The sequence below is a fragment of the Sander vitreus genome, chromosome 15, assembly GCF_031162955.1.
Source record: "Sander vitreus isolate 19-12246 chromosome 15, sanVit1, whole genome shotgun sequence".
Taxonomy (NCBI): Eukaryota; Metazoa; Chordata; class Actinopteri; order Perciformes; family Percidae; genus Sander; species Sander vitreus.
The window spans coordinates 25,568,390-25,639,267 of NC_135869.1; the positions used below are offsets into that span (position 1 = coordinate 25,568,390).

General features: G+C 41.2%; 5 protein-coding genes across 8 annotated transcripts; 3 read left to right on the forward strand and 2 right to left on the reverse strand.

Moving 5' to 3' along the window:
* Window positions 1-476: 476 nt before the first annotated feature.
* Window positions 477-8,428, forward strand: LOC144530826 (MICAL-like protein 1). 3 transcript variants are annotated; one of them, XM_078270592.1, is made up of 15 exons: window positions 477-874; window positions 1,343-1,391; window positions 1,547-1,688; window positions 2,570-2,655; window positions 2,743-2,885; window positions 3,893-4,506; window positions 4,623-4,668; window positions 4,839-5,424; window positions 5,589-5,711; window positions 5,958-6,084; window positions 6,229-6,319; window positions 6,512-6,585; window positions 7,525-7,639; window positions 7,720-7,766; window positions 8,013-8,428. In XM_078270592.1, exons 1-15 carry the CDS (start codon window positions 711-713, stop codon window positions 8,135-8,137), a joined length of 2,532 nt encoding a protein of 843 aa, XP_078126718.1. In that variant the 5' UTR covers window positions 477-710; the 3' UTR covers window positions 8,138-8,428. The 3 variants fall into 3 exon arrangements, with proteins under 3 accessions (XP_078126718.1, XP_078126719.1, XP_078126717.1); XM_078270593.1 differs by having other exon boundaries at window positions 479-874; window positions 1,307-1,391; window positions 2,567-2,655; XM_078270591.1 differs by having other exon boundaries at window positions 714-874; window positions 2,567-2,655.
* A 981-nt stretch (window positions 8,429-9,409) lies between these two features.
* Window positions 9,410-13,948, forward strand: polr2f (RNA polymerase II, I and III subunit F). Its single transcript, XM_078270611.1, has 5 exons — window positions 9,410-9,563; window positions 9,756-9,825; window positions 10,874-11,004; window positions 12,201-12,272; window positions 12,795-13,948. Exons 1-5 carry the CDS (start codon window positions 9,544-9,546, stop codon window positions 12,883-12,885), a joined length of 384 nt encoding a protein of 127 aa, XP_078126737.1. The 5' UTR covers window positions 9,410-9,543; the 3' UTR covers window positions 12,886-13,948.
* Window positions 13,949-17,848: 3,900 nt separating this feature from the next.
* sox10 (SRY-box transcription factor 10) lies at window positions 17,849-28,470 on the reverse strand. 2 transcript variants are annotated; one of them, XM_078270598.1, is made up of 4 exons: window positions 28,352-28,470; window positions 24,720-25,570; window positions 21,918-22,180; window positions 17,849-21,410 (listed from the first exon to the last, which is right to left on the reverse strand). In XM_078270598.1, exons 2-4 carry the CDS (start codon window positions 25,154-25,156, stop codon window positions 20,623-20,625), a joined length of 1,488 nt encoding a protein of 495 aa, XP_078126724.1. In that variant the 5' UTR covers window positions 25,157-25,570; window positions 28,352-28,470; the 3' UTR covers window positions 17,849-20,622. The 2 variants fall into 2 exon arrangements, with proteins under 2 accessions (XP_078126724.1, XP_078126725.1); XM_078270599.1 differs by having other exon boundaries at window positions 28,347-28,470.
* Window positions 28,471-46,264: 17,794 nt separating this feature from the next.
* kcnj4 (potassium inwardly rectifying channel subfamily J member 4) lies at window positions 46,265-50,474 on the reverse strand. The gene is made up of 3 exons (XM_078270597.1): window positions 50,452-50,474; window positions 47,435-47,891; window positions 46,265-47,365 (listed from the first exon to the last, which is right to left on the reverse strand). The coding sequence occupies exons 1-3, from the start codon at window positions 50,472-50,474 to the stop codon at window positions 46,265-46,267; spliced, it is 1,581 nt and encodes a 526-aa protein (XP_078126723.1).
* A 15,443-nt stretch (window positions 50,475-65,917) lies between these two features.
* kdelr3 (KDEL endoplasmic reticulum protein retention receptor 3) lies at window positions 65,918-70,445 on the forward strand. The gene is made up of 5 exons (XM_078270606.1): window positions 65,918-66,377; window positions 66,834-66,934; window positions 67,288-67,446; window positions 67,652-67,904; window positions 69,169-70,445. The coding sequence occupies exons 1-5, from the start codon at window positions 66,287-66,289 to the stop codon at window positions 69,210-69,212; spliced, it is 648 nt and encodes a 215-aa protein (XP_078126732.1). The 5' UTR covers window positions 65,918-66,286; the 3' UTR covers window positions 69,213-70,445.
* The last annotated feature ends 433 nt before the right edge of the window (window positions 70,446-70,878 follow it).

Genomic DNA, 70,878 nt, shown 5'->3' on the forward strand with positions numbered 1-70,878 from the left:
TATGGTTTGTTGTAGGCTTAAACTAAGGCAATAACTGTGATGAAGGATTTAAATGGGCAAATTGCCTGTTTTGATAACATAAAACATTATATTATCTGACTGCCACGCTCTGAATAGAAAGAGAAGAGAAATTGTAACCAGAAACCTCCCCTGCCTAATTATAGACAAAGATCCTCTAAACCGTAAATCTCTGTTACAGAGAAGCAGCAGCTCTGTGTCTCCCTCCAGCGGCAGCTATTGTGCACTTCAGTTCACTTAATGTGGACCACAACAACAAGGAGTACAGCAAGTAACGGGATTTGATATGTACGCCTCTTTTATGAAATCGACCAGGAGTCATCATCGGATCACTGCAGATGTTTTCAGGTTTCCACTTCCAGAAGCTCGTTGGAGGCTTTTGGTGAAAAGTTGCCGCGAGTGACGGAGACCGTTATTGTTGCTGAAACACTAAAGCAAGGTGAAGTCGCTCTACATGTGGGAACCTTTTTTGTTTTTATTTGACAACGTAATGGGGACAATATAACTTCCTTCCTGCTGCTCACCAACTCTATGCACAAATCTGGCCGCAGGTTTGCTGCAACAACAAAAACTAGCTGCAGGGTGAATGCTGGTTTGGTTTCCTGTTTCCTCCTCAAAGCCAAACCTGCTTAATTTCTTAGTTTAATTGGATCTCCTCTTAACTTATAAAGTGACATGTTCAGCCAGCCCACATGTCAAATCTCACACAAGAAATGACATCCCCGAAGGCTGTACGAGAGTGGTGCCGCTCCACATGCGCAGGTTACCCCAATGTGGAAATAAAGAACATGTCAACCTCATTCAGAGATGGACTTGCATTCTGTGCCATCATCCACAAACACCGACCTGACTTGATGTAAGTAGACCGGTAGTTTCATAGAGCTGCGTGATTGCTGTGCAAACTCATGCGCAGCCAGGTGGACAAGGCCAGTGTAGGTGCATTACTTCTTTAGTGAGAATTATTTGTCTTCTTGTCTGAGGCTGCACCAGATTGACTAACGTGCTGAATAATCTGGAGTAGAGCAGGACCTGCACACTGTGTCTAATCTGCCCTCCTTTGCTTAATCTCTCTCTGTCTCTGCTTAACCTTTTTCTTGTCCAGTTTAATGGGATTAGTTGGTTTGTTTTTACATTTTACATACAACTATTGAATTTGAGTCATCTAATTTAATCTCTGATATTGAACTGCATTTTGCTTGTTCAGTGCTTTGTCTGTTGAGTCCCTGGTTAACCGCCATTTACCGAATACGCAAACTTTTGTGTGTGATTTTTGTCTTTTCATCATCAGTTAATCAGTATCTCCATTTTCCTCACCTTGCTCCAGAGATTTCAGCTCCCTCTCCAAAGATAATGTTTATCAAAATAACAAACTGGTGAGTCATGTCCGTTTATGTTTGCACCCAAGCCACAATGCAAGTATGTATCTCTGAACTCTGTGTTTTGGTGTTTATTTATCATTACTAACACTGTAAAAACTCCCTTTTTACAGCCATCCTTCATCCTCTTTATCTTTCCTGGTTTCCTGTAGGCATTTGACATTGCAGAGAAAAAGCTGGCCATCCCTGCGTTGCTGGACCCAAAGTACATGGTTTCCACCAAGGTGCCTGATAGTTTGAGCGTCGTCACCTACCTTTCCCAGTACTTCTACTTCTTCAACAGGAAGTCTTATGGTGTGCTGAGTATACTTCTGTTTTTATAGCTCTTTTATCAAATTAATTTATTCATAGCTACTTGCAGAAATCCGCAAGCTAAGGTTTATTGTCTTGCTCAAAGGCACTTTATCATGGGACATGATTATTGACAGACACTAACAGGTTTCTGGGATTATAGCTGTGATGCAAGGTACACAAATATATGCTCTTCGAGGAGTTACCTTTAAGTGGCGCCTTCTTTATTACCAGTATTTTGGGTGTACTATCCTCCTTTACTCTTTACATCACGTGAAAGAAATATTCACAGCCCACACCCCTCAACACAGTACATTTTTATCTTAAAAGTGAGACTTCCAAGTCTTTTTTTTTTTTTTTTTTTATTATAAAGCCGGTCTAGGTGCTATATAAATACTGTGAAAGTATCAAAGCGTCCAGTCCACAGAGAAATGCAAACAGCCCGTATTCAGAAACTGTGCCTTTAAATGAGCCGTCAGGACTTCCATACGGTTGTGATGTCACAACTACACTATGTATACAGGTGGAAAGTGCCGCTACAGGTAGGTAACAGTCATTCCCCGGCTGCAATAACAGTGCAGAGACTCAAAGTGCAAATTCAGAAGACGCTGGCCAATCAGAGTAGACGTTGCTTTTTCGGGAAGGGGGGCTTAAAGAGACAGGCGCTAAAACGGAGCGTTTCAGACGGAGGGTGAGACCAGCGATATCGGGGAAACGGTATGAGAAGTAGAATGTGTTTTTTGAACTTTAAATCATGTAAGCATGTTCTAGTAGAAACCCAAAATACAATCATGAACCTGAAATTAGCATAATATGGGACATTTTAAAGTTCTCGTTCGCCAAACTGTGCTCTATTTTCATTTCTTCTGTTGACTTTGCAGCAGGTCTTGCCAGTTTGAGGTCATCACACGTCACTTTCTTAAACAACCTCACAGAAAGTAAAACTCCTGATGATCTGAACCCCCTGAAGGTAATTTTAAAGCACATATATTCCCAGTGTAAACACACCTTTGGTCTCGTGCTCTTTGTCAGCTGATGGTTTCTCTTTTCTTCTCAGAGCCTGACTGATCTGGAAGCCAGTAGAGAAGATCGTTTATCCGACACGAGGCGACAAACAGTGTGTAGTTTGTGTTTTAAGCCTGTCCACCTTATACAGAGACATTTGACGGACGGAAAGGTCTACCATCGCAGCTGTTTCAGGTAACGGCACAGTTTGTTTGTTTTTTTTTTTGCTTCTGTTAGTGTCTGGATCCAGATGTATGCAGTCTGTGTGTAGATCTGGTTGAATCAGGCAGCAGTTCACACAGAAGAATGTGTTTCTAGTGACCACGGTGATGAAATATTATATATTTGACATCCCTTCTCACATATGGCTATAGCTGAAGGAATCTGTGCACGGCCATACAGCGCAAGAAGAGAACCCAGTTTGTTAAATCGTCAAAAGGGGGGGTGGGGGGTGGAGGGGCTATGTCCCCCCCCAATATTTAGATAAGGAAGATTTGTCCCCCTCAAAAAAATACTATATGAAAGAAGACCCACTCCCCAAAAGAGGTAAAAAATAACCCTTCAGGAGGCTCAAAATGGGTATATATCCTTCTTACCTGTAAATATGTTTCCATACGATTTCAGACACACCTATAGTGGACCATACCATCTTTTTAAGGCCTTTTATTTGCATAGGACAGCTTAGACTTGAAAGTGGAGAGAGAGGGGGAATGACATGCAGCAAAGGGCTGCAGATCGGAGTCGAACCTGCGGCCGCTGCAACGAGGAGTAAACCTCTATATATGGGCGCCCGCTCTACCAGGTGAGCTAACCGGGCGCCCAGGACCATACATACCATCTTAACCTCACAGCGCTTGTTCTTCAGCTCAGTCCCTCTGTCTATTGTCTCTTTATCTGTGAAATGAAGCTGCCTTCAAGTGCGGTCGGAAATGTCGGGATCTATAAACGATCTGATGGAAAACAATAATTGTGTCTACTTGTGCTACACAAATTGTTGCATAAAAATTCACCAGAATGCAGGAAATGGAAGTGTTTGACGCTTTAAATTTTATGGGGGACGACCCCCAGACCCCACTGTTAAAAATCAACCTACGCCCTTGATTTAGACATCCGAGCAGGTAAATTATGGGATTACCTTTTCTTTTCTGTTAATATGCGTTACGGATGCTTTCACAGCAACACATTTAACTTTTGTCTTTCAGGTGCAAAGTGTGCCACAGCACTCTTTTACCAGGGTCTTACACACAGGGAAGTGATGATGGCTCCTTGATCTGCACTCACCATACATCGGACAGCAAAAGTTCTGGTGTTGACCTCAATCAGCAAATTGGATCTACTGAGAATCGGCCCAAATGTGAGTTTCAGACAGGTTATTTTTCTGTGGATGGATTAGCCATCACCAGCGTCCCTCATTACACTAAGAAACTAGAGTCACAGGACAGACTGGTATGTAAAACACCAGAGCAAGACGGGAAAGATAGGTGGGAGAAGAGCACAGAGCTGAAAGACTCAACCGTTGGACTGAAGAGCAAGGTAAAGAAGCCAACGCCTCTTCATCTTCCTCCACCCAGTGTTGAAGACATGACTGAAGGAGCTGTAAAAGCTAGACCTGCAACCTTTCTGGCAGAAAGCAAGATACAGCAGGAAGTGACAAAGACTCAAGAGCCCTCTGAGCTCTCCTCGACGCGTGTACGAGTGACAGGAGGAAGTAGTCGGCCGGTTCCAGCACCCAGGCGAATGCTAGACTCTTCTGTGGTCCCTGTTCCTGCACCCAGGACCAAAACTGCCCAGCCCACGAGCAGCTCCTCTGCTGCGGGTAAATAGACACTATATTATTTCACTGTCACTGCTCAGATTTTGATTGCTCTCTGCATTTTTTTGTACCGTATGTTGATGTGCTCTTTTTTTGTTTTTCTGTGTTTCTCTGGGCAGGCAGTTCATCCAACCAAAATAAATGTTCACCCAACTCATCTCGCATGTGAGTGTACAGAAACATCTCTTTGCTGTTACACAGTATACCTCTAAATGTTGGCAAAATCTTAAACACTGCATAAAATGTGCTTTATAAAATAGCGTGATTTTACCGTATTGGTAATAATAATTACTCATCCTCATTTCTTAAAGCACCTCTTGTCTTTCCCCTTGTAGCACAAGCCCGACCAGTGGTAGCCCTAAAGTGCAAACCAACCATCCATGGATAAGCATCGTCCATCCCGGACCCTGGATGCAACTGCCTCCCGCTCCGCCTCCAGTACCCAGGAGATCATTGTACAGACCCAGAGTGCCTCCTCCTCCCAATCCCTTTGGAGGGGAGGTGGATGAGGACACACAGGAGGAGGGCTCTAAACCTGAGCCCGCAGATCAAACTAAGCCCTCAGTGGCAGCTATCCATTCAGGGAACAGGGACACAGACGCTAAAAATACTGCCATTAAATCTACACCTGATGACAATGTGGGAACTTCGAGTGAACCAGCTAGAGATACTTCTAGTCAAATTGGCTTATCAGATTTGGATGAAACTGGAAATACGGGAGATTCACCACCGGATGTGGCTGTGGCAGCAGCAGCAGCAGCAGCAGCAGCGCCGCATGCCACTTCAGATAAAGTGCAGAGTCACATTTTACCCAGAAGTCTTTCTGTGCCAGCTATCACCTCTGCCCCCTCTCAAAGTTCCCTTTTGCATTTTGGCTTGACAGAGGCTGGATCTGATCAGGGCATGTCATGTCAAAGTAAGGTATGAAAAGAAATAATAGCTGTTTAAAATGGCTAAAAATCATATCTAACATGAATTTTTTTTCTTCTGCAGTCACAGACTCATGAGCACAATACATACTTCAAGACATGCATATGAAGTTAAACTGCCCTACAATTTTCCATTTCTTTTATTTCCATTTTTAGCTGGCCTACAAAGAGAATCCATTTGATCGAAAACCTGCAATGTCCAAATCAAAGACCTTTCAGGCCCTCCCATCTACACGGGGCCTTGCCCCCGGACATGGCTTCCCACTCATCAAGAGGAAGGTACAATGGCTGGATTTAGAACTCAAGAAGCAACTAACAATAATATAACCCAATAAATGCCTCCACGCCATCATCTTGAACCTTAATATAAGGATTGGATGCAAACACTGTGATTTTTAGCCCTCGTCACAAGGTCCAGTCATTAGGGATTAATTGTTTTGGTGTAAATGTATTCTTGGTTTTGCAGAAATCCTGCACAGTATTTTTGGAGTGAGCTATTACTGAGTCTTATATCTTCCTTGACAGGTTCAGACGGACCAGAATTTGTCCACAGAAGATCTGCAGGTGGAGATAAGAGAACTGGATAAACATCTGGAGGCACTGGAGCAAAGAGGAGTGGAACTGGAGGGGAATCTAAGAAACTGCAAGAATGGTTCAACATATTGGTTTCTACTGCTAAACATGATTCACTGGCACAATATCACTGTTTTTGTGAATGCAGTGTGCATATACTGCATTCTATGTAATAGGGATGTTTATGGGTCTGTTTCAATGACCGATCTTTTTTTATTCTTAGATAAAGAGGAGGAACAAATGCTAACGGAGTTGTTCTCGCTCGTCCATGAGAGAGATGTTCTGGTGCGCAGACAGACAGAGCTGGTTTATCTGTAAGTAGGCGACGCCAGGATGAGGATTTTGCTTTGCTAATTAAGACAAAATAAGATTAAAATCAGTTGTCCGGTATGTGCCGTTATTTTTCATTCCCACTGCGGTTTACTCTGCATCCCAACAGTTTAGTGAGTGTTGTAACGGGAGATTTTCTTGAATTTTACAGACATTTTGTGTTGTCTTTTTCCCAGGACAAAACAGCAGAAGTTAGAGGAGAGACAGGCAGATGTGGAGTACAAGCTCAGGTGTCTCCTTAATAAACCAGGTCAGTGTGTTAATGGTGCATCACTTTGTCACTTTTTACAGCTAACATATCTGTAAGTTATAACAATTATTTATCTCAATAAGCAGGGGCATTGCTGGGGGGAAACTGTAATGATTCAGGGATTAATCATTCTTGAACTAGAGACCATTTATAATCGCATAATCAATAGACCAAAAATTGCAGTTTGCCCCCTAACCATACCACTTATCTGATGTGGGTATAAAGAGCTTCACAATAAAAATCACACATATACTCTCAGTGTTTTCCCTTGGTTTGTGGAAGACTTAGGTGCGCATATTTGGCGGGGTTTTTAGGCATCCTTTCTCAAAAAAATGTCATTTTTTCAATTTAAAACAAAATGCAATTTCCCGATACATTATGTCTCTTTGTGGGTTTTTGCGTCTCTTTATAGTCGTGCTGTGTCTCTTTGGGTCATTTGTGTTTTCTTTGGGGTTGTTTTGGGTCTCTGTTGTCATTTGGCGTCTCTTTGTACTTGGTTTGTGTCCCTTTGTGGTAGTTTTGCATCTCTTTTTCACATCATTTTGGGCTGTATTTGTTACCATATCTGTGTCTAAAACGTTGGAAAAGCTAGAGCAGATAATAAATATGTAACACTCAAAAGGCTTAAAGACAAAACTTGTTAAAGAAGTCCAACTACAATCATAAGATCTGAGAAAGTCTTTCAGTAACATTCATTCGGCCTAGTTGCTGCCCCTAAACCTTATAATGGCAGGGAAAACCCTGCAGACTAACACAGCGCACACAGCAAATAATTCCAGAGGTTTTAAATTGTCCAGTTGTGTGCGTTTTACCATCTGAGCTGGAACTGCCGTTGTGTATAGGGGAATAACCAAAAAATGAGAAACCTCAATGGGTACAGTTCCCTGAATGCGATGCAGTGCAAAGGAGTACTTTGTTTTGTGTCGTCTTCACATTCAGAGAGCGACTGGAGTCCGGAGGATCGAGGTCGAGAGCAGCAGCTGATGGATGAGCTGGTCGCTATCATCGAACAGAGGAACCAGATCGTCAGCAGCTTGGATCAGGACAGGCAAAGGTGCACAGAAGAAGAAAAAAATACAATGCATGGGGCTTAGATGTTGGAAAGTATAAATGCAACTTTGTTTTTCTGATTAGGGAAAGAGAAGAAGATATGCTTTTGGAAGCCATGATGAAGAACAAAGGTGAGGAAAAATTTAAAATCAAAAAGTTGCCCCTTAAAATGGCCTTTTTCATACCGTTGTGTGTCTTCTCCTGTCCCTGTCTTACTCTCTTCCCTGCTTGGAAAGAAGGCAGAGGAAAGGTATCCTTGGATTCCCTGAAACGCATCAGTGCTCTATAAAAAAAACACTCATGCACGTTTCAAAAAACCTTTGGAAAATGATAACCCATGTTTTACTACTGCACCTAACTGTGATATCTCTCCTCAGACATCCAGAAGGAAGGACTTAAAGAGCTAAAGAAGTCAAAAGGAAAGTTCAAGCCCACAAAAATGTTTAAGATGCTGAACCATAAAGCAGAGAGCACCAAAGACTCCATGGACAAAAAGAGCTGAAGGACTATCATGACTGCTGAAGCTCTCGCAGAAAACCAACTCCTACTTTTGGATGATAAAGATGATAAAAGTGTTGTGGAATATGATCACAATATAAATATTATGTTGAAGAGCAGCTCGGTAGCATAGATACATTACAGTGAAATATTCTCTCAGTGCATATGTTTCAGTTTTATCAATGTACATTTTCTCTTTGGTTCTTTCCTCACCCTGTCTCCTGTATGCACTTAATATTTAAGTTATTTGTATTTTTATTACATACTTGTATGCAATAAACATGTATTTGGGAAAGTTTTGTTTGTCTATTAAGAAGAATTGTATACTGTGTTATATTAAATCCACTTTTATCTCAAACTATTTTTAAGATGCTATTCTACCATACAGAAATTTATACTCACTGGAAACTGAGCCTTTTCGAATAGACATATAATTGAGGGTAGGGATGTAACGATTACCGGTGCAACGGTAAACCACGATAAAAATGTTGACGATAACAGTTACCGTTTTCATTTAAAATATTATTATCACGGATTTACCACGGTGTGGAAATCGTGTGTTTAATCCTTCCCAGCTTCATCCGAGTCTCCTGAAGTTGTAGCAAATAAGCTGTTTACATGCTGAACCCTTGTTCCTTTGATGTTAAAAGTTGCACTTTTGATAAGGTTTTGCCTATATTTTTGTAATATAAACACTGTTACACTTTTTGAAACTATTTCAGCTTGTGTAGGCCTGTCAGTGCTTTCTGTACATATTGAACACACTTTTAAAAATACCGCGATAATACCGAAAACCGTGATAATTTTGGTCACTCTAACCGTGAGGTTACATTTTCATACCGTTACATCCCTAATTCAGGGTCAAAGGTAAGGAACTTTATGTTTCAAACAAACAGGTTGCTTTTAAAGATTAAACATAAGCAAGTCTAGATAAACTAAAAGCATTAAATGCATCAGCTATTATGGAGAAATGACCTACACATTCCTGATGGTTTAAAAAAAACAGCACATTTAACATCAGTAAGCAAGTCTGTCCATATTTTGCACAAGTTTGTAACACAAAATAAGTAAAACGGGGCAGAAAGGTGGACCAAGACGCTACCCACTAATTCATTCCACTATGAAACAGACAACTAAAATTTGACCGTTACGACAATCGCTTTATTTGATTACATATGACCAAAGAATGCTAGCTTTAACTTTTTCTAAACACCCTTAAACGGCAGGACAAGCGGAACGGAAAACAAACATTCTTCTGGGGCATCCGGAATATTTTCCAACGGACCAAGCTACCGGAAGTTGAAAGTTCTTAATGTTCATGTGGGTTCATGGTCGTGTTGACAACAAAAAGTATCTCTGAACATTTATACATTAATAGTAAGGATTTACTAACGAGCTTCAAAATAAAACATGTCCGACAACGAAGATAAGTAAGTGACGACACACTGCGTTAACATGCTATATTAAGCTAACTACGTATTTACTAAAACACAACACAACGTGGGCTAACGTTGACGTTAAGGCTAACTAACGTTTAGCCAGATAGCTAGCAGAACTGTCCATTATGAATTTATTCTGGATCTGTGGTCTTTGTAATAACAGTTTTGACGTCAACTTTGTAGCTTCGACGACGGAGATTTTGATGATGCCGAAGAGGATGAGGGATTAGATGACCTGGAAAACGCGGACGATGTAAGTTCGCCCTTTAATTATAAGATAACTGGCTGTTCTAACTTGCATTTAGCATCTTACATTTAGCTCGTGTGTAACCTATCGAGCCATTTGACATTTAATGTCATTTGTCTATAGCGTTTTGCTTTGTGATAATGTACAGTGGTGCTCATAAGTTTATGAACGCATGCTAAAGTTGACTAAAAAGAAGAATACAAAATCCTCTTTTGGAAATTGATCTTAATGCCTTAATTAAAAAAATAGGGAAAATCCAACCATTAAGGACACCAATTTTCTTTGTGAATGAATAATGTGTCGTAAATAAATAAATGGTCTTCCTTAAAATACAGGGGGCATAAGTCAGTACACCCCTATGTTAAATTCCCATAGAGGCAGGCAGGTTTTTAGTTTTAAAGGCCAGTTAGAGAGAGAGATTGGCATGGGGTACTTTCCATAAAATCATCCCTCAATGCAAATCAAACCAGCTGTTAGGCTAACTGAAATAAAACCATGCCAGTCTCTAGGTATGGTGAAGGGGATGTGATGATGTGGGGGTATGGTGAAGGGTATGTGATGATGTGGGGGTATGGTGAAGGGGATGTGATGATGTGGGGGTATGGTGAAGGGTATGTGATGATGTGATGATGTGGGGGTATGGTGAAGGGGATATGATGATGTGGGGCTATTTTAATTCCAAAGGCCAAGGGAACTTTATCAGGATCATAGTATCCTGGATCCATGAAATAACTGGCCTTTCAAAATAAAAGTCTGCCTGCCTCTATGGGAATTTAACATAGGGGTGTACTGGCTTATGCCCCCTGTATTTTAAGGAAGAACATTTATTTATTTACGATACATTATTCATTCACAAAGAAAACTGGTGTCCTTAATGGTTGGATATTTCCTTCTTTTTTTTTTAATTAAGGCATTCAGATCAAGTTCCAAAAGATGATTTTTTTTATTCCTCTTTTTAGTCAACTTTAGCATGGGTTCATAAACTTTTGAGTGCCACTGTAATTGGGTCCATGTTTGCTGAGTCCAAACCTGTTTGCTTTGCTCTTGTGTGCAGGAGGACCAGGAGAACGTGCAGATCCTACCCGCAGGAGAGGGCCAGCAGGCCAACCAGAAGAGGATCACAACACCTTACATGACCAAATATGAGAGAGCCAGAGTGCTTGGGACACGAGCTCTCCAGATAGCGTGAGTGTTTTTATATTTTATATATGTGTTGACCTACACACTAGCTGTATCTCATGTCCCTTAAATTGCATCCCCGACTCCTCCACTTGCCTCCCTTCCCCGTGTCTTGGTCCCTCCCACGGAGGAAGCACAGGAGAGATGTGAGGAAATCATCGGAGGAGAGAGGCACTGAGCAAATGTGTTAGAGGGATGAGACGTCCTTTCCTCTGAAGCGTCACATACATTTGTCAGCTGTATAGGGAGAGTTAGCAACAGCTTTCAGCTGCACGGCTTCCAGGAAGGCTGCTTTAGTGTATCCTCGCCTATAGCTCCTCGGTGATCCCTGCTAGATGCTCGGCCCTCAGGCTAGAAATAAGGGCTTTGAGACGGCCTTCACGGAGGAGGGACAGAACAACTTCGGTTCAGCCGAGGAGCGAGGAGCTATCAAATAAAGGACATGAGATGCAGGTGGTGTGACCACAATGTCCTGGGTTCAGATCTGGCCTCAGATCTTTGACTCCTGTTTACACACTCTTTTACGCTCTTGCTTTTCATTCTCACTGTATTGTGGCCAAATATCATGGAGGTGGAAGCGCTGTGTGTGACGACACAAACCTACGGACCACAAAGCTGTCATTTGTTGTATAGTTGATTTGTGCCACTAAGCGTCCGTGCTTTTTGTAAAAGTGTCTGTAATTATTCATTCCTCTGCTTACTACTGTTTGGAAATAGTAAATACCAATCTAAGTACCCCGGAGGAAAATTAATTATTCATGGTCCGTCCTGTTTGGTCGTTATTCTCACTTGGCTATTACTATTTCTCAATGTCTTGTGTGTTAATGTCTTCTAAAAAACACATTTTCCCTAAAATGTTGTCATGTTATATATTGAGATTGGGAAAGGAGCTGATAGGAAACAATTAGGTTCCCCTTTGTAAGAGGAGAAACGTTACATTCACATTAAACTCCATATCAATCAATCGATCAAACTTTATTTGTAAAGCAGCACAATGACAGCGACTTTTGTCAGTTGCAGGAGCTAGGTGATTTGTCTGAGTGGCACCAGTCAATACCTTTTCATGTAATGAGCACCATTACCCAGCCCTAAATGTATTGTAGGAGGTTTTGGGGGCAACTTTATTAGGTAGGCTCTGCCACCTACGTATTGATTGTATTTTAGCATTTACTGTAGCTCTCTATCTGCTGGCTTTCCAACAGGATGTGCGCTCCAGTCATGGTGGAGCTGGAGGGAGAAACAGACCCCCTGCAAATAGCTATGAAAGAGCTCAAGTAAGTGATAATTATACTGTTTGAATTATCAGTAATGCTTTTTAAGATTATAACATGACCGAATCCACAGTTTCCTTCTGTCAACATTTAAAGAGTAGGTCAATATTAGGCCTGAACAATTAATCCTTTTCAAACCGTGATTTGAAAGAATGCGATTAGCTCATCGTGAAGACCGCGGTTAAACAAATGCGAAATATTTAGTTGACTGTTTGGTGTAACATTTTCATTATTATATTTACTGTTTTTCATAAGGTAAATGCTGGAATAATGTTTCCTATGTTTACAGAAATTGCCGATTTTCAGTCAATCTTTCATTCATTTTTTGTTACTTTATTTAACATGATCGTAGAAGGTGCAATATGTATCTTAAAGAAATTGTAAATCGCAATATCTGGCAGGGAAATCCCAATTAGAGGTTATTCCCCCAAATCGTTCAGCCCTAGTCAATATTCTGTGATCTGTGATAGAGCGTCTCTGTACTGCCCAGTGTCTTACCAAAAATGTGTTTGTCCCCTTCAACAGGGGCAGAAAGATCCCCATCATCATCCGCAGGTACCTTCCCGATGGGAGTTATGAGGACTGGGGCTGTGACGAGCTCATCATAACTGACTAAACAACTCAATCAGTCTTCACTGACTAAACAATATGCTGGTCCACACTCCCATCGCACCAGGTCAGTCAGCTACACAAACCCAGAAGATTCATAAGGCGGATGCAAGAATATCACCCACCTGTTCGTGCCTCAATTTGATCCACAATCATCCATCACGTCCGGCGACTCTGTGAGCCGGTGAAATAGGAATACATGAAATGTACCGAACAGACACTAGAAGACTCATGAAAACCATAACCGTGTGTTGCTTGCAGGTGTATAATCCTGTGATCTGACTTGTTATATTCTTAATCTTTTTGTCGTCATGCCACACAACTCAGAATCATAATCTAATTTTAAAGGACAAATCGGGCGTAAAATGAGCCTAGGGGTTAACGACACGTGTGTACTGAGTCGACCGTTCTCTGGGATATGTTTTCATGCTAATCGAATGTGACCAGTTTTAGCGCAAACCGCTAATTAGCTTGTAACGCTAGTCGTCGGGGTAAGGGTAAAGTAAAAAGAAATCTCTATTTCTACACCACTAACAAGGCTCAAAATATCACCACACTTCCACAGTAGCATAATGAGGGTCTCTACATGTAAAGCAAAGCATTGAGAACTTTGTAAGTGTACAGACAGTTTATTAAAAAGATAGATTATAAAGACTGTACGTATACAGACGGGCGCCATCTTGGGAAAACGGTCACGACCAGTCGAATGATGAACAGCGTGCAACCAGCAACCAGTAACATAGCTCAAGCACGGCGTTCGTCGTAGCACGAAAACATATCCCAGAGAACGGTCGACTCAGCACACATATTAATAATTACATTAATATTAATAATGAATTAATAATTAACCCCCCCATTTTGCGCCAGATCTGTCCTTTAACAGTATTTCTTTTACTTCCTTACTAGTTGTAATATAATTAAGAGCCACAAGGGGGAAATGTAACTTAAGTTACTTTGTTTTACAAAATAATCCTGTGTTGTAATTATTCCATTTGTTGTTTTGAAGGAGAGAGGTGATTAGTGTCAAAGAACTGTTTTATTGTTATTAATAAACTCTTTTGTATAAATGACCATGTGTCATTCATAAAACTTCTAACACTATGAACTACATGAGATGTTTGAAGTTATCGGTAATCTCCGTGTCACGGGGATTTAACGGTATGATTATGCAATAAGCCACTTACACCTGAGCAAGTGGGGAGTCCAGGTAAACGTACTGATTTGCAGGAGAGTTATTTAGTTGCCCTGAACCTACAGTATGTCATACTGCTAAATCATATTTAGGTGTTGGTACAGCTTTAGTTTTAATAGTATTGTATTGACTAAATATCCTCTTAAGGGTCTACATACGTCCACTGTTCCACTTGGCTAATGCAGCTTTCTTTTGTGTGACAAAAGTTATCATGATTATTGGACGACCACATGAAATCATTTTACAATTTTTCCAACTGAAGGTTGTGCAGTTCAGCTAAAGACAGCTGTAACTAACCGATACAAATACAACTACACAAGTAACTCCTATCATGTTGAGTGTCAGTTAGCATGTTAGTACAGTGTTTCCCTCACATACATTTTTTTGTGGCGGGCTGCCACAATATCAATATTTGCTGCCACATCTTGATGTTCTATTTTTGGAGCTGCATGCCCCACTCTCGCTCCCTCGCTCTCTCACAAACACATTGGGTGCGTGCTGGACCGTTAGTTAATTTGTAGTGCTGTTGGAGTACATGTACTGTTTGGTGAATCAGAAAACTTAAGCATTCTTTAATTGTCTATCATTTTTCCAACCTAGCTCAGATGAAACTAGTGAGATCTCTTGAAGGAAAATGGCAGATTTCTGCTACATCAGAAGCTTGATCAGAGCTTTATCAAACATATGTTTATTCATGTGTTATTACTCTACCCTGTCATTGATAACTAGCACGGACCCCTGGCAGATTCTAATCTGTCTTAATGTTCAGGATCTGTGTTATTAAAGAGGTGAAGCAGCAGCTGGTGGAGAAGTGTTGTAACTGTTGTAATCACGATGCTCTCCGTGTCCCCCCCCCCTTCCTCCATACAAACACATTCGCACAAAGCAGCCAAACAGTCACTGTGTTGTTTAGTGAAAATGGGTTGTTGCTCAGGCAGAAAGAGGGCCAGTGCATGCTGGAAGATAGAGGGGGCTGAAAACTTGTGAGAATGAGAGGATTAACAGTTTTGTTGCAGAAGAAGCTGCATGATGATAGTCTAGCCTCTGGTAGATGGATGGGTGGTTTGTATGTTCAGTTCGTGTGTGTATATGCAATATGCTTTACATATAAATAAGGATATCCTATATGATACGAATGCTGCCGGGAAAAGGAACCGATACAAACTGATGAAGTAGCGTGTTTTCCCATGGTGAAAGTAAAGCCAAGATGTGTGTATTATCATCATCATCATCATCATCATCATCATGGAGAAGCCAGTTTGTATTTGTGTCTATAATTGTGTGTTGCCACAGTCATGCTATTGATTTCTAAAAAAAACAGCTTTAATCTGTGAGTCTTTTGATTGGAGGAGACAGTGCCTCAGGGTTACCCTGCGCTCCTTTCATGGGACGGAGGATGCAGCCCATGTGACACTCACCAGCATCAACCGCAATGAGGCCACCGTCATGTTGTCCTCAACCCAGTTTAGGGTACAACTAATATCTTCTGATTTGTTCTTTTGCGCATTACTCATTACTCTCTACCTTCCTTGTCTTTATTTCTCTGTTCTGCCACTCTGTCCCACACATTATGTCTTTGTGGTTCTCTTATAACTAACTCTTTTACTATATTACTGTCTATCTGTCTGTTTTGTGTTGATCTTTTACATGTTGTGCTCTGACAATTCCCCATTAACCCTTTGATCACACAGCACCTGGACTAAAAAGTATATCATTCCTTGCATCTTTTTGTACTGTTTTTATTTTGCTGTGTGCAGGATGTTTATGGGCGTCAGCAAAGAGCCTTTGGGCCCCACGTGGGTGTGTAACCCCCCAGCCAGTAACACCGTTCTCATTTCCAGGTGCCGCCGATTTGTCATGCCCCTCGGTTTCTCATACAGACGCAGAAGTTTTTTGTTTGTTTATGTCATTGTTAAATCATTTTTAAGATTTCTTTTTTTGGGCATTTTTTTGGCCTTTATTTGATATGACAGCTGAAGAGAGAGAGAGGGAATGACACGCAGCAAAGGGCCGCGGGTCGGACTCGACCCTTGGGCCGCTGCGTTAAGGACTGAGTCTTTGGGCGTGAGGGCGCACGCTCAACTAAGTTAGCTACCAGGGCGCCCCATAGATGCGCAAGTTTAACACACACACTAACACACACACACACTAACACAGAGACAGAAGGAAGCTCTGCATTCACACAAAATCCAGCAATGTGGCACCTTCCAGTGGAGGAGTGTGTGTGTTTAGTTGTGTTTTAGAACATTACCGCAGTAAAACAATCTCTAACCTTTTTATTCCTTTAATTCACTGCTTTGTTAGGCGCTCCCTCTCTTCATTCACTCTCTAGCTCGCTCGACCACCGCTGCTCTCTCTGGCTCAGTCTGAAAGCTGTGTGTTTACAAACAGTAAGCGTTACCTCCTACATATTATACATTCAAGATCAGAATCAATGTAGCCTAGTTTACCAAATGTTTTCATATTCTCCATGTTTTTTTTTTTTTGCTTACACAGCCACACCATGTGTACCCGTTCTATCCGGTACGTACGTTTTGACAGCTAGTGAAGTGATAGAAAAGAACCATAGCAAAGAACACAGTCTGAACGTACCAGAGAAATGGTACAGCCCAATGGGGAGGGTTTGAAAATCGTATTTCATTAGATTATTTCCTGAATTGTTGGTATATGGTGGTAATACTGCATTTAAATACATACAATTTTGGACAGGCTAACATTATATTTTATAAAAAAAATTCAGTCCCCCCCCCCCCAAGTCTCATCTATGTACTTCTCATGATAACTCTCCCATCATTGAGGTGAATCAGAACCTATACTGCTTAACACAAACAAACAGAGCCATCCCACCTAACAAACAATGCTTTTGATCCCTGTGCCGTATGGTGGCAAGGTGAGCTGCTGGCTCCCATCTGTCTGTCTGTCTGGGTCTACTGCTCCTGGCTGACACCTGCTTTGACAGTTTGGTGCTTCAAACTCTACCTACGTCTTCTTTCTGTTTAACTCTTAACTTTTGGAATGTTTTAATCCCATTACAGCTCCAACCTGAAAAGAGTATTTTTTAGTAGATGGGGTGAGTGGGGGGATGAGAGGGGGAGGGTGGGGGGGGTTGCAGGGTCTATGTGCTGAGAGAGTATGAGAGTCCCTTTGTATCCCGGTGAAGCTGCAGGCCAGGCAGTTATGGGTAAGGCTCCCTCATTGCCCTGTTTCCCTCCTCCCCTGGCTCCCTTTCAATGGCCCTCTTTGTCTTTCCAAAGTATCACACAGCCGATTAAAGAGAGGGAATTAGGAGTCAGGCTTAACCCGCAACACACAGAGAAACACACATGCACACTATAACAAACTTGGAATATGCTTATAGGCATGCATAACCAACCATACCTTCACGTGGGGCGGAATCAGTTTGAGTTCAGTTGCAGTAAATGGCTACAAACTGCAGTAGGTGAATGTATATCTGATGACTGTTGTAATGCAACACACCTGTCTCGGACACTGCATGCAAACACAAGGCGCCGTCACTCACCATACCTCTGCTAATGGTCGGCTGTAGGTTCCTGTAGCGGCGAGTTCCAGCCAGCTAAAGTGAATAATCTGTTAGCTGGAAAGATTATGCAGAGAATGTTAAGGAGTGGTTGAGTCGCCATGAAGATGTGCTTTTGTAAACTTCAAAACAACAGGAACATTTGTATAATCTGTTGATGTTTTATTATTGTTGAGATGTGTTATTAATCATTTTGGGGGGGGGGGGTCATAATAAAAAAAAATGTTTCAAGAGGCAGACTTGTGTCAAAGCAGAAATAATAGAGCTTTATTTCAAGTGAGCGTAAAAGGTCATTAGTCTTCATCACATGTTTAGGCTTTCGCTCCTGCTGTTGTTTAGAAGTCGTGTTGCTGTGCAGTGCAGGCAACAGTTACACAAGAATGGACAATATGAAACACTAAAATGGCAGTAACAGACAAAAGTTGTCCTCATAATGGTGAGAGGCAATTAACAGCGCAAACAAACAAAACAAATATAAATAAGAAATGTAAAATTCATAGCAACATAATACATTTCACAACAAGGATGTAAAAGGAACTGTGCCTCTTGTGCTGGAGGTAAATGGTTAAATAGAAATGGGTTTTAAGCTGCGATGGACCATGAATCAAAACAAGCAGTGCTTAACGCATATGGTTCGGATATGTGTGCAGTAGTAATAAAGAATATTTAAATGATACACATAAAAACAAAGCAAAGCAAATATTTTACTTTCCCAGATGGATAATAAGATATTAAAAATACAGTTCCGTTTAGGAGAAGAGGGACAGAGGTGACGATAAATAGACACAGCATGAAAAAACAAACAGAGTAACTAATAGTCCAAAAATTCGGAAAGTCACAAACATGATTTAAGATGAACTACTTCTGTTTTTTAATGTGTAAGTAGAAGGTATTATTAAGGGCCAGGCACATTTTATATTTAATATTAGGCTGGGTTAAAACTTATCTCCTGGAAGCTTTACTCGCTCAATCTCTGGCAACTGTTTCTCAGTATTGGCATCTCCCACATTGAAACTAAAAGTGTCCTTTTAGTACACAAAAACTAAAAGTACACAACTACAGTCAAAAGATCTGACATGTCACATTGAATACTGTTCTATATACACATTTTTAATCACACACAAAGGAAAAGAAAAGGCAGTGGTGCAGATTTTCAGTGTAGAATATAATGGCAAAAAGCATTTAACAATATTATTACAGTCAGTTGTTAAAACAATGAAAAAGCGTCTATCATGTATTCTATAACACATTGCGACCATGGTTTAGCCTGACAAGCCAGCCCCACATCCAGATGTTGTGTCTGGGAACTCACCATTGGCAGGGCTCAATCTGAGGGGCGGGATAAACGGTTGTCTTTCAAATTCCCTCTGCACGCAATAGGATAGAACTACAACCAACCAGACAACCAACCAGGCAAAACTCCGAACACATCTTCCTTTTTTAAGAATGACTTCAGTGCCGTTCTTTGTTCTTTTCTCAAAGAAAAGCTGAACTCCAAGTCTTCCAGAGTTGCGGCCAAAGCCGATTCCAAAGTCCGCTGTTCGCCAGCACCAGCAGCCATCTTCTTTGTTTTCAAGTAGCAGGGAACTCACGCGGAACCGTCGCAGCTCTGCCATCATTATATTAAGCCCCGCCCACCGAGTGTATACACGACGTGATTGGCCTGACTAGAGTTTGGCTTTTCCAGCTCGAAAGCCAACGGAGAGTTGGTAGACGACCCTGGCTGCAAATGACATTTGCTGCCGCTAGGGTGCGTCTAGATTACTAGGATAACCATGGTCAATAAAAAATGTTAATGCAAGTATAAATAGAATTGTCTCTTATCATGAATGTTTGTCATGAATGCGTCAAAAACAAATCATCACACTTATCAGTGCCATTGTGGGAAAAAAAGGTTAAAGTTGCTTTTGACACAAATATAGTTTTTAAGTCATTTACAGTAAGTCACATTTGTAAAAATGTGGACAGCAAAGAGAAAACTAATTAGCTACAAAATGTCAGGTAGTATTGGGTGTCACGTTGGGAGAAACGTCTGTAAAAAAGTTTCTTTTCTATAAGTTTTGGTCTCAAAACTTTGGTCATTTTACAAATATTTCAAATCTGTATGCATCCATAAGCGTTCATTTGTAATTTCAAGTAAGTTGTATAAACTATCCTGATAATAGTCAGTCATAACAAATGTTTTTTTTGACTAAATATACATTTCACTAAATCAAACATAGTTTTATGGCGTTTTATTTCCATGCACGTCCATTTGTGTGTACAAGAGGCAGTTTAAGTGAACACAGCATAATAATTTGAATTAAATAGGGACAAATGTGCCTTAGAAACCAACAGACTGATATCAGTATTTGTTGTATTGATTTCCATAAGCAATACAAAATTAACATCTGTTTAATAAAAGGTCAATTTTGCCTGAGAAGTGAATAGGCCTCTGTTCTTCTGATATTAAAAATCCCAATTCATATGGAATGAATTTGGCTCCATCTCAATCACATCCTTCACAATACAGATCGAGTCTTCCTAATTCTCAATGTGTACCAGGTCTCTGTTGCTACCAACCCCTTGTGGTTTGTGACAGAGGGGTGTAGACTACAAGGTGCCTCCTCCGATACATAAAACTTACAGGGATATGATCCTTTACCTCTTATGAACACTTTGCATTGTGTTGTTTGGAGCGACGGAGGCGTGGCTGCTGTGAATCTAACCAGGAACTCTGCGATGGTGTAAAGTAACACATTCTCTCTCTACTACGCTGAGTGCCCCAAATAATCAACCACGCTTCAAAAGCACCACACCCCAAGCTCATTCTTGGGCTGTGACAGCTTTTCTGCATCTGGGCAGAATGGGGTTTCTCCCCTCCTGCCGACTCCCCCAGTGCCTGCCCACTGCCCCCAGCCCAGACCACTTCCACCACCGATACCACCAACGCTGCTGCTGCCGTGGCTGCTGCTGCTCCTTGGGTCTGACATGGGGGCTGAACCTGCACCAGTGCCCTCCAGTCTTGTTGTCTGTCATGGCCGCGACAGTGTCGTGTAGATAGGCTGTTCCCAGTGTGTGGGGCTGTGTGACTGCGGTACGCTGGCTGGGTCAGTGATGGCAGTGTACAGGGGCCTCTGGGAAGGCCCCATGTAAGAGAAGGCAGAGTACAACCCAGAGGCCTGGCTGGAGTGGGGGTAGTATGGCCCTGAGGCTTGGTGGTCAGCATATTCAGCAAACTGAGCCCTGGAGGCCAGTGAGGGGAAGGCAGAACTGTAGTGAGGAAGGCTGAGGGGAGTGTAGGTGACATGGGAACCTACTGAGGCTGTCTCTGCAAAGTGACCTCTGGCCTCACTCTTGATCTGGGTCTTGGAGTGATCTGAGCCCAGAGGGGGGCCGTGATGTTGCAGCGGCTGCTGCTGCTGCTGCTTGGAGAGCCAGGCTGCTGAGTGTCCACTGGCCGCTGCCAGAGCTGAGGAGATGCTGTAGTTGTACTGAGAGGACGGAGAAGCTGTTGCAGCTGCTGCTGCTCCAGCACTCTGCCCAACCCCCGGGTGTCCATTTGGGGGAAGGTACTGGTCAAACTCGTTGACATCAAAAGGCTCCATGTTGGCCATCACCTCATGGCTCATCTCACCAATGTCTACATTACCAAAGTCAATGTGAGGTTTACCAGATCCTGGAGCACCTGAGCTTCCCTCTGCTCCCATTGCGCCACGGGAGCCCCCATTCCCAGCACCGTCCCGCTTTCCATCCCCTGCCTTCCCAGACTGGGGCTCGGTCTTGGGAGTGGTGGGAGGTGTGGGAGGACTGTGACTCTGACCTGTAGAATTACAAGAAAAGTAGTTACTGTAGTTTTCTTGGCAGACTCAAACAAGTATCTATCTGTGTGCCACACTATCCAGTTTTATTAGGGGTGGGAATCACCAGAGGCCCCAAAATGCGATATTATTGCGATTTTAAACATATTGCGATATTCTGCAATATATTGCAAATTATTACCTTTTTTCCAACTTCAAATAATGTCCCCAAAGGAAAACTTTGGGAAAATCTGTTTTATCTAAAAAGATACATTTCTCTGTTCAATTTTATTGTTGCACAAATTCTAGTGGACTGAAAAAGCAATTGATTTTATTCTAGTACCAAAAAGTTAAATTCTCATGTGCAATCTATATAATTAAAAGTTGATACTTGGCGTCTGTGTAACAATACAGTATTGCCATGGAAAATATCCTGTGTTGTATCAATTTTTTTTCCCCCACCCCTAAGTTGTATACAGACTTATCTAACAGTGTGACAATGAGGTAATGGCAGGGAGCCTGCAGCCAACCTGCAGCATGAGGGTGGTGCCCATCTGCCAGAGGGGACCCGGCACCCCTACTGAGGGCCACATCCAGTTGGAGGCCCTTGTAGTGGGATTGGCTGACCTCACCCTCCGAATGGCCATCGGCCTCACTTCCTGACCCAGAACCAGGCTTTCCACTTTTGCGGCGTCGTGGCTGGTATTTGTAGTCAGGATAGTCCTTCTTGTGCTGCTTCCGCAGCCGCTCTGCCTCCTCGATGAAGGGTCGCTTGTCGCTCTCATTAAGAAGCCTTGGATACAAAGAAACAATGTTGGTTGTTTGTTTAAGGTATGAAAAAGAAAAGTCTCAGCACTCAATAAGAATTAGGCCACACTGTTGGCTTTTTGCTCTGGTATATATTCTACAAGATAATGCAAAAAGTGTGTAGAAACTTTTCCTTTCGTAAAATGGTAATGGTAATCATCTGAGAATATTCAGAGCATTTATTAATGGTAACATGAATACTAAAGAAAATGCATATTGCGATAAATTATTTATGGCTTCATTCTGTAGAAAATCAAGGATCTGGATAAAGGGGCATAAAAGAATATCAACACACAGTATATGGGTCAAAATGATCTTTTACAGATAGCAGTGATATGCTCGGCAACCTACTATCCAGTAATAAGTTTGATTAATTTTCATAGCATATTAATACATTCTGCCTCATTCACTACATCTGCACCGCTGCATCTTATGTCATGCCTGCCAGGGGCTTTTGACTGTTGGACAGTAATGAAATAAAACCAAAGATGCATCCTGTCTGCACACATGAAATTGAGCTCCTTAATACTACTGCTGGCAGGAATGGCATGAGAAACTCCTGACCTTCCTCAGCCTCCCTGTTCATCGTGTTTGTGGGCCAATTAACCAATCATGCCAGAGCCCAAGGTCAAGTCTTTATCTAATTATGGTTCAGTCCTCACAAGGTTAATGGATTTAACCTTTCTGACCGTCTTCTCAGCAAATAGCGAGGGTTCTTTGTGAGAAAAAAGACACTGGCTGGATGGTCTGACAGAACTTTAAACTCAAAGAACTGCAAGAATCCTGTGATCAAGAGGCAGCAGTGTTGACCACTAGCCTAACGCTCAAGCATTAAATCAGACAGTCAAAAATGAAAGATCTTGCAAAGCCCTGATTCCCTCAGGAGCCATTCATTCGACCGGGCCATTAATTGAACAGTGTGTGAAATTAGCCTGGATTCAGGAACATGTGACCGTGGCACACTCACAGTAAACACATACAAATGCTTCTTAACTGGTGAGCTGTGGCGATTAACAAAAAATGTCTGCAGACACATCTGCAGGTCCCAAAACACAGGATTTTCACCGAGGACCGGTGTTTGTGTCCCAAAAGTAAAACACAAACCCCAAACTTTTTTCTAATCTTAATCTTAAGTCGTTTTGGTGCCTAAACGTAACCGTCACGGTCACCTACGGGTAGGGGTGCACCGATCCGATATTAAGATCAGATATCGGTCCCGATATTGACAAAATAGTTATGTTAGTTAGTAGTCGCATGTGTGTCGCATGCTGGAAGAGTTGAGTGTACAAATAAATAAGAATTCAATACATTACAGCTATGTTATTTTGTCTTAGTTAGGAAAGTAATGCTTAGTTAGGAAAGTCTGGTGCCTGTAGTCTCTTCCACATGGTGGAAGGAAGGTATAAGGTGGAAGGTATACAGTGTATTATTAATTCAACAACAGTATTGGATCAGTATCGGGTATCGACAGATACACAAAGCCCAGGCATCGGTATCGGTATCAGGACTGAAAAAGTCGGATCGGTGCATCCCTAGCTATGGGTCGTCGTTTCACAATGTTAAATAGAAAGGTCATATTAAACTAAAGTGGTCACGCAACAGTAGTTTTGATGCCTTAACTTAACTTAACCCCTGACATTTGGTGCCTAACCGTCACATTACGGTCAGCGTTTTACATATCATAAGAACCTGGTGATGAGAATACGTTGAACTGAAGCCTTTTAGGGGCTGTCCACAAAACGTTTGTCGTGTTTTTTTTAAACTATGCTGGCCTACAACTAAACACACTAAACCGAGACAATGCAAGCACTAACAGTGTTAAATAAATGTTCATTTAAGTTCAGCAATTGTGTGTCTAATTTAACAATTTATTATTCAATTGTTGTATTTTATCAGATGCAACAAAACAACAACTACATGATATTGGCCGCCCTGCTCTCTAAATATCGGCATCGGCCAATGAAAAACCATATCGGTTGACCACTATCTTTGTTCTTAAGAAATTATTTATTTATAGTTATTTCTTAATATCAGCATCTAAATGTCAGCAGACTTGTTCAGGTGGGCCTGAGGTAAAATCTAAGAGTGTTAATACAAACAATGGGAAATGAAGGGGGATTTGAATACAGGGTGTAAGTGATCAGCTGATTGAGGTGATACTTCTTTGCAAGTCAGACCTTTAGAAAACAAAAAAGTTGTGAAATATTCAGAACAACAACCAGATTGCTTTTCCCATTCGCGTTCTTGAATCTCTCTTGACCATGACACTGACTTGTGTCCTAATCTGGAGCTTTTGCCCCTAAAAAAAGTAAACCATGGCCATATCTATTGCAGTGATGTTTCAGCAAATGTGTTTTTTTGATTTATCCTGAAGATTTAGTGTGCTGCTTTGTTAAAATAAAGTCAAAGTGCAGCAGGTTGTTACTTATTTTACTGTTGACACATTTATGTGTGAGCATCATCTGAACATTACAGGGATTTGACAATAGGCGCTGAACTACATCCACATGAAGTGGCCTCCTCACCTCCAGAGCTTCCCCAGGGTCTTGCTGAGCTCCGCGTTGTGCAGGTGCGGGTGTTGGTCGGCCAGTTTCCTCCGCGCCGCCTGCGCCCACACCATGAAGGCGTTCATCGGCCTTTTCACGTGCGGCTTGGTCTTGCTTCCGTTGTTTACGCGCACGGGCATTGGCACGAGGGTCCAGTCGTAGCAGTTGAGCACCTGGCTCACCGCATCACGGATTCCTGCGGGGAAGCGGTCGTCGTCCTCCTCGTCGGATTTGATAGACGAGCAGCCCGCCGCCGAGTCGTCAAGGCCCGCTAGCTGCGGCTGCTGCTGCCCGTGGAGAGGCGAGTCCCCCCCGCAGGCCGCACCGGAGGAATGGCCCGGTGACAGGGAGCGACTATCGTCCGACATCCCGGGACTTAGCTCAACCTCCGATAAACTCTGCTCCTCTCTCGACATCTTCCTACACACACACACACACACACGCCTCCAGGTGCGCAGAGGATGCAAGGTCTGTTCCTAAATGCTCAGCTCTAGCCTACCTGTCCTGTCCCTGTTGCTGCCTATCCCTACGCACGGAGTGTCAGCTGGCTGCTGCCTGATCTGTCTCTCTGGCCTCCTTTAAGTTATATTATGAACTGCCAGTCTGTTTCTACTCTCAGCCTCCGTTGCAAAACTCTGTGAGGGTTCCACATTAAAGTTCTTTCCATCCGTGTTGTTGGTATCATAGGCGGCTCAGTGCGCACCTTGGACCCCAGTTTACCTGCTAATGCACAACTGTCTGCGCCAAACTCACCCGGTCTCACTTCCCTCCTGACTTCCCCTTCACTCTCTCCTCCGTTTGTCCCGCGTTTGAAATCCAACAGCAATCACCTGAAACAGCAGTGATGAGAAGCGTCAGTTCAACAAGCCAGAGGTAAAGTGACCGTCACTGCGTCTTTGGGCAACAAACACTTCACCAACACATGTAGGCCTTTTCACCATAAGGTGGAGGTGCTGTTAGCTGTTAGTGTTTAATACATGAAGGCCAAGTCAAGACCTCACTATGAGGAACATTTGGGCTTCGTTTTGCGCCATTTCTTTCCCTCTATCACGGTAATTAAACATGAGACCGGCCCTGAAAGGATTGTCAACCATTTGTTTCTCAAGTCCTTTTCTGAGCAGCGTCCCCATTTTGCCTCCACCTTTCACTTCACTTTTGAGAAAAGCCTCAAGGGATTTCTTTAAATGTCACGAGTAATGGAAACATGAAAGTCAAAACTAAAAGGACTTTATATTCGTTCAAATGTGAGACACATAGGTGACTTAAAATAGTCTCACTGGTGTTCCTTGTGTCTATTTATTTCCAGACGCCTTATGGAACTTAATATTCATACGCTATCAAAAAGGTTGAGATTGGCCACCATAGCACAGAATTTCCTTAATTCCAAAGTGGAATTAATAGAAATTCATAGTTGTTTTTTTTTTGCATGTAGTTCAGTCCTAAAATAAGGAAGTAGCTTTATTTGCAGAGGTCCAGCTTTGCAGAGTTCGTCTCACCCCAAACAAGCTACTGTTTAAGGTTTAGCAGTTATTCCAAGCTCCCCGGAGAGTGTTGGAATCATATGAGGCAGCAGCAGCACAGACCTTGGATTTATACGCTGCAGTTCTTGGATAAAATGGCCTGGCGCTGGAAATATAAACCCCGTGTGTGTACGTGCGTGTGACATACACAGTCTGTTTATGAAACAGGGGCAGGTCTGTCGGCGGGAGCTAAATGTGGCCTTGTTTTGTCCATTAAATCAACACCCCTGCCTTAAACTTTACGTCCTAAATCAGCGAACTTCCTGTGAACCAGCAACACACAGCCTGCTGGTTTGTTTTCTACTCCGGTATCGTATTGCAGGAAAATTAGCGATCTCGCTCACGTCCAGTGACGTCCAGTGACATTATGAAACAGCTTGTCAATGTAACAGTCTGTGTGTTCATGTGTGGGTTCAGTGGGGGGATATACCCACTGAACTCTCAGGTTACCTCACCTTTATATTGGAGAAAAAGGGTCACCATTATTTTAGCCTAAGACGTAGGCCAACACTAAGCCTAATTCAATTAATATACGACTTTCTGAAAATATATAGGGCCATTAACTAAAGCTAAATTACAGAGTATGTGTCGTGTCGCTCTTAATAATAGTTCTACGCGTTAATTAAGATCAGAGTGAATGTCTGGAGGAATGGTATCCATTTCCAGCAGAGGTGCATGTAAAGCTTGACCATCTGTCCGAGGTGCATTGATAATGATATTCGCCTGCCACCTGGTCTGCAAAGCCACTTCACAGACTTGTTATCACGGCTCAAAAGCGTCCTTGCTGCAGACACACAATGCGTAAACACCATGCGTAATAGGCACCAAATGCCTCATTGCGCACGTGTTGCCTCTGTTTGCGCGACGCGCGGGTTGCTTGTAATGTCACTCTTATGAAAGAAAGGAAACAGTAATGATGGAGAATCACTTGACTGAGTTATTGGTTATAACATCCTATCCTAACTGACCACATTGATTATAAAATGTATTTCTTTAGCAGATAAGGGCCTCAAATTAGGAACAACCAAGCGAATAATGAACTCAACAGAGTCGTCTGTCCGCTAGGCAGGCCCATCATTTGTCATTTGATTTATTATCTGATAATATGTCATATATAAAGTTTGTTGTTTTCGACACACCCTTAAATCATGTTTGTTATCAATTCACACCACAGAGCACCTTTATTGTGCGTAATGAATTCCGGCTATGTGAACTCATTATCGCCGCTTGACTTGCCTGTGAGTTGGCCTTAATTTGCTTGTTTGGAAACTTTTTCTTCTTTTAATTAGTTTTAAAATAGCTCATGATTCTAGTGACAGCTCGTCCACACAGCTCCAAAAACAACAGTAAATATAGAACACACCTGCACACGATGCAATTAATCTAAGTGCACTGTAATCGAACAAGGAACATGTATAAATAAATTGTTCACACTGCTTTTTAAATCCGCAGCAAATGCTGATAGAGCATGGCTACTTATTTATTTAAACTTGTCCCTTCTTTAGTAAACTGTTTGGGCAATAAGCTTTCCTTAGTATGGAACCGGTTGTATCTCAGTTAGTCGAACAGAACAAGCTTGAATTTGAAATAGTGTCAAGAAAGACTGTCAAACAAATGATGATTAACAATATATCAAAATTAAAGACAGAAATCAATTACAAACAGGAGCACTTGATGCACTGACACCATTTCAAGATTCACCATAACCTGGGTTTATGATCATAATCCATGTCAAGTGTCCGAAATTATTCGTTAAAGCTTATACCACACTGTTTTTGGTGCTGAAAACACATTTTGTAACAGCACTGTTCTACTCAGAGACCTGAATGGCAGAAATGTTACATTATTAAAGAACCGACAAGTTGTATCAGTCATTTTGAACCAGTCTAAAACCACAACCCTATAGCTAACAAAGAGTCGTTAATAATTATCATGGCAATGTTTAAACGATTATTTGATTATAAGAATACATCTGTAATTGTGAGTCGGGGTTCTTCTCTACGATCCCGACGAGAAGAAATAATGAGTTGGCAGAGTCAGAGCAGCCACCAGCAGCAGAGAGGAAAGAGTTGGAAATGCTAAGCACCTTACTTCAGTAATGAGAAAAGGAGGTCGCCGGTGTAGCACGAGAATCCGTGAGTTCCCGAGTTTCCAAAGTGACGCTCGCTCCCGAGCCCCCTCGCTCGCGCTGCCCGAGTATGAATGCCTGCTCTGTGTCGGTACCGGGGCTTAAAGAGCTCCTTGTATGAGGCTGAGAGAAAAAAATAAAAAGATACTGGGGAGGACAAGTCTTAAAGGAGCAGTACGGATGCAGGCTAGAAGATCTCTGATTGGCTGAAGAAATAGCTCTCTCTCTCTCTCTCTCTCTCTCTCTCTCTCTCTCTCTCTCTCTCACCAAAGCTCTTTCAGAAAATACAATTTGTTTCTCTTTCTATGAGTTAAGGTCGAATAGAGTCAGATATGAGCCTGCGTAAATTGTGCGCACAACATTTTACGCAAAGAGAAGTTTGGCTACACACTGACGATTATAAGTGGGAAGATGCTCATCAGTCAGCATACATACACATATTCTGTATTGCACTGTGTAAATGAAATCAAGTGTGCCGCTGCAGTAGTTCCTTGGACAATTCATCAGCTGAGAGAAATGTCCTCATGTGTTGAACATTTGATAATGACGCAGTTTAATTTCTGAACACGCTCGGAGGCAAAACAGTTTTCTGTCACTGACAATTCCACAAAAAAAGCAACTTTTTTATAGATCCTTTCTTGTGGAAAATGGGAACAAACTGCGCCTCACAAACAGACAGAGGCTGCAGTTCACCAAACATATCCCATGCTGTTCAAGCCAAGATGCAGCCAAAGGAGAAAATGTTTGTCAAATTGTACGAACCTTTGCGCATCCTAATGCCCCCAAACACAATCGAATAGACCGATTTAAAGGTCAGGGTTACCGAATTTGCACCAGCAATGACTCATGTAGGCCAAAAAAAAATCTAATTCTTCAGGCAGAAATAAACATTTGGGTGCAAAATGATAGCACATGTCCTAAATCATAATAGGACAAAGCCGATATAAGATTTAAATGTTTCAGGTAAAAGCATAAATTCATGCACGCTGAAGCTATAATTGAGTTTTATATTCATGTTTATGCACTTTGACATTCACCACCACATCACAGGTGTATACAACATCCAAAGGCCCTTTAAAAGACTGTGTGGCATCCGACATGACAGTGTGCCTCTTTATGTCCGTGTGTGAGTTTTATAATTGCATCAGCGCCTCTTACTGAAAGCCACAGAGTGCGCGTTTAAAACCAAACAGTATATTGCAGAAAGGAGAGGAGACATTATGGGACGCACGGATACAAACACAAGCGCTGTTCTTCACAACAATGACCCCTTGTATGCCCGCCATGCGACACACTGGCACCCAATCCGAAAATCACCACTCCCCCCCCTTATTGTCCATTAATGTCGACTATGATAAGGGAATCCTCACCATGAGTCTCTGTCTGATTCCTCCTCTCCCCTCCTTTCTTTGCGTCCTTTGTTTTTTTTTAATCTCAGGTGAATTGTCATCATGTGATCAAAACGAGCACCCCCTTCCCCCTCAAATGAAAAAAAAGAAAAAAAAAGAGTATGGAACAAAAAGCAGTTTTGTGCATATGAAAAAAAAGAAGGAATAGGCTTGTGTCTTCCCTTCTACCGCCATTCTTTGTCAGCGTCTCAACAAACTCTGACATATAGAAATAAAAATGCTCCAGGAGCGCGGCGACTCAGCCCCGGGGAGCTGTGATGGGACTGCCCGGCTGCTGGAGCTTTAAACAGGGGATTTTCAGAGTGCCACTCAGGGGATTTCTCTCCCGCTGTGCAGCGGAGGATTTGCGGCCCGGCCTCGGTTTGACGTGAGTGTTTGTTTTGGCGTGTCTGTGTGTGTGTGTGTGTGTGTGTGTGTGTGTGTGTGTGTGTGTGTGTGTGTGTGTGTGTGTGTGTGTGTGTGTGTGTTTGTGCGCAAATAATGAAGGTGGTGAGAAATGAAGGCCCAACAAGTAGGCCTACTTTGCTACATGATTTGCTGACATTTAGACCAAAATATGTCTATTAAAGTTACACATGTTTCTACAGCCACAAGGTGTTTGAGAGAAAAGTGTTGGTTGGTTGATGGAATAAGTCAGACACTTTATGTTTCAAAATGCTGCAAAAATATATTTTCTAATAAGGTTGTTGTCATTTGTAACTATCAGTGAGGAACATTCCAAGCAGACAAATAGACAGAATGTATTAAATCCCTAAAGGCTAACCTCTGTCCGAAAAGTGTTGCCTTCAGGATGATGGATGACTTTGAGTGGAGAAATGAAATTAAGCGAAGATAGACGGATGAACCGTTTAGGAAAACAAAACATTAATTTTGTAATGTGTATGTAGCCTATAAAATCTCGCACCAAAGCGACGTGTTATTTAACAATGGTATTATTTCTATTAGGCCTATGTATTACAGGGAAACAATGTATGCAGTCAGTGTGTACAATTGTGCTTTAATTATTACAATAACATTTTCCCTGAAGTAATTGTAAAAAATGTTTCAATGAAAAAATATAACTTTTAAAATACTAAAATGTACAGAACTTAAAATAAATTGGTGTCAGTAAAATGAAACGAGACTTCAAGCCTTTTTTGATTTTGAAGAAATAATACGCAGTCAATGATTTAATCTGCTCCCAGTGAAAAATAGTTATATTTTTTAGATTGGCATGAATAAACGTATTAGGTCTATGAGAAATTATGATCACAGCAAATGTAGCCTTCTATAAAAGTAGACTAATAAAAGAACCAAAAATTAGGAGAAAAAAAATCTGATTTGATTCTTAGTTATTTGTTTTCAACAACATGAACCCAAAGAAAACACACACACACACACACACACACACACACACACACACACACACACACACACACACACACACACACACACACAGGCAGTCAAAATGATACACACTTGTCCTGTCATGTGACAGAGATGATGTAGTTTGTTGAGAAGTACACACACACCCACATCAGCCACAACACACACGCACACACACACACACACACACACACACACACACACACACACACACACACACCATCACCCCCACTACTCAAACTGATTTTATACAGTCCTGGTGAATATGATGTATTCCCAGTTTATGTTTCTTAGGATCAGGATCCAAATTTGATCTCTATGCCAACTAGTCACTCCTCTAACACGATGTAACACAGGGCTAACAGACTCCAAAACGAACCAATGTACCAATGTAAAAAAAGAAATATGAAGCTTTAAATTGTAAAAATAAAATAAAATAAAATAAAAAAACTCAAATCCAAACCTGTGTGAACCTAGTCATCTACTGGTGAAAGACAGGTACTGAATGGACTCTCTGCTATTGGCTGATCTTTGGTGCTAGGTGATGTCACACTCTGTAGGGACCGACACACAAATACACAATCAATGTACAAATTTGTAATAATTTAACCAAAACAAAACAAAAAAAAACTGGCACACTGGAATAAAAGAAAAATAATGCCTAAGTTTCTGCCAGATAAAAAAAAAAAAAAAAACATAGCTATATATGTTTTTGTATTTATTTGTTGTGATTTATTAACATTAAAATGGAATCACAACTCATTTCATAACCAAATCAAAAAGATGAAATCTTACATGTTTTATTAGCCCTTATTGTCACGTATTCCTGTTACTTGTTGCATGTTTCCTTTAAGCTATATCAAGTTGTTTTGTATATTGTATCTAGCTACGTGGCGGGTATGATGTTTTATGTTTAAGAAGAAAAAGAAAATAACTTTATGGGATCTAGAATCCAAATTTAAGTGTATTATATTGTGTGTGAGAGCATTTCTTCAGCATAGACGCCAAGATTTTTCTGTTTCCGACAAACACATTCCTGCTGATCTCACAAGAGGCACAAATCTATTCAACTGACTTGGGAATGACGTTAGTGTGGTGTTGTCAAAAGTCTGTATCATTTAAAAGCTGTTATATACATATATATCTATTACACACAAACACACTCTAGCTCTACCCCTCTGTGCCACTCCAGTCTTTTCTCATTCTTCCTCCCTCTCTCCCTGCATGCACCTGTGCAGGACGGAGCAGGTGTTTCAGTATTTGCTCGTTGAAGTGGATCAGTCAACCTTGCAGAAAGGTCCGGTGGGCTACAGTTATTAAGTTATTATCAACTCTGTCTTATAGGTTGAAATAAAAGGAGCATTCAAGCTTGAGTTCCTCTGGGATAATGGCAGTAGTAATGAGATACTGGTGGATTTCCATTTATTTTCCTGCCCTACAGGGAGGTCAGAGGTCAGCCATAAAATTAGAATAGAATTTATAGATTATTCTCTAATAGTGATAAATATTAGTTACATCCCCAATTAAAATGTCAAGGAACCTTCAAATGGGTGATAAAAAAAAAAAAAATCCAGCCTTCCACAAGGCCTTCCTGATCTTGTGCCTCTGTCCATCTGTCTTAATAAATTCATGCAGCTGTGTTACATTTAAATAGGTCCCCCTCTTGAATGTCTGTGAATCCTGCCTTTGTGCTCATACCACCAAAGTTCCTATTCTCTTGTGTTCGCCTTTTCTTTTTCTGAGTTACTGGTGTGTGTGTGCGTGTGTGTGTGTGTATGTGTGTGTGTGTGTGTGTGTGTGTGTGAGGTTGGCACGAACTTGGAAGGGCTTTCACTGCAGCTGGGGAGTGAGGTGGGATGTTGTGTGTGTGTGTGTGTGTGTGTGTGTGTGTGTGTGTGTGTGTGTGTGTGTGTGTGTGTGTGTGTGTGTGTGTGTGTGTGTGTGTGTGTGTGTGTGTGTGCATAACGTGTGTCCTATGCCTGCACATGCATGCATGTATGTTACAGAAGGCCATGGTTGGTAAATATGTGTGTGATGGATGGTGCTGGTCTGGTGGGGATGAATGGGGGTGAGACGTGTTTGTGTGTGTGTGTGTGTGTGTGTGTGTGTGTGTGTGTGTGTGTGTGTGTGTGTGTGTGTGTGTGTGTGTGTGTGTGTGTGTGTGTGTGTGTGTGTTGCTACCTTAATGAATAGCCCATTGTGCGTTCTGCTCCATATCTCCACTGGCCAGCCAAAGGAAAGAATCTAGTTACTTCACTTGTGTGAGGGGGAACATCTAAAGGAAATTGATATATGGGGGTTGAGGTGGTGTGTGTGTGTGTGGGGAAGCGTGGTGGTGGTTGGAGGAGCTGGGGGTATTGGAGTTAGGGTCCCAGGTGAGACCGAGTGGAAGAGTTTAGTTACCTGTGGCTGATCTCTGCTGGTATTCTGTAGTCATCCTTCTACTTGTTTTTGGGAACTTAGCTTTCCTGTTTTCCCTCTCAGGAGGCATTTGACATTAATAACTTGTGCTCGTTTATTGTTCATCGAACTTTTAGGTTTACGATTAGAGTTACAGTGTTTTGGAAAAGTACATTTTAAATGAATAAGTTTCTAGGCTTGTATTGTTTTTTGGGGAGAAACGATGACCTGCTAATCTATCACCTAGCAGTTCTTAGCTATACTGGCAGCGTGGCTGTGTCAGTCTGTCAGTCGGTCGAGACTAACTTACTGTCAGATTGATTGCCATCATTTTTTTTTAGACATTCATGCTCCCCAGAGAGGATTAATCCTACCAACTTTGGAGATCCTCAGACCTTTCCTTTAGCGCCACCAGCAGGTTGACACTTTTTGGCTTTAAGTAAAATATCTAACAACTGGGATGGATTGCCATGCAGTTTGGTACAGATATCAATGCTGCTCAGAGGATGAATCCTAATGACCCTCCTACTCTTCCTGCTAAGGAGGAATTGTTATCATTTTGGTGATGCCCTGACTTTTCATCCAGCACCAACATCAGGTCACATTTGCAATTTGTCCAATACTTTGGTTTATGACTAAATACTCAAGCCATTAGAAATAATAGGTTTAAAAGCGCAGCGGTGCTGTTATCGTTATTGGTCTGAAAAGCCTTAGTCTCCCATTGCCAGACCTTCCTCCACAGAGCTGGCTAGTCCACACAACATTCCTGGATTGGAGAAAAACGTGCTATGGTTCATTGGCATTTCTTTAAGCCAATCACAATTGCCTTGGCTAAGCGCCGGACGCAGGTACGGTGCCTCTGCAAAATAGCCTCGGGAAGGAACTTGTTTTGGTGGAACATGTGCACGTAGGGAGGCGAGCTCTGGAATTAAAATGGCTGTCGAGTGTGTGATGTGAATTTTACTCAAAAAAAGAGAAATATAATTTGATTGTCGGTTCTATCTCGGAGGATGTTTCCCGAATTGACCGGAGTTTAGAATACCAACACAAAGAAAGCAGAAGGTGAGGGACATCCGGCCGAAAATGACCTCCGGTCCCAGGAAATGAAACGTCGTCGACATAGACTAGAAAGGCCCTTAACTGTGTAATGATAAATCCATGGCGCTGTCCTGAAGTAGAAGACAGATTTGTAATTGCGACTTTTTCTCTGAGTCCTGCACTCCTGTCGGTTTCATCTTGGATCTATAATATTCTCTAAACTATATAGCAAATCACCTACTGGTTATATGTAAGTGACTTTCATAAGATTGCACAGCGTGTCACCCTTCGCGATTAAGTAAAAGGCTGCATGCATCTCAGTTGCATTAAGGGTTAGGGTTAAAGTTAAAAAAAAACACAATCACCATGATAGAACAGAGTACTGTTAAGATTTGTGGATTAACATTGTAGAATATAAATCTTGCTTATGTAGATGCCGTTAGCTTAAACAATTACGACTGATATACAGGATTCCTGTTTGCTAAATCATTTATATGTTTATGAAAAGTGTTCTATCATCTGTCATGCAATGACACATGGCCTTTGGAGCCATCAATTTAGGTGTACATTGATTACTTTTCTTATACACCCATATAAATACACTTAATCACAGATGCACTGACAAACCATTTAGCATCAACCAAGACTGACCCTTAAAGCTGTGGGGTTGCTGAGCCCTGCTGCAGCTGTGACGGCAACAAAAGGCTAAAGGGGGGAAAAAAAGGGGAGGATTCAGGAAGAATAAGAGAAAGAGAGTCCTCAGTGCTTCCTTGTATCTCTCACAACTTCCTCCTGTCTCCCTCTCGGAGAAAAATCACATTATTTCCGTCGACCTCTCTTCAACTAGCAAGTAGTTTGAATGTGTTTATAGTACGTGTGTTGTTTCGGCTGTAAATGCCCTCACATATCCCTACACATATAAGCAGACTTCATGCCAAGATTTGGAAACTCCCAAAAAGCCCATCTCTGTAGGACCAGGGGACATGCTTGAAAAATGATAATTGGGCGGAATGAGAGGCGAGGGATGTGGAGATTGAGTCATTTGCAGGAAAATGCAGAAAATGATGTTCAAGAATTCAGCTGGGAACAAGGGTGTCCTTTGTTCGGATGTTTCTGCTGCATGTCTGGTTGCTGTTTGGGACATCATCACGCTGCATTGATGCGCTTCTCTAAAAATGTTCAATTTCAATGATTCTCTCAGAGACTGTTTTTCCCCCTGGACACAAAGAAGATTCTCATTAAATATCTAAATTAGCTCGACATCCTGGTAGCTGAGAACAACAATATGCGTTTGAGATACTTGCAAACAGTAGTGGAAAGTAACTGAGTACATGTACATTTACAGGTATTGTATTTTAGTACTGCTTTGAGTTGTGTACTTCCAGTGTATGCTTCTTTATATTTCTGTTTATTTACCACATTTGAAAGGGAAATGCAGGACTTGTAATGGAGCACCTCCACAGTGTGCGATTACTATGTTTACTTTCAACCAGAGGTTAAATATTTAACTGTAGCAGAAGGACTGCCTGGATTAGATCAATTTTACTCTCAAGTAAGAGTAAGACACTTGTAATAGATTGTTGTCATAGCACACTTAAAGGTCCAATGTGTAGGAATTTCTCCCATCTAGCGTTGAGATCATATATCGCAATCAACTCTCTCGCGCCACGCAGTTCAAAGTACGTGTTACAGCTACGGTAGCCTTCACGCTTCAAAAAGCCGGTCTCTTGCTCTTTTCAATCTCCTTTTTCTTTTTCTGGGCGAAGAAGAAGAAGACTCCTGTTCCTGAAATTTGGATTTTGATCACGTGTGGTCCTCCATGGTCCTCCAGGAAGCTACGATACCCATTAGCAGCATTAGCAGCATTAGCATGGCTGACGTATTTCAAGATGGCACATGAATATGGAGCATCTACCCCAGTTCATGCAAATGAAAATGTAAAATTTCAAGCCAATAGGAATACTTGGAATTGATGGTGGTGGTAAATATTCATGAAAAAGAACAAGTTTGTGAACGGGCAACACAGATTTTGAGAATGAACAACTAAACACATTACACACTGGACCTTTAAAGATTGGCAATGAGGAGAAGCTAATATTGAGTCTACCCTCATTTAAATTAAAAGGGCGGACAAATAAACACCTCTCAGTACAATCTTATCTCATATCTTGTATTAAAATAAGATAAGCTTGTATTGATCCCCAGAGGGGGAACTCAGGTGTTACAGCAACACAAAGACAGAAATAAGTACAGCTAAATAGAGAAATAAAAAGAAAATAATAAAATAATAGGTACATACAATTAATATAAGACTAGAAGTGAAAAAGAGCTATACAAGATCAATTACAAACAAAGTTACGAGCTAAGCGACAACACCTCTCTAAAAAAGAGACACAAATGAGTGTAAACGGCCTATTTACTGTACAATCTTTTGCAAATCAAGAATATAATAGAATGCCTTTTATTGTCACTATAAACATGTACAATGAGATTAAAAGCAACTCCTTTTCCAGTGCCAATATATATGTAAAATAAATATACAACATGAAATAAAATAAGTAGTGCAAAAAATGGGGGGTAAGGTGCACAGTTCTGCGACACTATATACATATAAAAAATAAATATGGTTTTATATACAGTGTGATTCAATCAAGATTTCTTTCATGGAAGAACTTTCTCAGAAAAGTACACAAATTGCCAGCTTTGGTCATTGCTGTTCATCGTCAGCCCCATGATTTGATAATGGTTCCTGTTATGCTTGTATCACGCTGTTATTAATTATTGAAGAAGGAGAAAAATACTGTACTGTGCAATGAAGTTGCTGCAGTAAGCACTGTGTCTTTTTCACATGGTTTGTGCTTCGTTTTGTTGTGTTTCTTGGACAGTGTTGATACTTTGTCTATATAATGTGAAAGTTCATAGTATAGATATAATCATCATGTTGTTTTCAGACAGCCTCTCTGATGGGTTGTACAAGTGCATTAGAAACATCCTTTTGTTTTGTTGTTTGGTTGCATACATCTGGTTGGCATCCCGTTTGTAGACAGTTGGAATTAATTCAATTTTGAGTTAATTTTGCACTAAAGGAACTGAAGGTCATTTTTGTCGCTCGATTATGTCATTGTGCAAATGAGCTGATCCGAGTCATTCACGTCCTTGTCACTCAATGGATGAACTCCATTTGATGAGCTGATAAACTCATTTCTTCCATCAGAATGTTCCTTCAAAAAAAGATTGTGTTGTAACGTTGTAATGTTCTGCCATTTAATTGTATCAATCACTGAATCATCATTGGGAGTGCCTTTCACCGTCACTGTGTAGTTATCCAGATCTGGGAGTGGATTGACCTGGGATTTACTTCCGTTGTGTTTACAGGACAGAAGCTGTTTCAGTGTGAGAGGGAGAACAGGAAAAGGGCTGATGCTTCTTCGGAGGAGATATGGAAAACTAGGAGGATGAAAAAGTCACTTTCCAATCATGAGTTTTGCTCGGAACATTGAATTAAGCAGCGTGAACGGGTGGGGGCCTCCAGGGTCTGGGGGCGGCTGGCCGCAAAGATGCCTGAATGAAAGAGTTTGTTGTTTGATGCTGGGAGAGGGAGATGAAAGGGGAGAGGGAGATTGCGAGTTTGTCGGACATCAGTCCCCTCTCCCATCGCCTTCTCACCCTGCGGCCCTCCCTCGCTTTGCCCATGTGAGCTAGAGTTCAAACACAGGGTTCACAGCTGCTCGAATACACACACACACACACACACACACAGAAGTACTATGTGGATGAAAACATGGGTGTCCACATGCAAACAAACACGCACTTAACTAAAACATACAGGCAGATGCGCTAGGGCCATGGCCAAAATCTTCTATCCCGACATTGGTCATTTCATATCTAGATGACGATATGTATCACGATATAGCATGTTTTCTGGTAATTTAATAAATAAATAGTATATATGAAATAACCACATGGTAAAGCCCATTTTTGTACACTCCTGTGTGAATTAAATACTTGAGTATTTTCTCATTTTATGAAGAACTTCAGTGCAAAATGAACGTAAAGCTTCACCCAAATGACATAAATATTGCCGTAACGCAGTTCAGCTGCTGGTTTTTCAACATTGCGATAGAAACAATATAGGAAAAATATATGCTATAGACATTTTTATATCATTTTGACGATATATATCGTCATATCGCCCTGCCTTAATCTGCATACATGTGTATACTCAACGGAGTACAGACAAACACACACACACACACACACACACACACACACACACACACACACACACACACACACACACACACACAGCCTAGGTCCACACTAGAAAACACCAGTCGATCACACACAGAAAGATTGCGCATATTGTGGATAACAAGTCAGTCAAAGATTAAAAAACGTTATTGCCCTTTAAAGCGGTCAATAATGAACATTAATCTCTGGCAGAAGGAAAACAAAGAACCATCTCTTCATAAAGATTGTGCAAAATGTTAAGATTATTGACCTATAGCAGTTCAAAGACAGCACTTGTGATAAACAGAACAAATCATCTTGTGCAATACCGCAAGAAAATGTACAGAGATCATAAATTCAAAAGGTTGCTACTGACAAACACGTTACAAGCACCTGTAACCCTATTACTCCCATTCAGTCGAGAGCATCCAGATCAGAAATAACATCAGTGTAAGGGTTCAAGTTATCGGGCCCAACAAACAAAGCCGTCCTTGTCGTGGTCAGCGACAGACGCTTGTTACGGTTCAGTGTTGTCTGTTCAATTGTATTCCGTCTTGATCAGTTAAGATAATTCTATTTAAACGCCATCAAGTTACATTAGAGCCCATCGATTCGCTTGGTCGACATACTACATGGACGCCAAAAGTATTTACTTAATCAACTGCATCGACATTAAACACTTACTGTAAAAGAGATAGAGACAAGATGGAAACGCCTTCTTACAGTTTTTGCAAACTAGTCTCTAACAGTGCTTGACCCTTTGTCTGGTTCCCTAATTCTGTGTGTGTGTGTGTGTGTGTGTGTGTGTGTGTGTGTGTGTGTGTGTGTGTGTGTTTTATTGGATGGCTTCCCAGTTCAGCTTTCATTTTTTAAAGAAGTAAAAAAATACGCAATCCTGTCTTAATAACGAAACATAATAGATGAACAATGTGAGTTTCACAGTCCTACCTGGCTCAAGCCTACAGAGTGAGCAAAGTAAGCTAAACATCTTTGTAGTATCATGCAATCCAATGCAGTGGTGGACAAAATAACAGAGACACGTTTCGACTAATTCCTTTGGATGAACTGTAACGTGTTTGACAGCTTTTCATGTTGTTCAGTCCAAGTCTTGAAAAGCAGGGTGCCGGCCTCGTTCTTCTCCCCATGACTCTCTTTGTCCAAAAAAATATATTTTTGGAATCTGTAATTGTTGGAGACAGTTGAAAAAACAAAGCACAGGCTCAAGATGGCTGAAGAATTTGCAGGAGGAGTTGTCACTTATGAAACAGGGGCATGTCTGAAATAGAAGGGGGTTTCCACAGCTAAATGTGAGGATAATGTTCTGCACTGACTGTGAGACAGCCTTAATGTTTTAATGTCGGAGTAAATGTGAAACGGATCCAAGCATAGCAGAATCAGAAGCAGCTGATTAATACAAAATTAATAAAAAGAAACGCACACACGCACGCATGCACGCACGTACACATGCACACACACACACACACACACACAGCGCACACACACACGCACACACACGCACGCATGCACACACACAGACACACACACACAGCACACACACACACACACACACACACACACACACAGCACACACACGCACGCATGCACACACACAGACACACACATCCCATAATTAGCATGCTAACAGGCATTTAAATGTCCCACACAAAGGTTCACTGTTGAGCCTAGGTTGCTCACTTTGGAGACAATGCACAATAAGAGTCAGTGGGAGCCCCAAAAATCACCCTAATAGCCGACGTGGCCCAGCATGGCTTCTCCCATTTTACCATTCCACCGATCACACTCATTCACTCACTCACTGACTGGCTAATGAAAAGCTGATAGCCTCAAGGCCTATGGTCACTGAGCAGCTTGCCCCTTCCTCCTCATTTCCCTCTTTTCATCTTTTTCTCCACCGGCAGAAATGCCGCTCCAGGTTCCCCAGAGGTTCAGAGGTCCGATCATGTGTGGGCTGTTTTTTGCTGTCGGGGTTCTTGTGCATGGGAACAGCGATGGACTGACAGACAGACAGACAGGGATGGAGGATATGTAATTAAAGAAAGATCAAGACGGGACAAACCATGAGGGCTGACAGGGGAAGTCTCTTATTTGCCTGACACAGGATGATTTTAACTTGATTAAAATCTAGACAGAAATGATTTAATTATGGGATAGGAATTGATAATTACTGAAAAATGGAAATACTTTACATATTGTAAGGAAAGTACCCGTCCAAGCAAACACAGCTGTTCTGTCAAAAAGCAGTCCTTATATCTTCACAATGTCAGAGATCAGGACATGCAGTGTTAACATGCAGTGTGCTTATTCCTGACAAGATGCTCCGTATGTTGCTGCATGATCACCAAAGCACATTTCATAGAAGCTGCAACGAGCCTGGGTCTGTCTGCAATGAGGTTAAGCCTCACTAAACCCCCTGTCAAATTCCTCAGGACTCTTTATTTCAAGCAGCACCTGAGTTTTACAATGGAATTACTGCATAATGGCCTAATTCCCCCAATACTTTTTATCAACCTGTCAACAAGTCCAATGTTAGGATGTTTGATGTGTTTGTCTCAGCAACCAAATTTGCACCAATCAGACAGCTGGTAACACTATAACTAAAAACATCTTCTTCAGGCAATCCCTTCTGAGTTAAAGTCCATAGGTGTCTTCATATCATCATATCCACATACTGTAGTTTTACTTTTGTCACTTTTTAGATTTTCTTTCAAATTTAAAGGTCCAGTGTGTAATGTGTTTAGCTGTTCATTCTCAAAATCTGTGTTGCCCGTTCACAAACTTGTCCTTTTTCATGAATATTTACCACCACCATCAATTCCAAGTATTCCTATTGGCTTGAAATTTTACATTTGCGTTTGCATGAACTGGGGTAGACGTTCCATATACATGCGCCATCTTGAAATACGTTAGACGGTAAGGGACATACAGGACATACTGCTATAAACTCACAGGTGCTGCAAATGGGTATCGTATATATATGCAAAAAGGAGTCTTCTTCACGCAGAAAAAGGATATTGAAAAGAACAAGAGACCGGCGTCATCAGAAAAAAGCGTGAAGGCTACCGTAGCTGTAACACGTACTTTGAACTGCGTGGCGCGAGAGAGTTGATTGCGAAATATGATCTCAACGCTAGATGGGAGAAATTCCCACACTTTGGACCTTTAAATTAAATCATCTGAGTTCACAAAAAGATAAAAAATCGTCAGTATTACCAATAGTCTGATATCAATCAATCAATCAATCAAACTTTATTTATAGAGCACTTTTCATACATGTAAAATGTAGCACAAAGTGCTTTACAGTTAAAAGCAATTGACCCCCCACCCCCCATCATATAAATGCATCCCCAGACTCCCACAGACACGCACCCACCGCCAACATCCACACACACCATCTCATACACACAATAAAACTAACATGTGACTGAGCACGGAAAAGCTAAGTTAAAAAGATGGGTCTTGAAAATCTGAACATTCTCTGCAGCCCTGAGGGCCTCAGGCAGGCTGTTCCACAGACGGGGGGGCGTAGTACTGGAACGACGCCTCTCCGTGAGTGTTTGTCCGAACCTTGGGAATAATCAAAAGGCCAGTACCGGAAGACCTTAGGGTCCATAGGGTAAAAGCAGTTCAGAAAGATAAGAAGGCCCAAGACCATTAAGAGATTTAATACCAGTAAAAGAACCTTACATCGATCCTGAAACACACGGGGAGCCAATGCAGTGATTTTAAAACCGGCGTAATGTGTGCCTGCCTTCTGGTCCTCGTCATCACACGAGCGGCTGAGTTCTGTAACAGTTGGAGAGGGGAGATACTGTTTTTGGGGAGACCAGAAAGCAGGGCATTACAGTAGTCAATGCGACTGGTGACAAAAGCATGCATCGGCGTCTCCGTGTCAAGAGAGGCACTTTTCCACGACTTGACCAGAAGTAAACGAGACAGTATCTTCAGATTTAAGCCACTTTAAAAATAATATATCAGATCAGTGCATCGTCAGATATATGCAGTATTTATTGAGAATTAAGTATTCGCCATTGTGTTGTCTTTTCTGAGATGTCACTGCCACTTCGATGCACTTCCTCCTCACACTGCCAAACCTTTCCAGAAAATTCACAATGTTTTTTTAGCTGTGCTACTAATACACACAACCAGTGGAGGTCAAAACTAATTTGACTTTTGCTCTATAGGGTATTCATTATCATCTTATTGTCTTTTTCTCAAAACATTCTTGAATTCTTCATGATCCAGGGTTGAACTTCTCTGCAGCATCTACGGTACACCACTAGAGGGAACATACGGTTCAGTTTTGTGCTAAAGCTCTCTGATGATAGAAATGGCTGCAGAGGCATCTAGTGGGTCTGGAGTTTCATAGCTGCATTAGAAAAGAGACAGTTTTCTTCAAAGGTTCAGTCTGTGGACTGGCATGTTATGCATCTTTTACCAGGACTCCAAAAGGAGCAAGAACCAGAAATATATAAATATTTATTTGAAACATCAAAAATATACAAGGATGAATAAAGTGCTTTTTACTTGACATTCTTCTCAGCTTATTTCAATTAGGACAATAGTTTGGTTAGTGCATGTTTCTCATTAGATTTATACAAAGCGGCAGGCAAAAGAAACAAAGTATGATGTCTGTTACACAAAATAGCATTTACAGTTTACTGTTTTCCTGCACTCAAACTAACACTGCAGAAAGATCTTTTGAGTATACATGGGTTGATCTCAAGCAATTTTATAGTTATTGCATTATAAATAACCTAAAATTAGATTATAAAAATGCAGTTGCGGTATCATCAGGTGCAGCAGGTAGACTGTTCTGAAAGCTGTGAGACTCTATCTAAAGGTGACAGGGAAAAATACATTCACATTCTAATAGTTGCTGGCCACATAATGGCCCAAAGGTATTGAAACATTTGTTGGTTTCAGATGCTTAAACCTACATTGTGTAAGAATTTCTCCCATTTAGGGTTGACATTGTATATGACAACCAACTGAATATTACTTTCTAGCTCTTCCTCCTACGGTGGCCGAACCCAAAATTAGCTCCTAGTATCTCCATCGTTTTACACGCAGCTGTTCTAGCCACTCCAATATTAACTTTGGTCTTGTCACGTTGTCGTTTTAATCTTTTTCACTTCCCTGGCAAGTAATCTCCCCCTGGCATTCATCACGGTGCCAATAGGTGTAAGAGGGTGAAATGCCGAGGTATGTCCCTCATGGGCTAATGTATTTTAAAGATGGAGGCGCTACATGGTTGCCGTCATTCGAGCGAGTCGCTCGTATGTATTCTGAATGATTCTGAATGTCAGATTCTACGAGAATACTTTGATTAGTTGGTGGAAGTAATTACACATGAATGAGTACATATTTGCGAAAGACCAAAGGGGTTTTTGCTAAGAATCAACTCAAAAAATGACACAATGTAGGTTTAAGTAGCACAATTGAGAAATGTTCCACATTTGATTAAATTAAGTTTAATTGCAGGTACCATGTGCGTCTTCTTGTATAGGAAAAAAGGAGGCTTCACCGCTATTAACCTGCCATGCAGTTACACTTGACTTTATCTCTACTGTCCCAGTGACTTATTGCACATTTCCAGACCCTGGCCTGTACTCCTCAGCATTCATCTATTTGTTTCCTGTTGTGTTTTACAGTGGTATCACGCCTTTCTATCAAAGACAAACTTAGGCTTCATGCACTCCAGTTTCCAAATGATAAATCAGAGGCGCTCTGTGTTTTACTTTCCTACTCCAGAACCTTTGGCGAGCAACAATAGCACAAACATGAATTAAAGCCACCAATATAGTTTCTGCTATCACCGGCTGCAGCCTCCGCAAGAAACAAACCAAGAAAAAAGTCCATAAAGTAAACAAAAGGTCTACTTTGCTTTATAATAATAACACTAATAGAGTAATATTAGTTAGACTTGTTTTTAATAGCCTACCTATAATCCCTCCACAGCTCTGTCAGATGAACTTGCATATCCTGTCTACAATTCACAATGTGTTCCAAATGTTTAACACTACTCATTATATAAAAGTGGATATTATTAATTATTTCATAGAAGGGAACTGTCAATATTAAGGTTGGTTTGGTCAGCAATCACACTACTACAAGCCTTCTAGGCTACTACTACTTATATTATTATAATATAATAATAATTATTATATTTTAACCCTTTCTGTATTATTTTGCATAAAATTCGAACTGTTTAGTCATTACTTTTAACTAGTTATTTTGTATTCATTACTTTTAGCTACCTGTGTAAAACTTGCTTATTATCTTACTTTTACACTCTTACATAACTGCAACATGTAGTGTTCAGGTGTTACAGTTGACTTCATGGTAATATACGGATATATTCTTCCAATCAAATCCTAATTTCTAATTTTTTTTGTTATTTTTGATTAGTTGAGCTACTCTAAAATCTTTCCATGTACTCCCTGAAAACTGTACACGTACCCCTGGTTGGGAATCAGCTGCTCTACAGTAATAAAAGTCTTGGTTACTACCAAGTTAACTTTTGTTCAGTTTTCATTCGATTCCCTTAAAACTCAGAAGAAAAAATTTGTTTTTAACATAAGATTTAAAATACAGTGCTGTTTTCCTATATCGCAATAAATCAAGATATGTTTTAGAAGTTATTGTCCTTAGGAGTCTTAATCAAATTCAGAAATAATACTTGTTCTGCTATACACTTTGTGATTGCACTTGGGATGCTCCTGGGAGTACTGCACAGCAAAAACCACAACAGTAGTTTATAACAAACTTATAATTTGCATAAATACAGTTTTTTCTAGATTTACAGGAAAGGATTTAACAAAACAGGTAGTTTCACAAATGTGCATATAGCTGAATTAGCAGGGAAGTATTGCAGATATAATGCCCATTGAAACCCACGAACAACATAAAGATTATCAAGCGTAAATTGACCACTTTTTGATAAAACAGTGCATCTTAAAAATTGAGATCAGTTATCTTCGAAAAGGAAGAGAATTACATCAAAACTGCGATTATTTTCATAAAATATCTTGTTTACATTCACAGAACAAATGAAATGTTAAATAAAGTAAATCTTTTAACTATGCAACATGTACGTTCAGTCTGAAACATGTGCATTCCTTTGGTTATGAAATCATAATAAATCCCGTCAGCGTGTTCAGAGGTTCTGTGTCCTCAGCAGAATCAGTCGGAGTGAAGTTATTTAGGAATGTGTAATCTGTTTCGTAATTTCTAATCTCAATGAGAAGAAGACAAAAAACAATTATACATGTAAAACATCACTGGCAAGGCAAAAGGGGTTTACATTTCTGTACATGCAATCCAAAATTGAACACATCACCAAGCAATCCCTCTTCGGGTTGAAAGGATTTGGGTTTGGTCAAAAAAAAAAAAAAAAAGGACACGTGACAAGCTTTAGATCTCTTGCTCATTCTTATAGGTCACTGGATCAAGAGGGATGGTAGTCTGTAGGATGTCAAACTCCATCTGGTTATTGTCCATGTCTAGAACACACATGACGCTGTGACTGCCTGATGTCATGGTCGCATCGTCCTGGAACATAATTGGGAAATCTACAGAAGTCCTCCTCTCCTCTGCTCTCTCCTTCCCCCCAATCTGGGAATCGAAGATGTCATCCTCGTCCTCCCCACAGCTCAACGCCAACTCGTTCTCATAACAAAAGGCGCTCAGTGACCTGGGAATCAAGTCTTGTGTGGATCTATATGCAGAGACCGGAGAAGCGGCAGAAGCTGCAGAAGAGGCCCGGCTTGCGGCCTCGTCAAGCTCTTTGGCGCTGAGGAGGGGCATCGACGGCACCTCACAGATCTTGTGGAAACGAGAATAGTCTACCTTGTAGCAGTCCCGGTCCTCATAGATTACAGGCTCAAACCTGTAACCCCAGAAGACCTCTCTGGCAAGGTAGGAGCTACGGAACTGGGTGGTCATGGCCGTGGCCTCCACCATCCCCTCCAAGATCACGACAATCTCAAAGTCATCCGTCTCCAGATCAGCTCTGCTTAAAGTATACAAGGGACTATCTTTATCTATCTCATGGATTATAACAAGCGGGGATACTAGAAACAGCCTATCTGTGCCCTCATCATAGCCCACATTGAGGTCCATCTGCTCCAAGGGGATGAACTCCCCCTCAGCTGTGACATATGAACGTATGAGCTGTGCACGGACATGAGCCTCCACGATGTGGCTCTTCCGCAGGTTGCCCACCCTCCACATGAGGCACAGCTTGCCATCACGCAGGGTGATGACAGCATTTTTAGAGAACAACAGGGTCTGATTCCTCTTCTTTGGCCGGGCCATCTTGGCCATGATGGTGCCAATCATGAAAGAGTCAATGATGCAGCCCACAATGGACTGGATGACCACTGTTATCACAGTGACAGGGCACTCCTCGGTAACGCAGCGCCAGCCATAACCAATGGTGGTCTGGGTCTCCATGGAGAACAGGAGTGCCCCAACGAAGCCACGAACATGAAGTATGCAGGGCAGTCTTTGTGTCTGCTCTCCAGATGTGTGTCCAGAGGTGGGTCCATGCAACCCCGCCACCGCCAGCCCATCACCCTTCACCGTCGGTTGCTCCTCAAAGTCCCCATGTACCAGGGAGACACTGTAAAAGATAATGCCAAAGAAAAGCCACGAGACCAGGAAGCTGGCGCAGAATAGAAGCAGCAGGTATCTCCAGCGGGTGTCCACGCAGGTGGTGAAGATGTCAGCGAGGTAGCGTTGCCTCTTTTTTTCCATGTTGGTGAACACAACATTACATTGTCCATTTTTCTTTACAAACCGGCTCCGTATTTGGTTGGAGCTCCTTGTCAGAATCTTTCCGTTGTAGTTGTTCATCATTCTTTGTCCCCTCGTGTTGGGCACGGCAGCAGAGGCTCCTGAACTCCTCCTGCTGTCTTCCGTCTCTGCGTCGCAGGCCGAGGGCAATCGGAAGTTGAGGGAATTGTGGCCGTTAGGGAGTACTAAGCTAGAGATCTTCTGGCGTTCCTCTTCTGGTAAAACGCCTGACACAATGTCATACCTGTCAGGCCAACAGAGAGGGGGAGATTGGGATTCAAAACGTTGGTGACATTAGATTAAAACTAGGGCTGTCAAACGATTCATTTTTTATAATCGCGATTAATTGCATGTTTCATCACATGAATAAAATTGTATTATTTTGTATTTCAGAACTGTTTTAAAGTACATATTAATAATGGAAAGCAATTCTTACCAGTGTATCTTGATTGGGAATCAAATGAATGCAAGGAAAGTTACTTTATGAACTTGACTTTAAGATTTGTAATTATTTATTATTTATTTACTGTAAACAAAAGAAATGTGTGAAATCTGTCATTATTGCACAATTCCTACTAAGTACCTAACCTAACTGAGATGTAACACTAAACACTTTGCTTATACAGTACAAACAAAATGGTCCAAAAACCAGATGCCACAGCAGGACATTTGTAACCTTTACGTTTTTCTAATAAGGAATGTAACAATTCTCCTGGACAGAAAAGTGGGTGGACGATGTCCCAAATGACAAAAACAGTCAAAAAAACGATACAAACAACACAGTCCTAAAACCGTATGCTGATATACATAGTCAATATAGTGTGCAGTAACTTGTAAATCATTTTGATTACTCACTGACGTCCAGTGATCACCGGTTAATGAGACAGCGTTTGCAGCTGTTCCAGTGTGGCTGCTTTCTCCGTGTCGTACAGGCTGTGTATGCGTGAAAACTACTGTCCCCCTCGACAACTTTTTAAAAGTAAACTTTCCATTCAGAATCTTATTGGCATCCATTTCGGCGTCTCGAGCTCGCCATTCACTCAAAACGTAACGTTAGCCTACTACTCTTTGGCCGGCTCGCAAGCCCAAACAAGTGTGTGCCTGTTGTTTTGTTTCCAGTCTAGCTAGATCCGATGTGGTGTTGTAGTTTTTCTAACGTTACTAGTTGTTGCAACAGCATGTGAAAAAAACTAAAAAATTTGCTAAGCCAAAAAGAGCGTTGAAAAAATTGACGCCGTTAAAATGGGTTTGCGTTAACGCCGTTAATAACGTGTTTAACTGACAGCACTAATTAAAACAAATGCATTTAGATATGGATGTGGTTATGTAAAGTGTGTAAACGCATAAACAGAAAACAGGTTGGTGTTAAAACTGCTAAAAAATCCATAGCATTCAAACTGTAATGTGCACAATATGAACAGGAGAGCAGGAACAAAGAGCAGGAAGACAGTTTATAGAGCCAGTTATCTTATTGATCCATGGGTACCAACTGTACAGCGAAGTATTGCAGGCTGCCATTTTTTAACTCTAGGTCAAGTGAATAAAAAATTGCTGTCGCTATTGACTATATTTTGGCTATGTAAAAATGGAACCTCGACCAAGGTCTTACCAAAAAGACTACCAGCTACTATCCACAACTTTTGCTAATGGAAAACCAAAAAAAGCTGAGTTGAGGCTTGCCAGACCATGCAGTGGAAATCTGGCAATAAACAGTGATAGGAAAATAATACCTGACTCGTTGGGGATACAAGAGATGGCAGCAGTATCAAATAGGGCAGTTTAAAGGGAAACTCATCAGTGAATACAGTGATAAAAGAACTATTTAACTCCCAAACAATCTACTCAAACTGACCAAACTCCTGGTCACCTGAGTGTATTGACTAACATACAGTAACCAGTCTCTCTCCTTTACATGCAGGATTACCAGCTGGGAAGGTGAGTTCAGTTTAGCAATGTGAGCAGGATTGCTGTCATCACACATTACAGGATTATCTGATCTGAGTCAGTGTCTGTCAGACAACCCATTTTGAGAAGGGCCGACATTTATGTTACTAATTATATATACGTAATATATATACATAATTATTCACTGATAATGAGAGACCTGAGGGGAAATGTTGCTCCTTTTAACAACAAATCAATCCGTTAGTCCATTGTCATTAGTCCACAAATTGTGTTACTTTATCAGGACAGTGTAGGACGGCTTTGGCCTTTCTAAGGATGAGCTTGCTGTAAATATCCCTGAGCCAGGCCTGACTCACCCCGACTAGCTCGCCAAATCTGCAAACCCATTTTTACCGGGTATATTAAGACTTTAGCACAAGACAATGTTACAAAAGGATCAAATGTTTCTGTAAGCAATGAAACATTTATAAAAACATTGTTAAGCAAAGCGGAGTCATCACAAGGCTGTTGTGATGCCCTTTGACACGGTAACTCCCACACAAATTCAATGGATTAATAGATATAACAAAATAAATTAAAAGACATTAAGAACCAGAACCATTGTTTAAAACAAAAGCATTCTCCAGGATAATTCATATGAATCAATTTGTAGTAATATTAAACATAAAATACAGTCAGGGAAAAATCGTGCTGTGAATTAGCACTTTGACACCTTTATTTCTCATTTCTTTGTCATTCGGGACTCAATCAGATGTTACACTGACTTCAGGAATACAAAATGATCTAGGTGGCAAAGGAATAGTAACACAGAATTGCTGAATTTCAAAGACCACTAAATAAAATGAAGAATTAATAGCACAATTAGTCCTAGATAGACAGCTGCGGATTAAATCCCTCACCTGTTGGACCTACTTGTTCCCATGACGCCAAGGATTTCTGGTATGGGGCCTGGATGGGAGGCCAGACTCTGTCCTGGTCCCAAAGATTAGGTCTCCGCCATGGAGATGCTTGGGCCGCTAAGAAGACCACTGTAGGAGAGACAGCGAATAACAGAATCCGCTTGTATCAGTTCATGTAAAATCACAATTATCAGATTACAGCACACGCTACGTGTCACTTGCTCAAACGTGGGGTTTATCTAAAAAAAGTACAGAGCTGTTTGATTGAGGGGAGGCAACCTTTCTTTAACTTTTTTTAAAACCCATTGTCATCTCTTCGTATGTTTGTTTGGGCCTGTGTTTTTACTCTGGTTTGTGTGTATTGTTTTAGAGAGAAGATGTGGGTTGACACCTAATCTTGATTTGATTCTGCAGAATGTCTTGAGGAACAGTTTCTGTGGCCCTGCTCTTAAAGCAACACTAAAGCACTTTTCCCGCTTCGGTCCCCCTACAGGTTGAATTGTCCATTACCGCTGTCGTAATGTCTCATTATGTCTCATTCGAACTACAGATCCGCTACCTGATCTGGCAAACTTGCATAATGTAATGTAATGGACAATTCCGCTTCCAACCTGTAGGGGGACCGAAGTGGGAAAAGTGCTTTAGTGTTGCTTTAAGAACAGAGTTGTAATGTTGTATGTGTAATTATATATAAAGTGTTTACCCTGGTTACAAAGTTAAAGGAATAGTAAGTTATGTTAATCAGAAAAACACTTCTGTCAAATTCAGCATATATCTCGTCACGGTTACCAAGCTCTCTATTGTGTATTACTGTATGCGCTGAAAAACGGTGTTAATACCATAGACTATTAATAATATAATATTAATATTTACAGTCAATACACAGCCCTGGCTGTGTAAATGGAAAACAAACAGAAAGGAGTGCACGAGCCACAAAACACTTTTCCAGCCAATCGGCAACAGGCGGCGACAGTTGATGGTAGGCGGGGGGGGGGGGGGGGGGAGGCAGCATGTGAATGTGCCGGCCGACCAGTAGCCTGGTTATCTGTCCGTGAATCTGGGGGGCGGAGTTTCTGAAGGGAGGGTTGTATTTGTTTGGCAGTTGAGTTCAAATATCAACAATCTTTGTGGTGAATTGCTTACTGCGCCTTTAAGCAACATGCTGTAAATCAGTCTATTAAGCTTAAACCAAATATTAAGCATGGAGCGCCTGGGTAGCTCACCGGGTTGAGCGTGCGCCCCATGTACCAAGGCTCAGTCCTTACAGCAGCAGCAATGAGTTCAGCTCCGACCTGCGGCTCTTAGCTGCATGTCATTCGCCCTCTCTTTCCCCTTTCCTGTCTTAAGCTGTCCTGTCAATAAAAGCCTAAAAAATGCCCCAAATAATTAAGCATCATGTGCACAAACTCCCCACCTCTCCAACACTGCTTGTTGACAGTTTTGTTTCTGTCTCTATATCTCATAAAATATAGTGTTTAAAGATTCAGAATGAAATTGAGCATCACATTCAAACTCATTTAGATGTTCAGCGGGAGCCACTCAACCTGAGCAGCTCCACTTCAGCAGTTTAGGTCTTTCACATAAATCAGAAGTTGGGGTTCTGATGAGACTATCCAAACCTCAAAATACACAATTTCCCAGATAAATACATTCATGTTACAAAAGAAAGGAACTATATCTGCACACTGTGTTAATCAATGTGGCTTAAAATTAAAGTGGTTGGAACAATATGTGTGGTGTTAACATTAAGTTGGAGAATTGTTGAGCACCAACAGAGTTGGGATCATTTGAATCATGTGAGTTTCTTTATGTAAATGCCTTTGCTTTTCAAAGAACATTTTAGATGAAATCCATGTTGTGTTCACTTGTAATTTTTATGACAGCAACTCAGCCATTACATCAAAACATACAAAGTAAACGTTCCCAGATTTCAGCAAAATTGTTTGCTGTCAAAAAGGTTCACTGGAGCTTAAAGCCACCTTTAATTAAACTTATCTATGACATGTTCTTACTTTTCTTTTTATGGAATACATTTAAACCAGATTTAGGTCAGGTTTTTGTGGTTTCAAATTTGGGATAGTTTGGAAAATAAATTAAACCTTATTGGCCTAAATACCTAGAAAAATAGTTGACAGAGTAGAAACTCAACTTTTCTCAACGATTTTGAGTCTTAAATGACATGAGTACAGCTTAAAGGTTTTTTTTCTTCTTATTACATAAAACTGTCCAGAAACACGAAGAAAAAAATCCTGTCACATAATCTTCCATCATAATACCTTCTGGCTGAAGTAGTAGCTGTTTTGTTTTTTTTACATTTCTGTAGGCTATTTAAAGGTCCTATGAAATGCTGCTTTTTGGATGCTTTTATATAGGCCTCAGTGGTCACCTAATACTGTATCTGAAGTCTCTTTTATATAGACCTTAGTGGTCCCCTAATACTGTATCTGAAGTCTCTTTTATATAGACCTTAGTGGTCCCCTAATACTGTATCTGAAGTCTCTTTTATATAGGCCTTAGTGGTCCCCTAATACTGTATCTGAAGTCTCTTTTATATAGGCCTTAGTGGTCCCCTAATACTGTATCTGAAGTCTCTTTTATATAGACCTTAGTGGTCCCCTAATACTGTATCTGAAGTCTCTTTTATATAGACCTTAGTGGTCCCCTAATACTGTATCTGAAGTCTCTTTTATATAGGCCTCAGTGGTCCCCTAATACTGTATCTGAAGTCTCTTTTATATAGGCCTTAGTGGTCCCCTAATACTGTATCTGAAGTCTCTTTTATATAGGCCTTAGTGGTCCCCTAATACTGTATCTGAAGTCTCTTTTATATAGACCTTAGTGGTCCCCCTAATACTGTATCTGAAGTCTCTTTTATATAGGCCTCAGTGGTCCCCCTAATACTGTATCTGAAGTCTCTTTTATATAGGCCTCAGTGGTCCCCTAATACTGTATCTGAAGTCTCTTTTATATAGGCCTTAGTGGTCCCCTAATACTGTATCTGAAGTCTCTTTTATAGAGGCCTCAGTGGTCCCCAAATACTGTATCTGAAGTATCTTTTATAGAGGCCTCAGTGGTCCCCTAATACTGTATCTGAAGTCTCTTTTATATAGACCTTAGTGGTCCCCCTAATACTGTATCTGAAGTCTCTTTTATATAGACCTTAGTGGTCCCCTAATACTGTATCTGAAGTCTCTTTTATATAGGCCTTAGTGGTCCCCTAATACTGTATCTGAAGTCTCTTTTATATAGACCTTAGTGGTCCCCTAATACTGTATCTGAAGTCTCTTTTATATAGGCCTTAGTGGTCCCCTAATACTGTATCTGAAGTCTCTTTTATATAGACCTTAGTGGTCCCCTAATACTGTATCTGAAGTATCTTTTATATAGGCCTTAGTGGTCCCCTAATACTGTATCTGAAGTATCTTTTATATAGGCCTTAGTGGTCCCCTAATACTGTATCTGAAGTCTCTTTCCCGAAATTCAGCCTTGGTGCAGAATTACAGCCACTAGAGCCAGTCCCACAATGAGCTTTCCTTAGGATGTGCCATTTCTGTGTCTGTAGCTTTAAATGCTATTGAGGAGGAGAGGGGGGGCAAGGTGGAGGGTGGGGGTGTGGCCTTGACCAACTACCATACTTTGCTTGTTTACAAGCCATGATGTCTCTCTCTCTTTCTCATGGGCGGGCCAAATTCTCTGAGCGGGCAAAGCAGAGAAAGGGGAGGTAACCTTTCCCCTTATGATGTCATAAAGGGAAGATTCCAGATCGGCCCATCTGAGCTTTCATTTTCTCAAAGGCAGAGCAGGATACCCAGGGCTCGGTTTACACCTATCACCATTTCTAGCCACTGGGGGACCATAGGCAGGCTGGGGGAACTCATATTAATATTAAAAAACCTCATAAAGTGAAATTTCCATGCCATGGGACCTTTAATAAATGCATTTTAAAGAAACTAATGCACTCAATTTAAAATCACTGAACATAATCAGGAGCAGAAGATCTATCTCTGTTTCTTTGTGATGACACTCACACATACTGTACATATCTCTATCTATACTGTATGTGAGGATTTTATTTTCGTGTGTAGTGCATGGTCTGTTGCCAAATAGGTGTTCCCAACAACAGCAGCTGTTGCCCCCCACCTCCGAGCTGTAGCTATAAAAAGAAGATGCAACCAACAATCCATCATCAATGGCGTCTCTCCCTTTTTGGTGCGAAGCCTTTTAAAGCTGTAATGAACAGGAGGCCGAGAGAGGCCGAGCGCAGGTACTGATGTGTTGCAACAGAGATCAGACACACACACAAAACAAACCAGTTAATGGTCACTCACCAGGTAAAACTGGGTACTTTCACTAAAGGCAGTTTCCATAGAAACACGTCTCCTGTGGCATTTGGGGGACGGACAGTGGAGAGAGTCACCAGAGACACGGTGGTGAAAGGGGGGCGAGTATACAGTATTAAGTGCTCTTATAACATGAGTCAGAGAGTGAGGGAGAGATGGGACGAGGCAAAGAGTGTTAGGGGGCAGCAATGCAACGTCTACATTTGATTTTAAGTAGATTCTAAATTAGGTGCAAGAGGTTACTCTTAGTGGATACTTTTCTGATCCATATTACTGAGTGACAAAAGATACAATCTCTGTACAAACAATAGCATTTGTCCTTGAAATAAAGATATATATATATATATATATATAGAAACATATTACTGAGTGACAACGTAAATGAGGAAGAGAGAAATCTGTGGTCTAGAAAAAAAAAGCATTTTTAAAAACCTTTTTGGTTTTGATTGAGGCTACTTATCTTCCTAATTATTTGCCCAAGAACACTCCACTGAGAGCAAGAGGACACATATTTTAACACAGAAATCACATATTTTAACACAGTTTACATTTCTGTAATGTTTTATTTTCACCCTGATCTCACAGAATTCCGTGAAATGAACACGGCCCCTTAACTCAAAATCTGTGGCAGTTTCACGGAATCGCAAAACATTCCGTGAATGGCCCACGGAAGAATTCCGTTAAATAAACACGGCCCCTTAAGTTAAGGAAAAGGTCGTGGGTGGGCTTACGGTTCCGTGACACGCGAGAAGAACGGGACGGAAAAGAAGAAAGTGACTTTAGGAAACTTGACATGCAGGACACGAACCCTGGTCTCCTGGGTGAAAGTCCTGTGTTTGACCCATCCACCGCCACCCCAACCAACCTCCTTATGCAGAATTTCGACCTTACATAGTACTCGCTGTCATAGTCACTCTTAATGCTACGCCATCTTCTCATTGACTTTACATTGGCATTGTTTTCCGTGGTGGCCACACGGAATTTTCACCCATTTCCGTGCCACCACCACATAATGCGCCGTTTACAGTTCGTGATCATTTCACGGAATTCTGTGCGACCTTTCTGTTTGGTAATCCAGATTTTAGTATTTGGGTTTTTGGGTTGGGGATGTAAAGAGAAGTAGAAAATAATATAGAGGAAGACATTTTCTGTCCTTTTATTTACTGTAAATTCAATTCAGTTCAATTTTATTTGTAGAGTCAAATCATAACAGACGTTATCTCAGGACACTTTACAGATTTACTGAGTACCCGGGCGTGTGGCGAGGGCCCAAAAAGATGCTAGAATGAATAGCTGTGGATGCGGAGAGGGGCCCATAGAGAATGACTTTCTACAGGGCCCAGAATTTTGTGCCACACCAATGTATCTCTGCATCACTAACTCCTCCATAATCTCATAATTTCACAGATTAATAGTCGGTCATAATCTGTGGCACTGAAATAAGACAGGTGGAGTCACTAGCCTACTTCCCGGAGATTTCATGACTGTTAATCCCAAAAGAGGCACAGGGAGAAAGACAAAGACAAGCAGGATGGGTGGGAGTGTGGGGTGTGTGTGTGTGTGTGTGTGTGTGTGTGTGTGTGGGGGGGGAGAATTAAGATGCAGTGTCCACTTGCCCTAAAGCCTTGTAACCGCCCCTCATGAGACACACTATTACATCGACCACAAAAAAAATATACATCCAGTGTGTGACTACCAGAACGTTATAGCCTGACAAACATGTCATCTAGAGCAATTATGTAAATTGTTCTGAGTCATTTCTCATGTTAAACTGGTCATAACCATAACTGGTCATTGAAAGGAAGAAATCAGCCTTTCTATCTATAACAGGTTTGTATGGAATTACCTGATGCATTCTAAGTCAAATTATGTAACCTGAACATTTTTTTTTCTCAAATCTGATTGTCAAGATGATAATTTCAAACTACAGAATAACCTTTTTACATAAATGCAGTCTATTAACGGAATAGTCCAGTTGAGTCTGTCTCACTAAAGCATTTCTTGCTCTAGGATACTGGGGCTGTGGATGACTGTTGTGAGTCATTCCACTGAGCAGGTTCACTGCATTTCTGTCTTATTTTTCCTTTGTAAAACTAGCTCATAAAGTGTGAAAACTGTGAACACTAAGTAACACATACCTCCTGTTTTCACCTCTGCTTGTCACGAGCCAACCCACAGAGAAGCCAGTGCAAAGAATTATTCCCACGCTACCATCACATACCAGACAACCTCCGTGTTGGCCTCATTTCACATTTTTTTCTCCAACTTTGCAAAACATATTATATTTCCAGTTCCTGTGATATATCAATATGTCCAACTGTAAATTAGGAAACATCTATGACACTTTAAGCTAAATGTGTGAACATTACCATTTATTTGCATTTTATTTTAAGGTGAAAGACTTCAGTTACTTTAATCATCAGTAATTTCGGTCTATATTCCCATCAGCAAAGCTGAATGATCTGACTGTGACCCTGAATGTGTGTTTACTGGACACACAGACAAAAAAAAAGGCAACCACACTTATAGGTTATCATCATCATCATCATCATCATCATCAGCAGCAGCAGCAGCTCACTATGTCGTCTATTGAATGTCTACACTCAGCCAATATCATACCTATTACCTAGTAGATACACAGTATAGCTGCTGGTTTCTCAAAGTATGACAGGTCAGTTTTTGGGGTGAAATGTCTCAGTGTCTCATTCTGTATTTATTTATTTATCTTAACAGTGGTCGATGCTGAGTGGTCCTGAAAAGGCCATTAAGGCTGTTTGAATAAAAGACAAGATTAGTTCAGAGTGACGTAGAGAGAGATCAATAACGTTCTCCTCGACAATGAAATTCTTAAATATACAAACTAAAAAGATCACGTGGTCTCCTGTGATAGACTTATGTATGAGGTGCTTTGTTTTTTTTGCGAATAAAATGTTTTATTAAAGGTTGTCAAAAAAAAATTTCATTTTTGTATTGATCCAAGCCACGAGCTGATCGTTTATATGATCCGTGTTCCCTCTTTCCCTTTACTCTTTTATGAGGCCATTCATTTCCCTTTTTAAGGCTGCAGAAGCAGAGATTTCTGACTTATGTAAGATGTACAAAAACAACACTAACCCACAAAATAATCCAAAAGTTAAAAAAAAACAAAGAAGAGATGCCAAACTTTCTTGGCATGTTTGAAGTAAATCAACAGGTGTGCAACGACGTCATTGCTTCAAAGTACATTTTATACCTGCTGTACCTTAATATGTTTCCAGGTGATGCCTTTGAGTCCCACCAGAGATTCACAGTATATGACAGAGAAGTGTGACTGTTCCCTAGATCACACACACGACACAGCAGTTTCCATGATGCCTGAGCTTTTGTCTGTCTGCTGTATTCTGCTGTGATAGCTGTGAAAGAGCGTACTGTCTGAAGGTAAAACTAAAACTCGCCTAATGTCTGTCATATGGAGTGCCAAGTTGTGACGTGAATTTATTCATCAACTAAAAACTGAATCCATCAAGATATTATTGTGTACATCTCCTGATACTGAAATGCTATTTGAACATTAATGATACTCACCCTGCAAGTTAGTTGTCGTTTTCCGTCACTTGGTTGTAACTGGAGTTCCTTGTTCTTCACTTCTCAAAGTCTAACTTTCACTGGCCAGAGCAAAGGTCTCACATCCTTAGATCTATGTGGTCTGTGATTCCTTCTCCTCTCTTCATTCTTCCTCTCTTTTAGTTTCTCCTTTTAGTTTCTTCTTCATCGCTTATTCATTCTTTCATCCCTGTTGTTTCCACTGCCTCCTTTCGCTGACTATAATCCTGTCTATGCAGCACTCTCTTGTGTGTACGCATTCACCCCGGGCTGAAAATGCTGTGTCAATCTCCCCTCTGCAGACCATGGGTTCGGAAGGGAGGGAGGGAGAGGAGAGGAGAGGAGAGGAGAGGAGAGGAGAGGGGAGGAGAGGAGAGGATAGGAGAGGGGAGGGGAGGAGAGGAGAGGAGGGGAGAGGAGAGGGAGAGGAGGAGAGGAGAGGGGAGGAGGGGGAGGGAGAGGAGAGGAGAGGGAGAGGAGGGAGGGGGGAGGAGAGGAGAGGAGAGGGAGGAGGGGAGGGGAGGAGAGGGAGAGAGGGAGGAGGAGGAGAGGAGAGGAGAGGGGAGGGGAGGAGAGGAGAGGAGAGGAGAGGGGAGGGAGGGGGAGGGGAGAGGAGAGGAGGAGAGGAGAGGGAGAGGAGAGGGAGGGAGGAGGAGAGGGAGGAGAGGAGAGGGGAGAGGGAGAGGAGAGGGAGGAGGAGAGAGGGAGAGGGAGGGGGAGGAGAGGAGAGGAGAGGAGAGGAGAGGAGAGGAGAGGAGAGGGGAGGAGAGGAGAGGAGAGGGGAGGAGAGGAGAGGAGAGGAGAGGAGAGGAGAGGAGAGGAGAGGAATTAAAAGAAAGGCAAAGAGAGAAAGGGAGAGGAGATGATACCACTTTGCCTGTGCACTCTAAGCATGTGTAGGTGTTGAATAAAGCCTGATGTGCACATGCAAGCAAGCTAGAGCTCGTTTGAGTCATGATTTCAAGGCTAACACTCTTCGAGGAACAACAGACATGATACTGTAATAACATGGGAGTTAATCGGCCTGCAAAAATCTAACAAACAAAGCCCCGCAGCTCTGTTAACACGTGTTAAATGACACATAAACACAGAGTTACACAGGGAAGAAAAGAGCTGGTTTGAAGGTTTCGAACAGCGTAGCAGCAGTTTTTCAGCCCTGCTTCATTTTATGCTGAATTGCACTTTACATGAACTTAACTTTGGTGGTTCCATAATGTATGCAAAATAGGAAGGTAAAGAATGGCCTTCCCACTTTTTACCCTTTGACTGCACAGTGTCAGCTAATGTGACCCGGGACGGAGCAGAACTTCTGGACAGGGAGCAACGTTTGAGGATTTTGGGAAAGGGATTTTTTTTTAGCATTGTAGCACGAGTATTTGGTTGAAGTATCGTTCAGCTTATCTCTTGGATTCAGCTGTGATTTTCCAGTTCATTCAACTTAATGATGGAGAATATATAGTATGAACCTGTAGACTACTACTGCATTTGCCGTTATGGTTATGGCGGAATGGTCGTTGAACATTGTATGCCTTTTAGTGACAGAGATGACAGGAAGTGAGGGGAGACGCAGGGATGGGAGTGGCATGTATACCAAAGGTACGCTCAGATGCAAGCTGGGGTCAAGGGTGCTCGTGGGAGGGTCATTGGCAATATTGGCAAATATTTGATGTTAAGTAAATGCAAATAAATGCAAATAAAAGTAAACAATTGTAAAAAAGTAAAACTACATTTAATAATAAATAAATGTCCCTGTTAGTGTACAACACAGTCTCACGGCAGTTTGTGAAATGGTCACGTAATTTAATCTGATTCGTGTACACAAACACATTTATCTCATTATAATACCAACAATTGCAGAGCTGTATACAGCGGGACGGGTTGGGTTTAGGAAAAGAAGAACGGGACGGTTGGGTTTAGGAAACGTGACACGCGGGACCTGATCCCCGGTCTCCTGGGTCCTGTGTAAGATATGCTTTCCATTGAAATACATTAGTTTAAAAAACATGCTGACCATCACGAAAAAAACGAGATAAACGTGTTCGTGTACACGAGTCAAATAGATTAAATTACGTGACCAGTTCACGACCTGCCGTGGGTTGTAGTGTGTCAAATAACTTGTGTTAATTTGTAAGCAGCGTTTCAGTCTTGTAACATTATGCTAGGTGCCTTTTAAATCTCTTTAATTATCATGTTTTATAGCTACAATGTTAGGTTGAAAAGTGAATTAGAGCTGCATATGTATAAATGTAGTGGAGTTAAAGCGTCCCCAAATGGGAAAACCTTACCTCAAGACTGTACTTAAATTAGAAGAAGAAATCTTTATTTGTCACACACAGTACCATGTGCAGTGACATTTGTTCTCTGCATTTTAACCCATCGAAACTAGCTAATTAGGGCAGCCATAGCCCGGCGCCTGGGGACCAACTCCAGTTGTAATGTCAGTACCTAAGTCAAGTGTAATTGCAGGAGTTACCTTGCATGCATGTCTAAGTATAAGTATAAGTGCACTTTTCCACTTCTGCTCATTTAAAGAACAAAAAACTAGCTACAAAACTACATGTTAGCTTAGAAACTAAAATGTACGAATTCTTTACATTTCTACCTTTCATGTAACCATCAGAGGTTTGTATATAGTGTCTGAAAAACAGACTTCTAAACCACCTCAACAATCTCACCATAACTTTGTGTGAGTGAATGAAGATTGACATAGTTTCGTTATGCTCAATAGAAAGACCCCAAGAGACAGTTTCTAGTTTAATTTAGAATCCCTTGCTCCACATGACTATATGACATATGAATTGAGCAAAAACAGTTTCTATGGAAACAGCTCCCCTCCCCTCCTGCCCTCACCCGCAGCACCCCTTTTGCACCCCCCTCCCCCTCCCTCCCTCTCCCTCCCTCTTGCTCTCCTTCTTTCCCTGTCTCTCTCTGAAATTATAGAGCAGAGGTGGAAACTCTTTTCAAAATGTCTCCCTGAATAGGGATGTGGGTGTGCATCTGTCCGTTTGACAAATTCACAGAGGAGAAACGAGGGGGGGCGGATGGAGACGCAGCACTGTAACAGAAACTTAGAGGACAGATAGAGGGAGCGTCTGAGGGTACACTGCGAAGGAAGTGGAACATGTGAAAGAAGTGTGTTAGAGTTGTGCTGTTGAAGATGACATAACGAGAACTATCCAAGGGTCATTTAAACATGACAAGGACTGTGTGAGTATATAGGACACACTGGAGCCTAATTCAGTACAGTTATACCAATACACACACACACATAAAGAGAGAGAATAACGCAAGAGTAATACTCAAGGAAGGCAACCACACATCAAGGTCAGTCCACCAAAAGACATCTTGAATGATGGGTACAGCAGAATGATGGTACGGGTCAGCCAATATAAACATACATGTTGTCATGTTATGAGCATTTCTGTGAATTCTTTCTTAAATTATTGAACTTTTAAAGTTTGAAAAAATATATGAATTATAGAGTGTGGTCTAGACCTACTCTCTCTGTAACGTGCCCTGAGATAACTTCTGTTATGATTTGACACTATACATAAAACGTAATTTAATTGAATTGAAGAAAGAGGAAATGCTACATTAGGAGTTTTTCTTTATCCTGACATTGAAAACTGGTCTGGAAGAGATTGTTTCAGGTCTAATTCTGGTCAAATTTGACTCCTATAAACATAGCGTGCACATGAAAAATGTTTCTTTGTAGCTGCATCAGAACCTAAATGATTAAACGTCTACTCTGTTAGTCTGCTGCCCATTTAATACAAGCCATTTGTCATTGTTACATTGATAAATAGGTTTACAATGTGAATCCAAACTATGTAAAAGTCAAATAAAGCCTCAAATATGACTTAGATTGTAGAGAATATAAAGACTTGGATAACTGTGATAATGCTCAAGCTTTAAAAAGAAGCTCCAGGTGGTTAATTTACATGAATAAATATATCTTTTAATCACTCTGTAAGGGACGCTTTAAAGATAATCACAGCTTTTACCAGCTGTAGTGTCAGTGCTCACAGCTGAGGGGAGCCTTTGCCATACAGGTTTGTGGTTTTAAACAGCCACTAAATGACTGGGTACCGTCCATAACAGGAAAAAAGACTGTGTATAATGGAATAAAAGTAGGAGATTGAAAGTTGCAGACAGACTGATCAGACAGTCACTCAGTCCAGCAGCATCTGAGGGCAGACCGGACTGTGTGTATGTATAAATAGCTACTAATCAGGCCTGGGTGTCAGATTAGTTCCCATAACCTTTTGCTCAGCACACGCTCATTACGGTAGCCTATGTATGGGTCAGCTCTGTCCAGAAGATGTCCTCTACAGTACATTTGTCTGGAATAAATCACCCCTAGAAGACTAATTAACCATCATTGTATTGCATATTTTATATGTAATTGTCTGTTTCTACTTATTTCCTCCCTCTTTGTTGTTCATTTATCACTCTTACTCTTCTTGACTATTTCACATAATATGAACACTTCTGCTTGAGAATAACACTCAACTTGAACAGCCAGTAACAGAAAAAGGGACCCCAGGCTCTGTGCTCGATGCTTCAGTGGTGTTTACAGAAGCTGCGTACTGTGTGTGTGTGTGTGTGTGTGTGTGTGTGTGTGTGTGTGTGTGTGTGTGTGTGTGTGTGTGTGTGTGTGTGTGTGTGTGGTGCCCCCTCACTTCTCCACAGATGAGGTGTAAGTAGGCTGAAAGCATTTCCTCTGTAATCTAAGGTGTCCTGTGCTGATTTTTAAGACATCAAACATAGGAGTAGGATGCAGGGCAGCAGGATGTGTGTGATAACAGAAATCAGCTGCAATTTGTGGATTAAGAGGGAGGACGGAGGAAGAGATGGAGGCGACGGGATTCGATGGAAGGGGAGACACAGAGTGATGAGAAATGAAGGGAGAGTGATTTTAGGTTTTGTCTGTGATTCAGGAAGCAAAATTAGGAGAAAAGAGAGGCAGGTAGCGCGGATGTGCCAGAAGACGGAGAGGGTGGAGAGTATTTAAAACACTGAAAAGCATGAGTACAATGCCCTCAGTGGATGAAAAGGTTTTTGGATAAGATTATTTTAGCATTCTAAAGACTCATCTCAATTTCCTTTATATAAGAATAACACAAATAGAAACAGCTCATCACACAGATGACGACTTAAAACATCCGTCCCTGTGTGGGATGAGATGTTTTCAAATTACAATCTGTCACAGATAATTATTCATCATCTGTGACATATGATTGCTAATGACATCCACTAATTTAAGTTTGAATCATTTCAATGTGATCTGACTATTTTTATTATTATTATTATTATTATTACTATTATTATTATACATGTTTGCATCTAATTACATTTAATTATGCGTATTAACATCTCAACCTGCAGGCGCATATTTTTTTTATTTATTTTCAACCTGCAGGTGCATATTGGTGTATGATTCATGTAGACCTACCAACGTTGATGAAGGATGTAGGCAAAATAAGACCATTTATTTGTAAAGCACATTTCACACACAAAGGCAATTCCAAGTGTTTGGCATAATGTGTACCATCAAACAGGAAATGCAAATAAAATATTGAAACACAAATGAAAAGAATACAAACCATTATAAAAACAGCTAAATTAATACAAGATAGGTTTGTTGCATCTCTCTCTCACTTGTTTCCTGTCATCTCTCCACTATTGTGATCTGATAAAGGCATATAATAATAATGTCTAATAATACATTTTAACTCATTTTAGACCAACTTATTGTATAAATAAATCAATGATTCAGTAAGCCTATTTCCCCCACATAATTATATTTCTAGCAGTGTGGGGATGGCTTTGAAACAGCAAATAAAATGGAAAAGCTTCATTTTTTTGTGATTTTCTTTTAATTTCCTATCCTATCCTAAAAGTATAGTTGAAGGAACAATAGTAATCTGATACTGGAAAATAAAGACACAATTCCCATTTATGTTTAAAGAAAAAATAATGGAAATCCAATCCAAATCCATTTTAATGATTTTCCTCCTATTGAAAAGAATGGTGTTCTAATTACTTATTGCCTGCAGTCTGTCGCCACCTGCTGTTTAATCGGGGTTGTAGCCTACTTCTTTTTTTTTTTGTGATACATTTTTTATTTGCACCTTCAGACATACAAAACAAATTCCACAACGTGTGACAGGTAATAGCAGATGGTGCACAGAACAGATAAACACAAATTGAACAAGAACAAAAACCCTCTCCCACCCCCCACCCTCTGCGGTTTCGAGGAAAAAACAAAAACAAAACAGAAACCACACCTTGCCAAATCACTCTCCTCTACTTCTTGTGGGGTTAAGGTCATTAAGTCTGATATTTGTGCTGCTGCGCCTTTCCACAGGTCTATAGTGGATGATTTGGCTTTGTTAATCCTTGCTGTAGAGAGCTCCAGCATAACTATGTCCAGAAAATACGCCAACCGCTGTTTTATACAAAGCAAGTGGGGAAGGGGGGGTGCAGCGTTGAGCTATCATTTTCTTGGTTGCAGTTGATCCGGCTAACCAGATTTTCCTCTGTCTCCCAAGCAGGTGTAATTTAGAGTCGTCATTAAGTAACAAAACAATCTGGTCAGTAGGAATTCGACATCCCATCACATCAGATATTATTGATGTTGTTTTATTCCAGAACTCATGCACCTGTTCACACTCCCAGACCATATGCAGGAAAGTTCCAGTGTGTTCAGGTTGACAGAACGTGCAATAGGGAGTGGGAATTACTTTAGAGACGTATCTCTTCTGGGGAGTCCAGTATGTCCTATGACATATGTTGAAGTGAATATTTTTGTGTTCTTGGAACAGTGGAAAATATTGTCCCAAACTGTCTCCCAATTAATTGCGTTCCCCTCGGGGCTCAGCTCTCGTTCCCATTTCTTTACTATTGGGAGTTCTCCTATGGATACTTGCATCAGTTTAGCATAAATCTTGGACACTAATCCTCTCACAGGAAAATCAACAAACCATTTAATGACTGGGTGTGCCTAAAGACTGTTTCCCCATGGCACTCCATAACATTTTAGGGCTGACCTTAAGCAAAGATAAAAGTAGAAGGATATCCTGGGGACCTCAAAACTAGCTCTCAGGTTTTCAAAACTCAACATACCTTTCTCGTTGAATAGCTGGTCTAAAGTATAAATACCTCTGCCACTCCACTGCTTACAAGCAAAGGATTTGTTACCAGGCATTAAGTGTGCATTGTACCATATTGGGGTATTCAAATGCCATTTATTGGTGTAGCGTAGTTGCTCCTCCACCTGTTTAAAGTTGGTCAATGTGTTGGTGATAATAGGGCTTGTAGCCTACTTCTTGAGGATGGTCCATAAACCAGCCATACAGACAGTCAGTGCATTAGCATCAAGTTAGCCAGAGAAAGTCAAGCACCTTGTAAAGTAAATATGTATATTTATAACGTTACTAATTAACTAATTATCAAGGAAATTTCGTCAGTGTGGGATCAATATAGTCTAGTTTTGCTTTGAAAAACTCGGAACAGGAAATGGATACATTTGCTTGATGCAGGACGCTTGACGCTGGCTACGTGTCCGAGCTGTCAGCCACGTCACCTCCTCTGAAATAACGTTCTTGTCAGTTCACTGCAGATACAGCAGAGTTTATGAGTGGACTAGGAAGACATTTTATTTAGTTTATCTACATGTTTTTAGATAACGTGCCAACGAGCAGTCGGACAGACTCGGAGTTCACCGTGCAGCTGTTAGCTTCTGTTTAGCCTTTTTTTTTTTTTTTTTTATCTCGGCTTGTCGTTGTTTTACACTCGCTGAGCGCGTTTGCATTTTTTTGTGACTTAACAACTCCGCACTGTCTCTGGAGGACGTGTAAGGGCTGCACGGAGTTGTATTAACGTTTTGTTGTCAAAAGAACACAAACAACATGAATGTCTTTCGTCTGGCGGGTGACGTGTCACATCTGGTGGCTATCATTATCCTGTTACTGAAGATATGGAGGTCCAAATCCTGTGCTGGTAGGCTGACACTGACAACACTGCACTTTAACTTACTGGTGTGACTGAACTGCCTCGCTATAGCAATATGCACGCAGTTGTACACAGTATAGCTACAGCTGTGACTCACAAGTACAGTGTTTTTGTAGATGTCAGTTAAGTTTATAATGTAGGGTGTTGGCATCATGCTGAGGGGTTCTGCAGGAGTGGAAGCTACGTGGCAATGTTAACAAAGCAATCTGCTGCCTGCTCCACCTATTATACATATACTGTTGTTATAAAAGACACAAACTGCAGTATAGCTGCTCCTTTTGCTGTTACATCATAAAATTGGGGGAATCATAACATTGTCTTCTTATATATGTGAGTCGTCCTGCACCAGAAAGTGACCATCAACGTTTGGCTGCACATTAGACTGGGTTTAAACTCGTTTCTCTCTCTCTCTCTGTCTCTCTCTCTCTCTCTGTCTCTTTGTAGGAATCTCTGGGAAGTCTCAGGTGCTGTTTGCACTTGTCTTCACCACCAGGTATCTTGACTTGTTCACAGTCTACATCTCTGCTTACAACACGGTCATGAAGGTAAGAGTGTAGATCACACACAGATACATTCACGCATGCCGTGACCCCAAACCTGAACCCAATGAAACCACACTCTGTTTTCACTAAGGGTCATGCTAGCACAACAAGTTAGGGTCATTCATTTTGCAGTAGTTTAAAGTCCAAAATGTGTCTCCAAATGTTGCCTATATCACACAAAAACACACACACACACACACACACACACACACACACAGGTCAATCAAGGTTCACATACATACTGTATGTAATTACCACTGTATGCAAAGCAGTCTGTCCTAATTACTACAATGTTTCACTGTGTTTACATGGACTTTAATGGCCAATATATAATCAATATTCAACTCTGCTCTCAGGTGGTGTTCCTGGCTATGTCCTATGCTACCGTGTACCTGATCTACATGCGCTTCAGGAACATGGACAACTCTGAGAACGACACGTTCCGCGTGGAGTTCCTGTTGGTACCAGTCATCGGGCTGTCCTTCCTAGAAAACTATGCTTTCACCCCACTGGAGGTAAATAGGCACTCAGGTGGTATCTTCAATACATTTGGGTCCAAGTGTAGAAAGGTTTAAATATCATAAGATCACTCATGGTTGATAAACATGCAGCTTGAGGGGTTTATGGTCACCTTATGCTCAGTTTTTATAAATGTTGCATGTATACTTTTAACACGTCGGTTTAAGTCTCGTGTATCTCCCTCTCACTGATTCCATCCAGATCTTGTGGACCTTCTCCATTTTCCTGGAGGCCGTGGCCATAATGCCGCAGCTCTTCATGATCACCAAGACCGGCGAGGCGGAGTCCATCACCACCCACTACCTGTTCTTCCTCGGCCTCTACCGAGCCCTCTACATAGCCAACTGGGTGTGGCGTTACCACACAGAGGGCTTCTTTGACCAGATCGCCGTGGTGTCCGGCGTCGTGCAGACCATTTTCTACTGCGATTTCTTCTACCTTTACGTCACAAGAGGTGAGTAAAGAGTGACTATTGCAAAGCGGATTATTTAGTATACAAACTGTTGGCTTTGGAGACTTCTGGCTGATTTCAGCTCCGATTGCTTCAAATCAGAGTTAAAGCATTTAGGATGGTCCTAATCTTTAGAGCTCCAGCTGGTATTTTAACTTTTCCTGAGTAACCAATCAATCACATCATCTGTGAAATATCAAAAATAATGATAAAAGCTCATTATAATTTGCCAAATACCCAAAGTAACATTTTCTTCTGATATATTTACTTATTTATTTATTACTGTGTTCATATTGCTTATGTCTTATTTCATGTTTTACTACGTTGTCTTGTCATACTATGTGTCACCTGGGGAAGTGCAATTGAATTTTGTTATGTGCAATGACAATAAAGGCATTCTATTCTATTCTAAAACATGTTGTACATGTATTAGTCTAGCTTCCTATACCCCAAAGAATAGATTTCAAAATTCTTCTGCTGGTTTATAAGTCGCTAAATGGTTTAGGGCCAAATTACCTTTCGCATCTACTTGTTAACTATGAACCGCAGAGGCCTCTAAGATCATCAGGGACAGGTTTGCTTGCCAGAACAAAAAAGGGGGACGCAGCGTTCAGTTTCTATGCACCACGTATCTGGAACAAACTTCCGGTAAACTGTAGATCAGCAGCTACACTCAGCTCTTTTAAATCGAGGCTGAAGACCTTTCTTTTCGATACTGCCTTTGTTTAATTCTTTGCACTGCACTGTATTGGGAATGTTATTCATTTATTCCTGTATTTAATCTGTTTTTGATTAACTGATTTTAATTTTGTATGAATTGCTTTTCATTTTGTATTAAATATTTTTAATTTTGTGTTAACTTGTATTTCTAACTGTGTTTTAATGTTTTATGTAAAGCACATTGAATTGCACCGCTGCTGAAATGTGCTATACAAATAATATTGCCTTGCCTTGCCTTGTCTTGCCTAGTCAGGGCTAGACTAGGCTGTGTGCTGTGGTTACGAGAAATGAATTGTATTCTGTATAGAGTATTGTCTGCTGGGTTGTTAGTTTTTATTCTGGGTTTTCCAGTTCAAGAGGACAAGCATCCTTCTCGGCAGCGGTTCAAGCAAAGAGTCAGAATCTGGTTAGGAGACTGGGAATAGTGTTTGGTGTTAGCTCACCTGGTAAACAGAGAAATGGGAAACGTTTGATTTTGTGGTTTCAAAAGCAAACTCTGACCTCAAGCCTGCTTTGTTCTTCCTCTTTGTCCTCTGCCTGTCTGCAGTGCTTCGAGGAAGAGGAAAGATGAGCCTGCCGATGCCCATTTAACGCAGACGCCTCAGCCACCCATCTGTGCCTGCTACAGCTCAGCATCTGAACACAGACCCTTCCGTTCAACTGTACATGTTTAGCAATGGGACTAATGGTCTGACATCATTCTGTAGACCCAAATGTGTGCATCTCTAGAGATTGATTTTCTGTGTGATTGATACTTTGTGTGTGAGCCTGTATGTCTGCAAGTGCGCGTATGCATATGTGTGCGTACATGCACTGATGCATGTTTTTTGTTTTTCTTTTATAAGATGCAAATGTGACACTGGAGATGTGTCCCCGATGTGCACGTGGAACTTAAATTCAGGCAAGTGATTGACACTATAGACACTGTATTTGTCTTCACTTTCCCTTTTAGGGTCCGAGAGAGACGTTGTCTCTGGAGACTGTTGCAATGTTGAATCCACACAATTGTAAGTAGATTGTAGATTGTCTGTAGCTTCAGATCCAGAGTTTCCTGCGTTAAAGCTGTAAGAGTGTCCAAAGTTTCATGTCAAAGCTTTCTACACTTTATCCAACGTTTTACAATCTCAGTCTTCTCTGATCACTAAAGGTGCTGTAGGTAGGATAGGTCCAGGACTTAGCCAAAACATTTGAACATTTTCAACAACTACTTCTCTCCCCCCTTTCTGCTAAAGCCCAAAACGTTCTCCTTAGCCCCTCCCCCCACAAGGGAGAATGAATGCGTCTGCATGAGCAGTGATTGACACGCAGTTAGACACCCCCCCTGGCCCTGATTGGAGCATCTGAACAGGGAGCGGTGGATTTTTGCAAATACTACAGGCTGTAGGTGGAGCCAGAGGAGCTTTTCTTTTTTTAATGACCTGCTTCATGTAGTTCTACTGGAACATAGGGTCAGTTTCAGCAAATATGATTTTGAGTTGAGTTTTATAAGTCTTACCTACTGCACCTTTAACAGGAGTGACATATATTGCAGTACATCTTCCACAAAGTGTCTTTCTTTTTGTTTATGTAATTTTAACACTCCCTGAGTAGTTTACTGTATCACATGCAAACGACTTCACTTAATGCTAAGTATGTTCCTTTTTTTATTTCCACTTAATCCTCGTCTTTTATATTCCAATGTATTTCTTCATGGGAGCAAAAAGGGCTAAACATTTAGTCATGTCTTAAATGAAATGACGCCAAAGATAAAACGGATAACTGCTGCAATGTTTTGGTTTTTCTTTGGTAGTTTCCTTGACTGTCTTAAAAAGTCTTAAAAAAATAGAATAAATAAAAAAAAGAGGGGGAAATGGCAGCAGAGTGTGTTAAATTTCTGTAAAAGATTAACCTGTTTTTATCACAATAAGTTAAATTGCAAACCATGTGAATGACATTACCTTTTATTATAACATGAGTTATCGCAATTCAAAGGTGTGGCTATGTTCTTTGTTACCAATCCACAAACTGCAACACACCAGGATGTTTACCTTTCTGAAGGGTACACACGCACACACACACACGTATTCTTATTTAACAGTGGTCTGAAAGTGCAGTTGTGCATTGTTCTGATGTTAAACGGAGACTTACAGAATTAGATGCACAATGAAAAAACACAGCTAAATAGGGCTGCAACTAACAATTATTTTCATAGTCTATAAATAAACTTGCCTAGTCGGTTAAACTTGTTATTTTCCCCGATTAATCGGATGTCGATCGG

Bases quoted from the DNA above. Each gene is read 5' to 3' on its own strand.
- kcnj4 (XM_078270597.1), bottom strand. From the start codon at position 50,474: ATGGGAACAAGTAGGTCCAACAG. The intron at 47,892-50,451 runs GTGAGGGATTTA...TTGGCCTGACAG, and splicing joins GGAACAAGTAGGTCCAACAG to GTATGACATTGTGTCAGGCG. The intron at 47,366-47,434 runs GTGAAGGGTGAT...TCTGGAGAGCAG, and splicing joins ACTTTGAGGAGCAACCGACG to ACACAAAGACTGCCCTGCAT.
- kdelr3 (XM_078270606.1), top strand. From the start codon at position 66,287: ATGAATGTCTTTCGTCTGGCGGGTGACGTGTCACATCTGGTGGCTATC. The intron at 66,378-66,833 runs GTAGGCTGACAC...GTCTCTTTGTAG, and splicing joins GAGGTCCAAATCCTGTGCTG to GAATCTCTGGGAAGTCTCAG. The intron at 67,447-67,651 runs GTAAATAGGCAC...GATTCCATCCAG, and splicing joins ATGCTTTCACCCCACTGGAG to ATCTTGTGGACCTTCTCCAT.
- polr2f (XM_078270611.1), top strand. From the start codon at position 9,544: ATGTCCGACAACGAAGATAA. The intron at 11,005-12,200 runs GTGAGTGTTTTT...GCTTTCCAACAG, and splicing joins ACACGAGCTCTCCAGATAGC to GATGTGCGCTCCAGTCATGG. The intron at 12,273-12,794 runs GTAAGTGATAAT...CCCCTTCAACAG, and splicing joins ATAGCTATGAAAGAGCTCAA to GGGCAGAAAGATCCCCATCA.
- LOC144530826 (XM_078270592.1), top strand. From the start codon at position 711: ATGTCAAATCTCACACAAGAAATGACATCCCCGAAGGCTGTACGAGAG. The intron at 4,507-4,622 runs GTAAATAGACAC...TTCTCTGGGCAG, and splicing joins GAGCAGCTCCTCTGCTGCGG to GCAGTTCATCCAACCAAAAT. The intron at 5,425-5,588 runs GTATGAAAAGAA...TTCCATTTTTAG, and splicing joins GCATGTCATGTCAAAGTAAG to CTGGCCTACAAAGAGAATCC.
- sox10 (XM_078270598.1), bottom strand. From the start codon at position 25,156: ATGTCGAGAGAGGAGCAGAGTTTATCGGAGGTTGAGCTAAGTCCCGGG. The intron at 22,181-24,719 runs GTGAGGAGGCCA...TTTGTATCCAAG, and splicing joins ACCCTGGGGAAGCTCTGGAG to GCTTCTTAATGAGAGCGACA. The intron at 21,411-21,917 runs GTTGGCTGCAGG...GTAATTCTACAG, and splicing joins GCACCACCCTCATGCTGCAG to GTCAGAGTCACAGTCCTCCC.